Below are 72,089 nucleotides of genomic sequence, written 5' to 3'. Positions count from 1 at the left end.
TGCCGGTGTGAGTGTGCTGGTTGTGGCCAGTACGGATGGGTCCAGATAGCTTGCCCTCCTCAGTTATCGGCTGACGAATTTGGTAGTCTTGGGACATTACGGACTATGTTTGTAATTGGGAACTCCACCTGGCGTTACGGTGTATGATCCGTTGCATTGGTTCCCGCACGTGCTCTGTCGGTTGTGGCTGATAGGTTTGGCAGCAAATTATCTTGACGTAATCACCAGAAGCGGTAGAACACTAAAGGTCTGGTTGTGGCCAAACGTTAGAGAATTGAGTAAGAGTTGGTATATTGGTTCTTGGTAGAATTTACAGCTGTATGATTGGTTATTTGATTATTGTTATGATGTATGTTTATTTCATAAGCTCACCCTATCTGCTTGTGTTTGGCGATGATCGTGTACGCGGTACATGTGAGCAGAGGATGTTGATGCAGGTGGAGCCGGTGACGCTTAGCCATGGAGAGGGGATATCCAGGGTGTTTTATATTATTCATAATTTCTACTTTTGGAAGTAAAAATGTAATCCCATTTGAAACGTTTATCTTGGATTATGACATTTTGGTATTCCTGAACTTTGTTCCTATTATATATATTTATGAAAGTTTAAATTTCTCGCGTTTTTGGGAAATGAGGTTTATTCATAAAAGCGGAAACTTTATGTTTTTAATTGTTTTATTTATTTAAATCAGTAATATCCTGATGGGATGTTACATTTAGGACATGTCAAAGCAGACTACCCAAATGCTAAGAAGAGTGAAGAAAAGAAGGGCAAAAAGTTCTTCAAGAAAAAGAAATGGGGGAATGAATCAAGCTCTTCATAAAGTTCTTCATCAAGCTTAAGCGACTAAGATAAAGAAGCAAATCTTTGCTTAATGGGCCACAAAGAATCATCTGGGAGCTAAGTAAGTGTTTCTAGCTACAATGATGAATATGATGAACTATATGATGTATTTCAATAACTACTTCATAAATCTAGTAAATTAGATGTTGCTCATAAACAATTAAAATGTGATTTTAAAGATTTACACAGTAAGTTCGAAAAATCTCTTGAAGAAGAAAAAAATTTGAAAAATAAAATTTTAATTTTAGAAAATAAGGAGACTACAAATGTTAAATGTGTATCTTGCAAAATTTATATGTTTGATATTAACATTCTTGAAAAACAACTTGAAGATGCAACAAATAATAAAATTTTTGAAAACTCAATGTTTAAGAGAAAGGATTTTTACAAAAGTAAGTGAGCTCCCAAGAATAAAAATAAAAGAACCCATAGGGTATGGTTAGAGAAAGGAACAACTCATTCTAGGAATATAAATAGTGTAACATGTTTCTATTGTGTGCAAAATGGACATATTTCTAACAAATGTAGAATTAAATATTTTGATGTTGCTAATGGAAGATATGTTTGGATTCCTATTATAGAGTAACTTGTCTTTAACCTCAAAGGACCCAGATAAGTTTTTGGGGACCAAAATTTTTCAATTTTGCATGTTAATTTCAAAACCAAGAACATTTTTTTGGTATCTTGGTAAGTTCTATGATCTTAGAGAGTTTGGGAATATTAGATATGTCCAATGTGGTAAAAATCATTCATTTTAGTGTTTTCTGAAAAACTCTATTGAGATAATCGATTATCTCAGGTGATAATCGATTATCAACAAATCTAGAAATTTATGTTCTTGAGTATGAAACAATAATTGATTATTTTGAGATGATAATCGATTATCTTGCAAAGTAGGACGCATATTTTCATTTTTTTTACCGTTTGAGTGAGCTTTTCGAAAATTTAGACCATGAGCAACAAGTTGGTACTTCATAAATGCAAATTAGTATGTTGGAGCTCATTTTGTTAATATAAACTTGCCCTCTTTAAACCTTTTTTCTTTCTTTAATCTTTAGAATCACTCTTGATTTAGAGGGGGTATTTATTCTTGAAAGGTTTGTTTTTTATCAAAAAGGAGAATATTATATGTAGGGGGAGTTTATCTCTTAAACTATTTTTTTTACCATAAAAAGGGGGAGAGATATGCAAGTCTTAATTGAAAAGGAGTTCTATTTTAAAAGTTATCTAATTTAGGAGAAGTTGTCTAAAGAATTCATTTTTTTATCATGATAAAAAAGGAGGAGATATATTTGTGTTGATATATTGTGATAACTTGTACCTCTTTGAGGTCTTGGATTAACTACTCTTTTCTCTTAAGTTGTATATTGAGAACATGACATATCATAAGTCTTCAACAAATTTTGATCATCACAAAAATAAAAAAGGAAGAAATTGTTGACAAAAGAAGAAGATGAACATCTTGATTCAATAAAGAGTTAATAAAGAGTTTTTTATGATGATGATGACTTATGGAGAAATGTAGAAGACTTAATGATGATTCATTGAGAAATCCTAAAGACTTCAAGAATGCGTGGAGCTTGAATTCAAGAGATACATTTAAGACTTAAGAGTTTAGTTGTTTAAGTCTTGTAATATATGTATGATATTTAAAATAATTAAAATAGTAGGTCAAGAGTCAAAAGGCAGAACCCAAGCAGTAAAACACTATGATAATCAATTATCACATAACTAGTTTTTTAATTTTTAAAAAGGCCTCTAGAATAATCGATTATCAGCACAAATCAATGTTTTTCAGAAACTAGAAACTGCTATGGAATAATCGATTATCATAAGTGATAATCGATTATCTCTGGCAATTGTGACTTGACTTTTAATATTCTTAACCTAATTTCAAAAGTGGCTTCTATAAATGAAGGTGAGAGTTCATTTTACAAAACACAGAAGTTAGAGAAGTCTGAGTACAAGAGAACTAGAAGTTGGAGAAGTCTGAGTACTTGAGAATTCTTTGTGGAAGGCTTTGAAAACCTAGTGTGGGTAGAACGATAAATGTCATCAAGTGGGATCTTGAGTGATTAAGTGTTGTTGTTGTTGCTAGATGAAGTCGTCCATCCTTTGTGTGGCTCAAAGGAGGTGTTCATTCCTTGTGTGATTTAAGGAAGATGTTTCTTCATCTGTTATGTGATTTAAGAAAGGTGTCTTCATCCTTTGTGGGACTCAAAGGAGGTGTTCATCCCTTGTGAATTTCAAGGGAGGTGTTTCCATCTCTTGTGGCTGCAAGATAGGTGTTTTCTAAACCTTAAACTTTCTTATCTGTGATTTATTTTAGTGATTGAGTAAATCTCGATTTTGAAAGATTAACAACTGGACATAGGTCTTTTGATCTAAACCTGTATAAATACCTTTGTGCAATTTTCTCTTTCCTACCTTCTTTATTTTATTGTGGTTATTCAAATAAAGAAAAAAAATTAATTGAACTTTGACATTAAAAGGAAAAGAATTTTAAAGCACAAATTTTATTAAGAATCAAATTCACCCTCTTCTTAATATTTTACCACACACAAATCATTTTACTGCACAATTCTAACAGGAAAGAGGTTCTCAAATGCCATAAGTCTTGAGGGAGAAGAGAAAAAAAAAACAAAAAAGTAATACGTGATCATCTTTCAAACAATGTTAACAATAACTTAATAAAAATATCACATTAAATCATTTTAAATAAAATAGAGATTGAATTGAGAAAAAAAAAATATTACTTTGAATCAACTCCACCAGAAATATTGATTTATATAATTTATTTAACTCAATATATTATTTAAAGTTCTAATTAAATTCTTCCATTTTAAATTAATATTAATTTAATCCATAGTTGTCTATTCCAACTTTCAAGTGACTAGAACGAATAAAATCGATATTAATTTACAAAATATAAAATCAAATTAAATAAATTACATAAATATTGGTATTATAGAAGTAATTTAACCAACAATTATGCAAAAGTGATAAGAACCACCTATGTAGCACTTCTGCATTGAACCGAACTAAAAACAACAACACTAGCAAGAAAACCACTGATAAACCAACCACTGATAAACCTTTTTGTTTTTTTTTGTTTCGATGCTCTCTGTCGCGAAACGGTTTCAGCTTCGGCCCCTGACGACGCCGTTTCTCGGGCAGCTCCGGTACGCCCGAACGCGGCCAAAGTCGCCGCCGGTGGCGCTGAGGAAGACGGAGGAGCGGTCGGAGTGGTGGGCGGTGGACGGCGAAATGCACGAGATCGGCGATCACGTGCCGCTACGTGAGCGCTTCGTGATCCCCCGAGAAAACATCCCCAACAAGCGCCGCAAGCAGCTTAGAGAACAATTCATGCGCCGAACACGCCTCGTTCTTAAGGAATCCGTTAGTCCTTTACTCTTTCTCTCGATTTTCTGTTATTTATTTTCTAATTATATTTTGTTTAGGATAAAATAGTTTTGTTGAGAAGAAGTGTACAGCATTAGGATGTAGGCAGAGTGTGTTAATCCATGTAGAGATTAAGACCAAGGTTTTGCTACTTTTTTGTCTTTACAAGATTTTTAGTTCTTACACTCAAGGTTTTAAATAATAGTCTCAGTTCTGGTCGCAATTTTGTCATTGTGAACAGATATTGTGGTTGTGGAGACTTCAGAAGCCTTGATGTTTCAGCCCAAGTCAGTGTTGTTTTAAAATGTAGGTTTAGAATGTATTTGAATTTTACTTACGGAAACTGTTTTGTAGCTTTTCAAATGCTACTAAACAAGTTGCTAGATAGTTAGTGGAGGGTGGTGCGAGACACAAAGTAGGAGTGGAATCGAGGGAGAGGTTGAATTCGATGAAATTAGACCAAAAGTGAGAGAATATTTCTTAGCTGATTCTATTATTTTATTTTTCTGAACACTTGTTTTTGTTCTTTTGGAAGCAATGTGCAAAGCTTAACAGATTTTGGATGAGAGATTGATTGCTAAGTTGTGTGACATTATATTGGAAAAGTTGTTTTTAAAATCAACATGTGAGAAATGAATCAAATAAACCCTTAGTTTCCTTATGAAGGATTAAAAACTTGTGTAATGAAATAAAAAAAAAAAAAATCATTTCATTTTGTTAAATGTAGTGACTGAAAATGAATAATTTTTTTGTAGGGATTAAAACAAGATATTGGTGATATTTTCATAGACCGTCAACGTATTTAAACCTCAGACATTGTTATCCCATTTGTATTTTTTTGTTTTTCAGTTTGAATTTTTATAATAAGTAGTTGCATTACATGGTTATTGCCTTGCTTAATGTGAGTGAAAATGTGATGGATATTATAATTATGTTGCATTGTTGACTTGGTAGTTGTTGTCAGTTTGTGATTTTTTATGAATAAGAAATGTAAAATTCAAAATCATGATTGTTGTCTAACATGCTTGCGTTGTATTGAAAGGAGCATGATCCTTGGTGTAAAAGGTACATGGAACTGTATAATGAACTTAGAGAAAATTGGGAGAGGCTTTATTGGGATGAGGGTTACTCCAAAAAGCTTGCTCAGGATCATGCGAACTATGAGTCTGCTGAAGATGATGATAGGGATTTCTCCCCATACAGGTTTGCCTATGACTGCTATTGTCTTGGGAAAATGATATTTTTCTTGTACTGTCTCATGCATGAATTTGAGGACTGAACTGGTCATCTTGCTGAGTTTTATTGAAACAATTATTCTTTGAAGATTCTGAAGAGTCTATTTTGTGTTAGTTATACTATTATGGTTCTTCTCATAATTTAGGGTAGAATTGTTCAATATATTATTCTGAGAATACAATTCCTATATACAAGACTAGAATCCTATTTTAGGAAATATAATAATAGCACCTAGACAGTTCTGAATTTTCTGTTTCAAAACTCTGTGGTGGCCACTCTTTCGTAGTTGGTTATCATGTAACAATCTTTACACTGAAATTTTGATTTAACAGTATTACATAATTTTATATGGTTGATCAGATTAATGGTTCAAAGTTCTTCAGTCATTAATGGGGGGGATGGTGTCTAATATTGGTGTTTTCTGCTATATGGCATTTCAGGAGTAGAAGACCTCAGCCTCAGATGGAGTATAGTAAGGTACAATGATTTAAATATAGTATAGAAGTTGGCCTTTTTGTCTTGCTTTTGTATATATCTTTGATTCTAAGGATGTTGTTCCATTAGTGAGCTATGCAGAATAAAGTGCCATCAGAAATAAATTGCATGTTGCCATTTTGTATTACATAAAAAATAAATAAAATAAAATAAATAAAAAAACCTTTCCCCCATATTGAAGTTTTGCCTGTTATTATGCTTTGACTGTTGAAATTTCAACTCAAGAAGCCTGCATGAGAGTCGAGGGATCTGATTTAACATCATCCAACATGGGAAAAGAATGATATAAATTATAAATTTGTTCTTGTTGGTAAGGGTATCCAGTTTTTAAGGAATGATACACAGGCCATCTTTTTTTGTGTTAACTGGGACAAATTCCCCAATGATATTAAGGCACAGTAATTATCTTCTGCATCGTTTGATTTTCACTTTATTTTTAGTTGACTCTAACACAATCTCCGCATATTAGATCTATTTGTTTGAGATGGGTGTAATCATTAAGACTGAAATGTTGTTTAGTATACTTTTATGATACTATCTCTCTGATGATTGGATTCTAACTCAGGACCAGGCTTTTGGAAGAAACAGACAACCTGATAACTTGGAGAAAGTTAGCGTTCTTCGGGATAAATTTGAGTATGACCGAGAGAGAAGAATGAGAGAAAAAGGTTAGTTTGTAGATGTTTGCACCCCATTCTAAAGTCTAGTAATCCCAGTATATAACTTTTCTCAATGAAATATTTTTGTGAAATTCTTTAAAATGGCAAACGCATTATACAGTAGCACTGGTATCTTTTACCTCATCGTGGTGCAGAACCATTCTATTTCCGGATTTTTTAATGTTGAGCATGCTGAAAGACTAACTAGCCAGTGATCTGAGTATACTCTGCATGTGAGTTATTCAGCTAGCTCAGTCAGTGGGTTGAGTTTAATGGGAATGTTTTGCTAAATGAACCATAAATCAAGTTAGTGCCAATCCTAAACGGAATCTAGTGGAAGACAGAAGTGTCTCATAAACAATTCGGCTCCTGTTTACCAGCCTGTAAATTGAACTTTAGAGTGTGTTTGGATAGAGTATTTTAATGAAGCAATTCATTTTTTTGAAGAATTTAGATTTCTTTGTCATGAAATGCTTTGTTTGGATAGAGAAATTAAAAAGCATTTCAAATGCAAGCATTTTTTTGAAGGATTTTAATTAGCTAAATTAGTAGAAATTCAAATACTCTCAAAATAGGTGGAATTTAAAATTCTTCTCACTCAACCTCACATTCTAGACGATCTGGACGGGCACGACGACTCGGACGTACCCAACGACCCGAACGTGCCCGACAACCCGGATGGGCCCGACGATCCAGACGGGCCCGATCAACCGGACAGGCTTAACCTAGACGGGCCAGACAACCCGAACGAGCCCGACGACCTGGACGGACCCGACAACCCAAACTAGTCCTTCCAAATCATTGGGCCCGACGACCCGGAAGTGCGGGACAATGCGGATAGGCCCGATGACCCGAACGAGCCCGACGACCCGGGCGAGCCCGACAACCCGGATGGCCCCGATGACCCGGACAGGCTTAACCTAGACGGGCCAGACAACCCGAATGAGCCCGACGACCTGGACGGACCCGACAACCCAAACTAGTCCTTCCAAATCATTGGGCCCGACGACCCGGAAGTGCGGGACAATGCGGACAGGCCCGATGACCCGAACGAGCCCGATGACCCGAACGGTCCTGACGATCCAAACGGGCCCGACGAATCGTACGGGCCAGACTATCCGGACGGTCCCGACGACCCGGACGGACCTAACGGTTTGAATGGACCCGTACGAGTTGTCGGGCCCGTCTAGGTCGTCGGACGTGTCCAAGTCGTTGGGCCCATCTGAGTTGTCGGGCCCGTCCAGGTCCTCGGGCCCATCCTAGTCGTCGGACCTGTCCAGGTCTTTGGGCCCGTCTGGGTGTACGGGCTCGTTCGGGTCGTCGAACCTGTCCGGGTATTCGGCCCCGTCAGGATTGTTGGGCTCGTCCAGCTCGTTGGGCCCGTCCATGTCTTCGAACTCGTCCAGGTCGTCGGACCCGTCTTAATCGTCCGGCCCGTTCGGGTTTTCAGACCCGTCTGGAGCATTGGGCCAATGACCTAGACGGGGTTGGACCGGGCCATATTGACGAACTTGACGGCACAATCGTGCAGTATGGGCCGTCAGGCCTCTAGATCATCGGGCCACCCAGCCTATCTTGGCTTCCCAGTCGATCTAGCTCGGGTGGGTCGTCAGGTCTAACCAATCCGATTGCGTAGTTGGGTATGTCCGACCCATCTGGGTTGTCGAGCATGTTTCCAAATTTATCATGAACACAAAATATAATTAAGCGTAAAATAAATATTGTTAAAATTAAATTTTATCTCACAATAAATTCAATTGAAATGTCAGGTATTTTAATTTCCTTATCCAAAAAAGTTATTTAAAAAATGAATGGAATTTAATTACAAACAATTCAAATACAAAGCATTTTAATTTCTAAGCATTGTTGAAATGCTTCATCCAAACACAAGGTTAGGCTTTTTGTCTGATAGTTCTGATAGTTGGTTGTGTTTTGTTCTCCTGATGAGGATCAACCAAGGAACACGGACTTTGAAGTACAACAAGGACTTTGTGGACCAATGACAAAGGCAAGCGCTAAGAAAGCCAATGAAGCTCGAATTGGTTCAAATTCACATATGGAAGAATTGAAGCCCAAATTGGTCAACTACTTAATTCAATTTGAGGAATAAAGATGATGGGTGGACTGATTTACAAGACAAGACCCATTTTCTATTTTTGCTTTGCATTTTTATTTATTCCAGTATAATAGTTTCATATGGATCTTGATGAGTTTTGGGTCAGTTTTTTTAATTTATTCCTATGTAATAGTGTTCAGTGGGGCTTTTATTCTGGTGGATAGTGGGAATTAGTTCCTATTGGATATTTAATTTAGTGGGAATTAATTATCCACTAGAATAAAACCCCACTAACTATTATAATGGCTCATGAAGCCTGTAAAACAAAAACTGACCCAAAACATACCAAAAGTCATGAAATAATAACATACAAAATTTCAAAGGAAAAATAGAAAATGGGCTGTCTTTCAAATCAGTCCATCCATCATCTTTATTCCTCAAGTTTAATTAAGTAGTTGACCAATTTGGACTTCAATTCTTCTATATGTGAATTTGAACCAATGTGGATTTATTTGCTTTCTTAGTACTTGTCCTTGTCATTGGTCTACCAAGTCCTAGTAGCACATTAAGGTCCCAGTTCCTTGGTTGATGCTCACCAGTGTAGCCTTTATTTTTAATTTAAGAGAAGCTGGTCAATATGAGAAAAAATCATCTCTATGAATATGCTTAAATCTGTCTTTCTTGATATTCTAATTTTCAATAGCATTTTAGAGGCCAAAAATAGTTTGCTATAGAATTCTTTTTCTGAAACAATCATATCATCTGTGCTTCAAATTTTGTACTGGAGGAGCAATTTAAGTGAATACCACTATCTAATAGATTCTTATGTTTGTACATAGCAGTGATGTCAGTATGTTTTACAAACCTATTTCACCCTGGTAGATGCTGTAAATCCTCAGTCATCAAAATTTAAATCTAGCAATTGGTAACGAAGAAATTATTCTTTCAAATCACGTATTTAACTATCGCTAGAAATGAAGCAAACTATCTTCTGCTTAAGTTGCAAATTTTGTTCTGTTGGTTGTTAGATTCAATTTTGTCAGTACTTTTTCTCTTTATATATAAAAAATTCACTTACCATTTATCACTATCTACTTCATGGCAGCATTTGCACCCATGCATGGAGGATCTGTTCCTGACTCTCATGATTCTAACCGTTGGAACCAACCGCTAGATACCGATCGATATTTTAGCCAAACAGAAAGGCATTGAAAGAACAATATTGTAAGGGATAGTGTAGTTTTTCTCCCACTAACTCAATGCTATATATGATGCTGCTAATATAACTAGTTCCAGGAAGTGTTTACAGTTAGGAAAACGGATTTTTTTGGTTTAAAGCTCATGTATTAATGCACTGACATTTACCCTGCTCTTCTCTGTCTCAAAGTTTTGACTCTAAGAAGGTTATAGAAAATTGGAAGTAGCATGAAATGAACCTGATGAAATTTTTTATCTGATAAACTCATTTAATCTGTATATATTTTCTTTTTGCACGCCTCTGTTGGCTTAATTGATAAAATGTGCATACTTCACAATCCTCTTCCTGGTGATGTTGGTGATTATTTACTTTGTATGGTTTAGTCTGCACCTTAAATTTTATAATTTCGTTAATGCATCTTTTTTTAAGTAAGTGATAACAAGAGTTGTATCATTCATACAACTGATAACAATGTATACAATATTTTTTCTCTGATTTTCATTTTTTTCTTCTGTTGTTGTTGTACAATTTTAATTTCACCATAAAATTGAGTGTTGGAGTTCCTACTCAATTGACAAGAGTGATCATGGATTGGGTCACACTAGGGTTTAGTTGAAAACTATACAAACGCATAAAAGGCTATTGCTTCTTGCACCCTCACACTAATAGAGAAAGACTAAATTACCCTTTATCATTGCACCACACTACGCTTCCATAGTCACCGCTGTCACGTCCATCATTGTTGCTGTTGCAGAAGAAGGGAGGGAGAATCATCATCTTTGCTGTTGTAGAGGAAGAAAAAAATCTGAAAAAATGCTTAAAAAAAGCTTATTTCGAAAAAGTCTTTCCAGAATGTATTTCACATTCCAAAAATTTGTTTTGGAAGGTAATATATGTATTTTGGAAAATTTATTCCAGAAATCTTATTTCAGAGTTTTTTTTTTAGAATGCATTTCATGCGTCTCAAAAATTTTATTCTAAGAATATTTTTAAAGAAATTTTAGAAAACTTATTTTGGAAAATTTTCGGAACATATAATCTAGAAAAAAAAAGTTGTTTATTTTGTTAAACAAATTTTTTAAAAGAAAAAATGCAAACAAACAGGATCATCATAGGTTTAATGATCTTATCACTCAATTATCATTACTTTAAGATTATTTTTTTCACAAATTTTATAATCTATTTGTTTAATTTTCACATATTAAAAGTCTAATTAAGTAAGGACATATAAAAACATAGTAGGAAAAACAATGTAAAGTCAAAATGATGACGTTTATAGAAAAAATAGTGATAAATGATATTGTTTTAGTTTTAGTTTTTAAACATTTTTTGCACGTTATCATTCTCTTTGAAATCTAACGAAATAGTAGTAAGATACACAGGAATAAAGATTTGATGGTAAAATATGAAAAGAAAAAAACTAGAAACATAAAGTTTGTAGAAGAATAATAGTTTATTTATAAAATATATCATTACACTATATTATATGAATAAACCAAGAATAGGTTTGTTTGAATAAATTTTTCTTAGAATAGCTTAGTTAAATGATAAGAAAGTTAGGAAAAATATCAACCATTAGACATAAAGTTGTTAGTCCTAGGATAAAAGGAATATCAGTATTTTCCTCTACATTAAGAATGACAAAAATTCATTGAAAAAGTGAATTTGTCCACCTTTATAAGTATATATTCAACGATTCCATAAGGGTATGCTAAATGCAGCATCAGTCTTATTGGCTTGATATCAAGTTCACCGATTTTTTTAGTATAGAAAGTGGCATCAAACTAATACCAGCTCTCAAGTTGATGAGAAATTTTCTCATGTTCTCCGACGACGGTGCAAGATATGGTAAAACTCCTAGGATCTTTAAACTTTGGAGGATGAATTTTCTGAATAATAAAATTGCAACCAATGGCGGACCTTAGACAATGATACGGGTCATATCCCCTCCAATTTTTTTTCTTCTTTTATATAATATATATATATATATATATATATAAATAATTTTTTTAATTTTAATGTATTTTATGTATTTCATACTTTTAAAACTGTTATATATTTATCTTGGATTTCAATATGTTTTTAGCATCAAAGTTTTAATACAAAATTAGAATTCATCTGTCTAAAATTTTAATATATTTTTGTCCTAAAATTTAAAAAATAATGAATGTAATTCTTTTAATTTAATTATGTTAAACTTTTTTAAAGTGTCAAATGTGTTTCATGCTATCATTTGAATTGTTTACATTGTCTAACACATTTCAACTTTAATACATGCTAAAAAATGTGTTTAACACATCAAAAGTTTTAATATTTTTTTTGTCACTAAATTTAAAAAATGAATTGATATAATCCTTTTAACCTAATTATGTTAAATTTTTTAAGTATTAAATATATTCCATGCTATCATTTGAATTGTTCATCCTATCTAACATGTTTCGACTTTAATATCTGCTAGCGTTTGATACATAAAAAAAATTTAACACAATTGAGTTAAAAAGATTGCATCCATTTATTTATAAAGTTTGTGGATCAAAATGTATTAAAATTTCAGACCTGACAAATCTCAATTTGGACGTTAAAATTCAGAGACTAAAAATATATTTAATCCTTTGTGTACACCCCCTAAATTTTGTCTCAAGATCCGTCACTAGCTGCAATTTCCTTGAACATCAACAACTTTCTCTTCTATATACTTCATTTTATTGAGAAAATCCTTCATGAATTTAGAAAAAGAAAACATTTTGTTGTAGTGTTTTTGAAAGAGGAATGTTGATCTCCAATTTCTTGAAAATATCCATGAAGCGGGCAACTTGCTTCTCCTTGTCTTTCTTTGAAGACCGGTGGGTATGGAAGAGATTTTTCTACACCTTTCTTTATAATTTTCTCTTCCTCTTTGTGACTTCCTTCCTCAACTTTCTCCTCATTCTTCTCGTCAGGGATCACAACGAGACAGGTCGGGAACGAGTTTCACTATCCCATACACATCTCCATAGAAAAAATTCATCTTCATCCCCTTACACAAGCCTAATGAATATCAAACTTTTGTCTCATCCTCATCCCCACCGGGTTACGGGTATATTCTTGTGCCCGTACCCGTTTTCTTACTATTTCAATATTAATTAATTTTTATAAAATAATAAAAAATTATGTTGAAGAAAACATAATATTATCAAATATTCAATATTAAGAGGAGAATTTTTTTTCTTTGATATCAAATATTTAGAAATAAATTATAATTGTATACATTTCAACTTATAATACCAAATAAAATTTCATGAGAACCAAAACATTTATTAAATTTGCAAACATTAATGAAACCTAGTTGATAAATTTTAAAAATATTTTAAAAAAATATTAAAGGAAAACAAATATTTAAATTAAAATATATTTTAAATATCTTCTTACTTCAATTTTTTAAATAGGAATTAATCTCTTTTTTGTATACTAATAAAAATTATAATACATTACTTATCAAAATTACGCAAAGAACAAATTATTAAATAAATAATAATAATAATAATAAATTAATAATAAAAGTTTAACATAGATCTTGTGTCTTTTGAAGTTCAATGTATGTTGGATGGTGATAAAGAAAATTAATGACAATTACATTAAATTTTTTATTATAATAAATCAAATTTATTTATATAATTATAGTAGAAAAATTACAGTATAATCGATAATGAGTTAAAAAATAAAATATAATTATATAAAATATATTAAAATAGTATTCTACATGATAAAAATAAACAACAAATAAAAATATTGAAAAGTTATCAAATGTATGTCTTAGAAATAAGTGTATAATTAAGGATATGATAAGATGCAAAACACCTTAGAGATTTAAGAAAATTTTTAAAATATCAACATAGTCAATGGTTGAGAAATAACGAAAATTGTTTTAGCGGAACAAAATAGTTCTTCAAATGAAATAAAAATTAATAATAATAGAGTAAAGAAGATAATTTTTTTATATTACCTTGTAAATGAAAGGTTTATAATATTAAACATTTAAACTTAAACTAAGAGTATTAAACATTCACATGTGAAAGAAAAATATATAATAAATAAAAATATTAAAACAGAATAAAAATATTCAAATGTGAGACATAAAAAATATTTAATTGGCATACATCATTTGAACATAATTGCATAAATATTATGATAAGATGAAAAATATATTGAAGATTCAAATGAATTTTATGACAAAACAATTAAAAGAAATAAAAAATAGGAATTAGGTATTAATATATATATATATATATATATATATATATATATATATATATATATATATATATATATATATATTATTACTTAATTAACTGTGAATATTTTAATAATTTAAACGGGACGAGGATATGGTGGGGACAAGTATTATGGCGAGTATGGGGACAGGGACGGGGCGGATATGTACATCCTCATATCCAATTGAAAAAGTCGAGGATTTCCCACACTCATACCCATACCCAGTCAATGCAAGGATTACGGATGGTAATTCGGGGTAGGCTAGCCTGCAGGCCCGCACAAAAAAACGCGGGACGAGTTGGGATGTTGAACCCGTTGGCCCGCAATGGTCTGCCCCGCATAGGCCCCAACCCGTGCGAGCTAAAGGTGAGGCGGGGCGGGCTGGCTCGCTGGCCCGACTACAAAATTATATGTTCTCATTTTTTTAGTTCTCACATCATTAATCACGTTGTTTCTTTAAGTTCCTTTTATTATTATTATTATTATTATTATTATTATTATTATTATTATTATATTATTATTATTATTATTATCATTATTATTATTATTATTATTATTATTATGTTGTTTATGCATAATCATTGTATATAAGATAATGATTTTAGTTTTTGAATATGGAATATCTTTTTATGCATTTTTAGGTACATGTCTTGTAAGGTGATATGTTCCTATTGTACTTTAGCTATAATTTTCGTTGTTATTTTTCTTGTCTTTGATTAGGTAAACTAATTGGAATTATTTCGATAGAAAATGAATATCAGTTATTATGAAAAAAAATTATTTTGCTCAACACGAAAAAGAAATATTTCGCTCATCACAAATGCGGGTCAGCCCACGGGCCAACCCAGTCGGCACTTCGCGGGCCAAAATGTGGGGCAGTCCAAAAAAGGTTGGGCTGGCCCGCTTTGCCATCCCTAGCGAGGATTCCCCATCAAAACGGAGACGAGTTTGGGTAATACTTTCGGGAGGTGAGTTTATTTGTCATCCCAACTTCTCACTCATTTTTTCTTTAATCCATTTATTTTATTCTTTTTTATTTTTCTCCTCATCAATCTCATTTTTCACAACCTCTCTTTTTTTCACTCTTTCTTCCAACACTTTTTCACTCTTAGTAATGATAACATTACTCAATTGGATTTACTTTAGTGTTAGCAGTGAATTTTTTCTCAAAATTTCCTCCAACTTCTTTGCCAATTGACCTACTTGGGTCTTCGAATTGTGAATAGAGACTTTAATGCTTTTATGATTTGAGATGGAAACTTGCATGAACAGTTGAAGTGTCTCTTCAAGCTTTGAAGTCCTTTCATGCAAGAGGGTTGTTGTTGTTGTTAATGTGGCCTATTGAAAGGTTCGACTTGTCCCATGATTGGACGAGACTTTCATCCTTGATTGTAGTTCCTGTAGATGCCTTGCCGACCTTGATTTCCCATGTAATTTTCCTCTTCTTGAGGTTGGCTTTGCAAAACACATTGTCCATTAGCATGATTTCATCCACATAACACACAACTTTGTACTTGTTGTTGGTGTTGGTGTTATGCTAGAGAAACACTTTGAAGCTCTTGTGGAAGTGTTGAAAGTTTCTTCTTAACAAGGAAGGAGCCCATATTGACTAGATATTGTCCGAACTCATCCTTGTTTTCATTATCTCTTAACAATTCAACTACTTTGATGTCTGAAAAGTTTTTCTTAGATTTTGAAGGTACTTTTCATCTTATCACACCCGCCCTTAATTGTACATTTGTTTTCTTTTATGTTATTTCATTGAATGATGTATCAAATTGTTTTTAAGACACAATCTATCATTTTTTACTCTTTTTTAATAATTTTTGTTGTCTATTTTTATCTCATAGAATATTGTTTTAATGATTTTTATATAATTATTTTTATTTTCTTACCCATTTCATAAGTGTAATTTTATCATTATAATTGCATAAAAATATTTTATTTGCCTCAATATAATAACTTAATGTCATTGTCATAACTACTGTTTATCATTATCCAACATAGATTAAAGTTCAGAAGATGAGAAATATATGCTAAATTTTAATTATTATTAATTTAATATTTTTTTTTTTTGCGAATTCATATGTATTATAATTTTCATTAGAGTATAAAAAAATATTTAATTAAAATTTAAAGAAAGGAAGTAAAGAAACATTTAAAATATTGTTAAACTTGATTTTTTTTATAATTTTTTAATAATACTTTATTAATTTTATCAATTTTGTTTCATTTTCATTTGCAAACTTTATAAATATTTTGGTTCTCAATAAATTTTATCTGTTACTCTAATTTGAAATATATTCAATTATAACTTTTTTTAAAAATCTTTGATATTAAAAATAAAAATACATCTCCATTTGACGTTAAATATTTAATAACATCATGTTTCTGTGATTTTTTTTTTTATAAAAAGTAACTAATCGAAATTGAAATAACAAGACAAAATCTAAGTATAAATTTGAATGTATATTCGTTATTGGTGAGAATATGGATGAAATAAAATGTTACACACATTAAATATTGACATGAGAATGAAAATAATTTTTTTCCAAGGGATATACTCTATCTGTTGTCATAATCATCCAAACAAACAAAGCATTACCGAAATCCTTTACTTTTTTGTTATGTAACAATCCATGGTCCAACATCCTTAACTCCTTCCTCGTTATTGTAATGTCCCACTTTTCGCTGACCCTGTTGACCACTAATATTAAATTCACTGTTGGGAGTCCAAACAACATTCATGGAGGTTAAAACAGTGGTTAACTTCATTGGTTGGTGCAAGTTTTGTGATTCCATGAAAACACACAGTGAAGAAGGTTATTACGAAGTGCAGAGTAGCTGTAAATAAAATTTGGGCAGAGACTTTGTTGGGTAGTGAGGAGTGGGGAGAGACACAGCAACAAAGGGTTGGAGTGAGTGAGACGTCAACACAAGAAAACAGAGATGTTCACATGTCACTGCACAAAGCACAATGAAGAAAGAGCATGGGTGCGCGTGCGTGTGAGCTTCAACAAAAAGGTAAACACATTCACGAGGAACCCCTCGAAATTGGGGTATCCATTAACTCTAGGGTAGTTAATGCCTTAAATTAGGGTTTCATGTTTCACAACTTCTCTCTGCCTTCAACTTTCATCTTATGCTAAAATAAATGTGGAGTTCTCTATTTAATTCATTTCATCCAAGTCATGTAATGAAAGTTACTCTTAGGGACATAGATGCATTGGTCAAGTTTAGTAGTGTATTTCTTTTATTTAATTTGATTATATTTTAATAGGATTGATTGGTTTATTTATTTTATTAGGTTACATATGTTCTTGTTTTCAACTATAATGAAAACATTTGTAGATGATCCACAAAAAACTTTGATTTTATTTGATCCATTTATTTTTTAAAATTATTGGTTTTAGTGCTTGATTTGTCCTACAAATGATTTTACTTTCAACAACTCAAACAAATAAAACTTAATTATAGTTAAGTTGGATTGGAACGAGTTTAGTCACACAAAAGTATTATTTTTAAAAATATTTAAATATAAATCCTTTTAATAATAAATTGTTATAAAAATGTTAATTTTATATTAATTGGGTTTTAAAAACGATAAATATATTATTTAACATAATTTTAAGTTGGAAATCATAGGATCATAAGTTCAAAATATAGATATCATAAAATCCTCTCATTAGTTATAATGTATTATTATACGAAAAAAATTTAAGATTTTAAGTTTTAAATAAGATTATAAATCATAAAAAATAGAAGGATTATTTTTTTCAACGATCGAATAAGATATTAATTAAGGTGTGAATATTATAAAATCCTTTGATTTAGATAAAGATAGTTAAAAGAATCTAAAAATAATATGATAGAAATTTAAAGGTTTAAATACTTTTTTTTCCTCGTTTTCGTAATGTTTGTTGCGGATGGTCTTCATTTTGATATAATGTTTAAAATGATCCTTATTTGTACGGAATGTTTAAAATGGTCCTTATTTTCGCAATTCGTATTTTATTTGGTCCTTTTTTGTAACGTCGTTTAAATCATTAACGGAACATTGTATATGTGGCACAGTTTGTATTAGGGTATGTTACGTGTACTGTACAGGTGTGGTAATTAGATATTTGAGGAATAAATAAGTGAACTAGGATTTTGGTAAGAAATGTTTGGACAGTTGATGAGTTTTGACAATCTTGTTCCTCAATTCTCAATTGGTGTTGCTGCAATCTTCTTCTTCCTGCAATCCCAATATATAGGTATGTTACGGTCCCAATCTTCTTCCTTTACCTCTGGTTGTGATCGTTGGAGGTAATCGTGTCCATGCACTGTTGGTGGTTACACGAGAAATGGATTAACCCCGATTCGTAGAGATGGCAGCTTTGAGGACGACAAGAACTCCAAAGAATATTAGTAGAAAATTTTGGGTACAATCTGTATTTATTTTTTGTTTTAATAATAAATTGATTTTAATTTTTGGTTTATTGATTTATAGAGTGGTGGTTCCAATAATGTGGGCTGCAACTTGTTCAAATGGTGGTGTTGATGAAAAGGATGTCATCATCATCACACAAATGAGGCAGATTAATGATTTGGAGAAGTCATTCAAGGTTGTTGAGAAGAGGCTGCAATTAGTAATAGGGTTCACTTGTGTTGTTATTGTATTATTCGTACTGTTATTGTGTGTAATCTTTTAAAGTTCAATCTGTTTTGTACTATTGTTAAATGAAGAAATGAATTAGTTTGATTATGTTGATATTAGTCCCACCATGTTCAAAATGACATCTTAATCTGAGCATTGAAGTAAGTGATATTGATCTAAGCTTGGGAAAAATTAAATTGATCTAAGTCTGGAAGAAGTTAAATTCATAACATTAATTCATCCTCATCAAAATGCACTACATCAATGTTTGGCAAAAGTGAAATTGAACGAAGTTTAAGAAAAGTCAAAATGCAATACATCAATAATGAATTTTACATTAGAAATTCCAAAAAATAACTAAGACGTTTGTAGCTGCTATCATGGCCTCCTCCTAATCTGTAATTTCATCCTAAACTGCTGAGATGGTTCTTCTGGTGTTGGTAGTGGTGTTGCTTGACTCTCCATTTCATTCCTTGGTGGTTGAGTTGTTTGAGTTTCAACAGTTAGTGCATTCTTAGCAGTCTCAGCAGTTGGTGCATTCTCAGCAGTTTGGACATCTGGTGTAGTCTCAGCAGGTGTTGCAGTCTGCTCATCCATAGAATTATCTAGGCAATTGTTCCTGTTATGTCCAATCTGACGGCATATGCTACATTTTTTTCCTATGACCTCCTTTGCCGATTTGTGTGTTATCCTTTCTTAACTCCCACTCTTCCAACCTTCTTTTTTTCTTGGATCTTCCTGATAAGATCCTCTTATGTGGTGGATGGACGTCAGGGTAGGGAGTTCTTTCCCATAAGACTTCACCGTTGACCGGAAAAGGAAGAAGATTGGGACCGTAGCATACTTATATAATGGGATTGCAAGAAGAAGAAGATTGCAGCAACACCAATTGGGAATAGAGGAACAAGATTGCCAAAATTCACCAACTGCCCAAACATTCCTTACCAAAACCCTAGCTCACTTATATTTATCCTCAAATATCTAATTATCACACATGTACATTACACGTAACACGTCCTAATACAAACCGTGTCACATGTACGATGCTCTGTTAATGATTTAAACGGCGTTACAAAAAAGGACCAAATAAAACACGAATTGCGAAAATGAGGATCATTTTAAACATTCGGTAAAAATGATAACCATTTTAAACATTCTGTCAAAATGAGGACCATCCGCAACAAACACTACGAAAATGAGCACCAAAATGGTATTTAAGCCAAATTTAAAAAAAAAGTACTTTAACATACCATTCAGAAACTAAAATTTGTTGAGTTCCTTATACAAAGTTTGAAATAAAGTTTGAAAATTTTGTAAGCAATATTTGATTTAAGTGAACTTGTAGAAATATGGATTGTATAATCTAATTGAAAATAAAGTTTAGAATATAAGTGGGAATAATAATATAGACATGAGAAATGTGAAACCATTAATATAGAGGCGTAAAAAATATCTAGTATAGACATTTACACGTGATCATATTGAATTTATAAATTAATTATCCATGTCATTAATTTTTTTTATAACTAACGGACAAACGTATTCTATAAAAAATGAATACAAATAAAAAAGATTTAATTAAGAAAAAAGAAAGAGAGATATAATTAAAAGTTATCAATTTGTCCAATAACCTAAAACCAATTCAACCTAAATACAATAGTTGCTTGGTTAAAGGCAGGAGTAAAAAAAAAAAATGATAAAATTAAAGAGTTCGCTAAGTAAAAAAAATAAAAAAAAAAGGGTTAAATATGTTTTTGATCCCTCAAGTTTCAGCGAAATTTGGAATTAGTCCCTCATCAAAACTTTTGACCAATTTAGTCTTTTTAACCAAATTTTATTAAGTTTATCTAGCGTTTCAAACGCATTTCATGCTACTATTTAAATTATTTACACTGTTTGACACATTTTTGCTTCAATGTTAACTTAAATACTATCATGAAATGTGCTTGAAACGTTATATAAACTTAACAAACTTTGGTTAAAAGGACTAAATTCACGCATTTTGAAAGATGAAGGACTAAATTAGTATAAAGTCTTGATGAGGGACTAATTCCAAAATTCACTAAAATTTGAGGGACCAAAAACATATTTAACCCAAAAAGAAAAAATAAAACTATGTGAATTTGATTAATACTTTTATTTAATTTTTAATTATTTTTCTATTTTTATTGAATTAATTACTTTTACATCGTAGAAAAGGAGGAATAATTATTGTTTGCTTGTGTTCAAATTAGCAAGAAAAAAATACAAAAAATAAATCGATAATTATATAAATGATCAAATTAATAAATAATTTTTATTTTATCATAAACCCCTCTAATTTTCTTACTTTCTATTAATTTTTTCTTAAAAAATATTATTTTTTTATTTTTATTTACTTCGTAAATTTTTCATAAACTTAATCTAATAAATTTTTTATTTTTAAATTTTTAATATATTTTTATTAAGTTATTATGAATAAATAATCTGTCTACTAATATATATATATATATATATATATATATATATATATATACATTTATTTTATATTATGATAAAAAAATTAAAATCTTAATGTTAAAAATTGAATTTTATTAATTATTTGAATTTCATTAATAACTAGTATAATTAAATATATATATTTAATATCTAGTAACGGTCATCTCTTTATTTATAAATGTGTAGCCATAAATAATACAAGAGCATGAAGATTTTAATTTCTTCTCCAAAATTAATAAAAAAAAAAATTGAGGAGTGTCCAAAGAAAGAAGCAACCAGCTTTAACCTTTAGTCCTTTTCTGATGCATTGGAAGACACATTTTGGCAGCAACAAAATAGCTCATAAAACTTTATCACACCATTTAAAATTGACTCCAAACAAAAAGAGAATACACTTCAATACTTCACTTTCACACATTCTTGGATTCCAATCAACTTACATATTTTAATATAATTTTTTACTTCAAATTCTGGTACTACTTTCTATGTTTATCTTTTTAAATTTATTTTGATAAAGGAAAAAGTTATAAAATTAGAGTTTTCTTTTTAAATTTCAATAAAACAAGTAAAATTAAAAATAGTACACATTGACTTTAACTTAAATATATGTTGTGATATAAATAAATAAATAAATAAATTTATTTATTTATTTAACAAGAATCCATCTTATGTCAATAATGTATTGATGAGATTATGTGTGCGTTTGAAATGAAGTCAATTCTAGTGTTTCTTTATATTAATAAAAAATGATATAGTTAATTGGAAATAAATTTTAGTTAGGTTAAAGTTGACTTTTAAGTGTTATGCTTTACATCTATATATTCGTATTATAAAAATAAGCTAATAGTAAACTTGATGGATTCATAATATTTATTTTTTCTGCATAAAATCAAGTGCATAGAAAATTATAAAACTCATGTCTTGATTTTGATAAACAAAAAATTGCTGAAAACAAATATACATTTAACATGATCCATGTCTTGAGAAGTAGAGAACACATAGTTTGAAAGATGATAATATCATAAGCGAACTTTAAGTCTAATTCAATTTCACAAAATCGACTTATAAGATAAGTTTTACACTTCACTTATATATTATGAAATTGGCTTATCTCTTGTAGTTGATGTGAGACTTTCGACAGATAACGCTATTTTTTTAATTAAAATTAAAAAAATTGACATATAAAACCAAATTTTTGAATTTTAATTAATTTTTGTTAGTTTAAAACAAATTGTAATCCTTTTTTAGAGTAGTTCATGCATGGTAGAGCACTTTTGTTTTTATTTCAAGTCTTAGCTCCAACACAGGTAAAAAGGCTACTCTAAAGTACTGAATCTATGACATGCCTGAATAAAAAAGCTTGACATATATAAAATACATGAAAAATTTAAATCCTTAGAAACTAGAACAAGAAAATAAATAATATTTTAAATAAAAAAATTTGCACCTTTAACATTGTTTATGAGGAGCCTTTTTCTGTGACATTGTCTTGGGATATTACACAGAAGCAAACAAAAGAAGCAACACATAACCCTTTCAATTTTCACCTTACTCATTGTTTTCTCATACCCTCACCTCTTTGTCCCTCTGTTTCTCACTGTGAAACTTCTTTATCTCCCTTCTCTTCTTTTTACCTCACTTTGCTTTCATTCTCCATACCCTGTCAACTTCACTTTTTCTACCTTCTCTCTCTCTCTCTCTCTCTCTCTCTCTCTCTCTCTCTCTCTCTCTCTCTCTCTCTCTCTCTCTCTCTCTCTCTCTCTCTCTCTCTCTCTCTCTCTCTCTCTCTTTCTCTCACACAAACACATCACACATTCTTCTCTTTTTAAATCCTTCACCTCCAACTCTGAGAGCCTCAACCATAAACCCTTTTTCCTTGTTCAGTCATCACTCAACACACTCTTTCACCTCACAAACACTTTGTGTAGCTGCAATGGAAGTAAGTCATGAGTCTTTGTATTATACTGCTATTGTTCTACTCATGTTGTGTTATGCTACTTGTTTTTTTTTACTTTCATGTTTGAGTTTATTGATGATTTTGTTATCTATGTTATTCTCACTTGGTGTATGTTTTGATTCAAGTTCTTAAACTTATATATGGAAACTGAGTTTTAAGTCAAAATTTGAACTTGTTAATGTATTCTTTAAAGGGTAATCAGTAATATGGAACTGAAGTTACTCTCTCTAAACTGAGAGAAAAACCAGAGTCAGAAAATCAAGCGTAGTGTTATATTTTGTTATGCTACTTGTTTATTTAACCATGATGTTTTGGGGTTACTGATACTATAAAAAAAAAAAAAAACTGATGCAAGTGACTGAACAACTATGTATACGTTTTTAAAACATTGTGACTATTTTTCTTGTGATACCAAGAGTGATTTTTGTTGCTGATGTGTTGATTCTTGTGTAGGAATATTACTACAAGAGGCATCATGTGCCAGCATTTGGGAGCTGGGATTGGAATGATAATCTTCCCTTCACTCAGTGCTTTGAGTCTGCAAGACAAGCTGGTTTATTAAGATACAGTTATTCTGAGTCTGAAGACAGAGACCTCTATGTTACTGGGGACTTGTATGAAAATGATGTTGTCACACCTGCTATGATTGTTGTTCCTCGTAGAAGGGTATGTGTATGTTCAATATGCTTCTAAGTTCTAAGTTCTTCTTTCTCTGAATTTTTCCTTAGTGTTTTTTTTTTAGGATAAACTTCTTAGTGAGTGATGCATGAGTTTTTGATAGTTAGTGGTGAATCTGCATATTTCTTCTACACTCTGTGTTGGCTTAACACTACTTGTTTCTGGTTAGCTGAAAAGAATGAAAATTTCTTGTACAGAAACAAGGGTTTTGTTTTTTCTGCTAGAATATAAGTTAATCATTACTGGTATGAGTCATTCACGTTAATAGGAGATTATTAAAGTGATTAAAGTGACACTAAGTGTTGTTCTATAATTAACCTGTGTGCACATTATTAAAGGCACAAATTAGTTCAACAGTTCATTGTCTTTTGATCATTTTTTATGTTATCTTGTGCTTGATCATGATAAAGGGTGTTGTATTTTCAATTCGTTAAACCAAGGTTGGTGCATCAAAAGAAGGTGAAAATTAATGACTAGAAAACGAAGTTCCAATGTTTCAAGCATATGACAGGGTTAGACCATGAGTGTTGAAAAACAAAACAACTTTGTCTTCTTCTTTCTCTGTGACATTTCTTTATACTATGTAGACACACTTTATTGTGGGCCCTACTATAGTAAATGACACTCATGATTCATGCCACAGGGTGAGAAATTTTTGTCACATAAACTTTTTCAATAGCACACAGATTGCTGGTGAAGTTGTGTATCTGTCAATGATTAACAGTTTTAAATTAATACTTTTGTAATAAAGTATGATTATAAAGAACTTAGTGCAATAGGTGCAACTTTAGGCTTTGTTGTCCATGTCAATTGGTCACTAAAACCACAGACAATGGGATCCATTGGTGTCATAGCAAGGTAGTAAAGTAATCAAAGATGAAATTTCCAATGTAATGATGAGTAATGAATCATACAATGCAGAGTAAACATTCATCTTACTTCAAAGGTAACTTTTTTTTTCTTCTGATGGGGTTCTTAATTTGTTGCTGACATTGCAGGAAAAGGTACGTTGCCAGCATGAAAAAGAAGCAAAAAAGCAGAATTGGGTGAGTAATGTGAAGGAGCTACCTAGTCCAATTTCAAGACCAAAACCAAAGCCTGTGGATGAAGACTTGTACAAGATCTCACCAGAGCTACTTTATGCCAAAACCAGGAAGGTCTTAATTCTTTAACCCTTTTAACTTTTCTTCTCCACTAACATTACGTTTTGGTTGAGCTTTATTGCTTTCATATTCATTGCATATTCAAAACCTTTTCCTATTGCATCTTTAGCAAAAGTTTTGACAAATTTCCTTTTGTTATTGTTATTTAACCTTTTGCTTTTGTTGAATAATGCAGAAGATGTAATAAAGGGTTGTGTTTCTTGTCCACTAAGCTCACATCTTTGTTGAGCTTTACTTTCATAATGTCAAAAACTCATTGCATATTCAAACCTTTTCCTTTTGCATCTTTAGCCAAAGTTTCAACAAGCTTCCCTTTCTAATTTTCATTTCATAGTATCTTCTGCTTTTGTTTAATGCAGAAGATAAAAGGGTTGTGTTTCTTTTCCACTAAGCTCACATCTTTGTTGATCTTTACTTTCATAATGTCACAAACTCATTGCATTGCATATTCAAACCTTTTCCTTTTGCATCTTTAGCAAAAGTGTTAACAAGCTTTCTTTCTAATTTTTATCTTATTGTATCTTTTGCTTTTCCTTAATGCAGAAGAGAGGGTTGTGTTTCTCTCAACTAAGCTCACATTCTTGTTGAACTTTACTTTCATAGTGACTAAAACCTTTTCGTTCTGCATTTAATGTGTTTGACAAATTGCCTTTTTGTAATTGTTATCTCACTTTATGCTTTTGTTGAGTGCAGAAGAGAGGGTTGTGCTTCTTTCGAAGCTGTTTGATACCAACATGCATTGCCTGAGATTGAAGGAAAGTTGAGAGGAGCCAATGTAAATACAAGTGAAATAGAGAACAGATACTTGATTGGATGATATTTAATCCAAAAGGGACCAAGAAGATTTCACCATTATTATATATAGTCACATGATTATTGTGGCAAGATGTTTGTTGTTTAGTTATTCTTTGGTTTTTACCGTTTGGCTTATGTTGGGGTGTTTTAGTTTGTCTTTTTCTATGTACTTTTGGGTGAAATCATTGATGATAGGTCTTGAACTTTGGTTGTAAAAACTCTGAACCAGAAGTTTAAAGATAGCTTTTTTTTTGTTCCTGTCAGATATATTCCTAAATGTTGGATATTCATTTCATTGATTTGTCTTAGTAGGTTCTTTATTCAGAGTTATGAGAAATGCCAAAGGCCCACACTGAAATTGAAGTTTTGTATCTGAAGATGTTGTTAGGTTATTAATTCAATTAAAGGCAATTTTCATTTTCTCTTTTGAGTCTAGGGTTGATGGAAATGGGATTTGATATCATCTTGTTTTGAGGTTATGGCTAAATCAAAATAATGTCAGTTGAAAAGAAATGATTATTATTATTATTATTGAATACAAGGTGTGTATGTACGTGTAGGTATTATAAGAAATTTCGTATTTATATGAGATTTTATTGATAAATAAAAATTTGTTGGAAAAATTGATTTTATTGATGGATTTTAAAATATTTATTATTAATAAATATTTTTGATAGTAAAATTTATTAATAATTTAAAATTTTTGTCATTATTAAATATTATTATTGATAACTAATTTGTCAGTAAAATTTGTTGATAATCGAATGTTTTAGTAATCATATGTTAAAACTTTTGTTATCTCGTTTTGAGTTTTAATTTTTCATTATATAAAAAAAGTGAGTCACTAATTCAAGTATAAGATCCTATTATTATTGTCCGTACAATTATCCAATTATAAGATCGAAATTCTACCGACTGAGCTATATCTTTCTAGTTGGATAAAACATGTAATTACATTTAAAAATCTATCGTTAAAATAGAAGTAAATTTTTTATCAAATTGAAAAAAGAATAATCAAAATATAGTAATTGGCAAAAATTATGGTCATCAATAATATATGATCATTAATAATTATCGACAAATTTTTCTAACTATTAATAAAATTAAAGACAAAATTTTTTACTTTCATCTTTCTATTAAAATTTTATTTTACCAACAGGATTTTGATTTTCTTTTGGAGTGAAATAATGTATGTTAGTTTTAGTATTTTTTTTTATGGAGTCTTTCACTCTATATTTATCATTTAATATTAATTATTATATCATTAGTAATTTTATGAGTCTAATTATTATAATGTCTATTAAAATTATTTTAAAAATAAATTTATATTACAAGCGACAAGACTATTTTAGTGATTTGTTTTTTGGGTCAACTTATCTAAGTAGACATGCATACATCAAAAATAGGTTAGGAGAGCTATTCTTTTCCTCTCTTTTTTTTCCCTCTTTTAAATTGAATAGCCAAAGCGTATATTACTGACTAGATTCATTAAATATTGAGAGAAAAGATAATATTATTAAAAATAATTCTATTATAATTACTTTTGGCTTTAAACTCTATTTCTCTTATATATATATATATATATATATATATATATATATATATATATATATATATATATATATATATTGAAAATTTAAAATATCACTGAATTTATTATATTGGTGATTTGATATTAGTTTTTCACTCTAATATTATTAATAATATCACTAGGCTGATCGCAAGGGTCTATATTTATTGTTTTGTAAAAATAAAACTAAAGTAATTTGTTTTGCTTGATTCTTAATGAAACCTCAAATTTATTCTTGATTATGCATCTCCATACATTTTAATTCACTGGCCTCTCTTTCCACTCTTCACCATCATATCTTCCTCCACCAACCTCTTTTACTCTTTTTCACCTTCTTTTTCCTAAAAATATATTTCATACTATGTAATTTAAAATGTATTTTTTATTCCGAAATACAAAAACCGTATTCTAGATTATACATTCCGAAATGCCTTTAGATTGTACATTCCAAAACTTAAAATGAAAACCCTAAACTAAAGAATAAAATTGGAATTTCGGAATGAAAATAATGCAAGAAATTATGGAGGTACAGAAAGAAACAGTCTAGGAATTGATTTCTGAAATGGTAACGAGGCCTTATCCCCATTAGCCAGGCCTTGTTAAAAACAAAGTTTTCAGTACAATCTTTTATAAAAGAATTAAAGTTTTAAAATAACGAAAAAATTAATTTTTGTGCCACTTATTAATAAAAAAAAAAAGATAAAATAGTAATTTTAGTAGTATATGTTTTTTTAATATGTAATAGATAATTCTTTTAAGACCTTATTATTAGACTATCTTCATGATACCATTTTCACTTTGGATCTTTTATCAAGTCTTATGACATTATCCCTAATTGTTATTACAACATTATCCTTAATAGCAAGACATCAAGAAAAAATATACTAGTACATGTGAAACCAATCAAAATTATTTAGAGGTCAATGATTTGTCCATAAACATGAACCAATGTTTGTGATGGGTGCTGCCTTTTGATTCATTTAGGCATCTAATTTTAGTTCTCACTCCAACAATCCAACTTTTTTGAAAAGCACTAGGTACAAACTAATATATATTATTACTCCGTTAGAGTTATATCAGATACATAAACCTAACCCTAGAAAATGAAAAGGTAAACTAGGACCATGTTTGGAGACTCCTTACACAAGGAACATTAGAAAACAAGTAAACAACATAAATTAAAGATCCTCTTTTACGAGGAAGAACCAACTTATTGCATTGTATCAATTTAGGGATTGAGATGAATGGGGAACACTCAATTATTTCAAATTTATTTGATTTGAAGATTGTTCCAATTTACAAAAATCATTCTTATATCAAATTCTAAAAGTTTACTTAAACTTGCGAGAACTTCATAAATTCGACCTATAAGCTCGAATCGTAAACTTGTAAAAATTACTTTACATGAAAGAATACAATTACAAAAATACACTTAGATTGCTTTTAATTTATTGTGGTCTATTTTTAGACATACTTTAAATTGATCTTTAATTTAAATTTTCAAGTACAAAACTAAAAAACATATTACATAATTATTAAATAATTTCTAATCCTAATTAAAATTTAAAATTTAAAATTTAATTCCTAATCATAAAAATCAATTAAAAATTAATTTATAAATAATATATTATATTAGCTCTCGTATCTTCTATCCTAAAACTAGCATACCACCCACCACACTTTCCTCCCACATATCTCAGCTTTCGAACTGAAGAACTGTAAGTCGTAACGGTGAGCGATGCAAACGGCGAATAATCGCGACAACGAGCGATGATAATATTGAGCAGGAAGAGAGTGCAAGAGGGGGCTTGCAGTGTTTTGATAGAGCAAGTTTAGAAGGAGGAAGAAGAAGGGGCTTAATTTGAAACCCTAATTTGATGAGTTTTCTTCAAAAAGTATGTCATGCAAGTCGTTTTAGATTTAACCCGTCGAACTCGCCAATTCGCTTACAAACTCGCAAGTTTGAATGAGTATACCGATTTTCGCTTAAAAAATGAGTTTACTTGCGAGTTGACTTGGAAGCCATGAGTGAGTAGGTAAACTCGTATGAGTTACGAATTAACTCACAAGTTTGATAACTATAACAATAATAATGATGTTGGCATTGTATGGAATCACCCAAATTGTATCATATGTGATTGAGGACTATCTTAGACTCAATTAGGACAATAACACATAATAACCCCACTTAAAGGAACAAATGAGGATCAAACATAGTTGGTAAGGAGATTAAAACATAAGATGGATTAGAAAAACCCTAAACAACTTAAGAGAGGTAAATGCCTAGATGACTTAGGCCCAACCACGTAAAAGCCTATGAAACCACTATAAATAACATTGTTTATAAGGTAATTATTACATATTCATTCTAGCATTTATTATTATCTTATACACATACTTGACTTGAGCATCAGAATGTCTTTGTAGGCACTCCCTCACCCGAGACTTTGGAGACATTTCGTCCTAACATATCTCGGACAACTTGATAACAGGAGGAGGATGTCTTGGATTGGAGGAAGAGTGTTAAGAAATGCTTCTTGTAGGGTCTTTCAAGTCAATGTGTCAAAACGGGCCAACCTGACCCATTTAGACTCTCCCTGCTTCTGGCTCGTAAAAATTGAGTCAGGTCGGGCTAGCTTGATATCAAAAAAAGAGTTGAAAGATTGAACAGGGCTGGCACTGACCCACTTTGCAAAATACTTATTCTTTTTTTCCCCTTTGCATAAATCCCCTTTGCAAAATATTCATTTTCGCAAAATCCCTATTCTTCTTCTTTCCCTTCTCAAATCTGAATCTTATTTTTGCAACATAAAGATACTACAAATTGATACATAAAATGTACAAACACGATGGTAACATCAATCTAAAAAAAAACTTAGTCAAATCATTTTTAAAATCAGAAAATTTAATTACACTAATTAAGAATTACGAGTTTAATTTAATTTTTCATATGAATAAGAGGACAAGAAAATTTTAGCCTTATTGAAAATACATAACAATAGATTTCATATTACAACTGCAAATTCATCGTTGGATCGGACTGGTTATTCATTTACAACAGTTAGATTATCATTGGAGGTTTGATAAAGGGAACTATTCACAATTATCCGGATAAAATGTTCATAATATTTGAAAGAATTTTTTTAATATACTAAAATTAGTTTAAAATAAAAATATTTTTAGAATAATAATATGAAAATTTTACTTTAAAAAAATATTTCATTTTTTTCCATACTCTTAGGAAATTTTTGGTGGTTATTAAAAACATTATTTTCTACACCTCCATATATTTCTTCATTCAACTTCATATGTTTTTTTTTTCTGCAATACTATATATAAAAGAATTCTTATTTTACTCCTTTTAGGATCGCGCAATCCAAAAATATGTAATCCAAAATAATTTTTCTCTAAGAATATAGCTTAGATTATGCAGTCCAAAAACAAAATATGTTTAAAAAAAAAAAACTCCGAATTTCATAATCTGAAAATCATGTTTAAAAAAAGGAAAAAGATTCTTATTTGAAAATTCAAAAAGAAATATATGGAGGTGTAACAAAAACCCGCCTTATTTACATTATATAAACATATAAATCATAGGGAATAACTTTGTGCACCGTAACAAAATTCTTTTGACACCCTACAACTATCGGAATTTATTTTTTGGAATACAATAAATAATTTGGGAATTTTTTTTTTTTTGAAAATAGATCATCTCGAAAAATATTTTCCAAAAACTTTTGACGTGAGATGGAAAATAAATTTGATGGGGATATAAGTTTTGGTCCATTCTTATTCCATCAGTTAGTCCATCACTATTCACATGAGGCCCAATAGCTATTGTAGTAGTATCACTAAACATATACTATTAATCAAATCAAATGTGAACTAAAAATGTTGCTGAAAAAAAAATATTTTTATTTTTATAAGTAATTGAGTTTAATAATACATTCTAATCGTAATCAACAGTATATCATTAGGTTTATAGTGTATTGATTGAAATAACTTTTTGTTTAAAAAATATTTGTGAAATTTAGTCAGCATTATTGGAAACGGATATTTAATCATGCTTTGATTTGATTCAGATTTTATATAAAATTAAATCTGAATTATATATGACTTTTTTTGTTTAGTTTGAGTAACTTTTTGATGAAAAATTGAATCATAGGATAACTAAAAAAAATGATCAGAGATGGTATGAATTATTCCGTAATAAAAGTTAAATAGACAAAATTACAATGAAATCGTGTTGAATAAGAAAGTGGTAATCACATGTTTAATGATGAATGTGATAAAATGAAGCATGTGTTGGAAGGTCCCATTGTGATTCAGTGTGCAATTGAAAAATTGAAAATTTCAGTGTTTTTGCAGTATTAAGGTATGATTCATAAGTGGACCTAATTGATGATTCTGAGTGTTGTGAGGAGCAGAAGCAAAAACAGCAAAGTATTGAGCTAACTCCCAATTATTTAATGCCAAAATCTTCCCTTTACTAACTCCCACAACCCTATCCTCTGTCATTCACTCATTGCCTTTTGCTAAACAAAATAATATATTATAATACTTCTATTTTTTCCTTGTTATAAAGATGGAGTATATAAGTAAATATAAATTTTATTGAAATATATAATATGACTTTCATTTTTTATTTTAATCCTTTATTTTTTTGATACGATTTAGTGTATATAATTTATTAATATATCACTTTTTTTTGAAAAAATCAATAATTTACACTAAATTATCTCAGACAATAAATGAAATGAATTAAATAAATGAGAGTTATAATATCATTTTTCAAATCTTATTTTATAAATTAATTTTATAATACTGAGTTATACCGAATCTTTTATATAATATTACGGTCGTTTAAAATCTACCATAAGAAAAGTGAAAAAGTTTTGCAAACTTTATATCAATTAAAATTAAAATTAATTCATAAAATATAAATCTAATCTTGTAACGTAGAATTAAGGTTAAATTTTATTTTTTAACATATATCAAGTTTATAAAGAGAGAAAAGTTTATGAGTTTAAAAGTAGGAGGTTAATCAAAAGAAAAAAAAATACCCATTTTTTGAAAATGATAAAGACTATTAATCTGAAAAAAAAAGTGGATTGAGAATTTTCCGTGAAGAAGCCAAACACTGCACACCACCAACTTGGATTTGAGAAAAATATTGCCTTTATCTTTGAGAACACTCACATTCTCACACTTGCTTTGGTCCACCCCATCTCCTAAATTGAAGGTTTACCTTTTTTGTTTTTTGTGAAAAAAACAAACATGTAATGCAATTAGTTTATTCACACTCTACAAAATAATAATTTGTATGTCTCAGTAATCTCCATGAATTAGTTAGTTCCTGAACATTACTTTTTTTATATATCCATACAAATTATAGCTTTCAATCTTTACGTCAATATTTTTTAACCTGTTTTTTTGTTTCAATGAATCTTTATGAGTTGTAGTTTATGTTGATGAAAAATTACAAGAGCTTTTACTATGTAATTATAAAAATTAATTAAAAATATTTATTAAAGCATGTATTATTTTAACGAATAATTTTTAAATATAGTGACTAAAACATTCAAAATATTGGAGTTATTCGAAGTAAGTCATTTTTTCTAACACTGTTTAAATCATTAACGGCCCTGAACAGTGACGGTCACGTATCACTTCGTGTTTTTTTTTTTTACTTTTTTTTACTTTTTTTAAATGTTCACGTGTCAATCCAGCAGCGTGCCACGTGTTAGAGTTGTCAATGTTTTATATTCAATTTGGTCCATATATTCGTGAGTTTTGTTCAATTTAGTCCCAATTTTTGTTAACATGAACCAATTTTATCTTTCTCCAAATTTAAACCAAATTTCATTTTTATATTAAAATTCACACTTTTAAATAAATATTTTTATACAATATATTAAAATTCACATCATTATAATTTTTATACAAAAATTAAATTTGGTCTCATCTTTGACGGGGACAAAATTGGACAATTTTAACCAAAATTGAGACTAAATTGAACAAAAATAACAAATATAGAAACCAAATTGAATATAAAACAAGTGACACGCTGCTGAATTGACACGTGGACATTTAAAACAATTAAAAATTAAAAAGAGGAAGTAACATGTGGCAGTTACTATTAATGACCATTAATGATTTAAATGATTTTAGTAAAAAAGGACCTAAAAATTGAATAAAATTACAAAAATTAAGACCTATTTAAATACAAAAACAAAATTAGAACTTATTTGATAAAATTCAATAAAAATTAGAACAAAAAAAGGAATTTTAACCACAACAACAATAATACAAAAATGATCCAATGAGGTCAATTAAACTACTGCCAATTACTTTAGGGGGTCTTGCCATTAATGATTTGTAGCTTTATTTGTTTTCTTGCTATTTGGTGTTATGGCAAAATCTCAATAAGAAAAAGTTAAGAGACTCACGTGAGCCATCTCTTCAAATTAGTACATCACAACTGTGTGTTTATGTTTCATGTGCTATTTTATGTCCATCTCTTAAATCACGCTCAAACAATTCAAAAGGACACAAGTTTAGGTGAAAATGAATGGCCACGAGAAAAAGAAAATACCAATTTTTTGGAGCTACAAAAATATTTTGTTTTTCCTTCATTATGATATAATATAATTCAATCATACATACATATATTTTATTTTAAATCTATAAATCACTAGAACATCATTCTCCCGAAAACATATATTTACAATATAAAAGACAAGAAAAAAATAAGAAAATATCTCCTCAACTATGTGAATGTACAATTATTTAGGCACAAATTACAATCATATCAATTTATATAAACATAGACAAACTAATCAATGAACATAAACATACACAAAAAACTAAATGTTAAAGTTTTATTGCACATTACAAATAATTGAAAGCTAAACTATCAATCCGTTTCACTCATAACTTCAATGAATGGTTCACACAAAGATACAAAGATGTGGAAGAAAAACGCCTCATGACCTTCATTTTTTTTTTCTACATATTTTTTGTTATGACACTCAACTCACACTCTTACAACATTCAATAATCTTTGTGTATATTTGAGTTGTATAACTATCATCGACCCTATTATCAATTCTTGTCTCATTAACTGCTTGGATCAATTACCGGTGTAGGAAAGGATTTTTGGCCGTAGTTATTTTAACAATTTGTCTTCGATTTCAGACCCGAGACATTTATATTCAAATCCTTTGTCCATTTTGTAAAACCCTAGAGATATGACTATTATTTGATAATATATCAAAATATTTATAAAATGAAACACATGTAAGTATAGCTTTAGATTTGTTAATGATATAAAATCGGTAGTAATAACTGTCAAATAAGGAACACGTATTTTAGTCTGTTTCAATCCAACAATACAAAATCTCATCTTTTAACATGCTATTCCAAAAGTAAATAGTTTCACATTTGACTCGCTATCATGTTCATAATGTTTGGTCTTTTACTATAGTCATCCTTGCAAACTTGTGACATAAACATATGAATTATAATACTTTGACAATTTTTTTTACGAAGTGTGACAAAGTTTGTTTTTCAACACACATCAAACTTTTCTCTTTTCTTTTCAAGTCACATCAAATATTTCTTTTATCCATTGAAGTATGACCACATGTGTATTATCAAAAATGTTAACAAAACTTTATTAAAAAATAATTTTCCTAAACTTATATGTATCTTGTTCCATAAGTTGGTGATTGATTTATTACATCAATAATTCATCATTGCCCACACTATTAAAAACACCTACAATTAAAATTAATTTGAATTGAGATGCATAAAAACACATTATAAAGCACAATGTAGGATAAAGTTGAAAAATGTCATTAATTACTATAGAAATATCGAATTGGTTGAGCAACATATGGTTTAATAAATGAAATTATTAAAAACATAACAAAGGATGAGTAACATGACTCATAAATTTAGTGATCCATCTATCCTTAAATAAAGGATTAATAGAAATAGTAGATAAAAGTAAACCATTGAAAAAATGACTAACATTTTAGAGTAAATACATAACCATATTGCTAAGATTACTCATCCGTGAAATATTAGAGTTTTCAACCATAATATTCATAAAAAAAAATATTGGAATAAATGCAAAAGAAATCATTTTTAATAAATAAAAAACTGTATAATTGATTCATTGAATTTAAAACGTGTCTTATTTATAAAAAATTATATATAATAGCAAGCACACTAACAAACTAAAAAGATAACTGATTATATTATATTTATAATAGATTATTATATTTGATAATATATAATATATTATATAAAAGAGTATTTAATAATATATAACACAAAAATATTAGAATCATTTGTTTTTCTCACCAAAAGGATTAAAATCATGAAATCTTTTGAGTACTTCTCTTGCACTATAAAACTAATTCTTAAACAAATAATAATATCAACTACTTAACAAACAAAGTATTACAGTGTGAAATTATCTAAACTGAAATATGAAATCAAATAATTTTTCAAAATCAATATTTCTTTAAAAAAAAAATCATTCTCTACATGCATGCATCTATAATTCGGAGAAACAAAGATTAAAAGAAAATTGACTTCTCTTTTGGTACAGTACGAAATAACAAGAAAATCTTAGATCTAATATATAGAAACAAATGCATGCATGTAGCATTGGCAATAGAAGCTGGTCATTGTCATCACTCAACATTGCTTGCAAGGACCTTCATCTTTCTTGGTCCTACCTTTGTCCAAAAGTTCAGATACTTGTTTCCTTCTTTCAAAGTAAATTTTTGGGTTAAATATGTTATTGGTCTCTCAAGTTTCAGTAAAATTTGAAATTAGTCCCTCATTGAAACTTTTAATCAATTTAATCATTCATCTTTAGAAATGCGTGGATTTAGTCTTTTTAATCAAATTTTGTTAAGTTTATTTGAAGTTTCAAACGTGTTTTATAATAATATTTGAGTTAGCATTTAAGCAAAAATGGGTCAAACGATGTAAACAATTTAAATACTATCATGAAATGCACTTGAAAAGTGAGATAAACTTAACAAAATCTGGTTAAAAGGACTAAATCCATACATTTCTAAAGATGAAAAACTAAATTGGTCAAAAGTTTCGAAGAGAGACCAATTCCAAATTTCACTAAAACTTGGAGGACCAAAAACATATTTAACCCTAAATTATATATATATATATATATATATATATATATATATATATATATATATATATTGTATGACTTCTTCCAAGAATTTTATTGGATTATTTGTCTACTATAAGTTGAAATGGTATTTATTAAATAAAATCCCATTTAATCAAGTATATTGATAATCTTGAGTTGTATTTAATTAATTAATTATGAATGAAATTAAATCATTTAATTTATTGATCTACTACAGTTAATGGCTCCACATGTGTGATCCCATAATTTCTCCTTACTAATAATGCTAAATGTTATAAATAGTAATTAGCATCTAGTCATGCATTACTACTACATAGTCCATATAAAACTTGGATTCTATTAGTTTTTATCTTTAATATGCAAGAATAAAACTTCCCAATGTTAAATATTATTATCGAAAAACACAAAAGAAAAAAAAAAACTCGGAGAGTGTGTAGGGACAAATCATATTTGCATGACTCTCGTCCTTCATCGTGACTTGTTGTAGGTCCAAAGGGTCTTGAATATAGCGTTTAATAGACTAAAGTGCGTAGCTCCAAATGCATGAAACATTTATAGTTATCATCAGAAACATGAACATATCTTCATAGCAGGTCGGTCAAGTACAAATATTATTTCTAATATATAATTATATACTTGTGTCAAGATGTTACGAGTATTATTCAAATTCCTCTTAATTTTTATTGAAAATTTTCTGTATTTATTAGAAACGAGTATGGGTGTATTTAATATTTATTTTTTAATTAAGATATTATATATATATATATATATATATATATATATATTCCTATATTCATCTATTTTTTTATATACATCCTTATATTGCGTCTCTTTAACAGGGGCATGAACTTACTCAATTAAATTTAGGCTCGAGCTAACTCGAGTCAACAAAAATTAGTGTCGACTTGACTTGACTTGAGCTTCTGATTTAGCTTGATTTAGGTGAGACTAACTCGTCTTGACTTGTACTTGAGAAAACACGCCTCAACCTACACCTGGGCAGACTCGCCTAAACCTATGCCTAAGTGGACTCAATTTGACCAATTTGACCTACGTCCAATCGACTTGGCTCGACCTAGACCATGTTGACTCAACTCGATCTAGGTTAGGATTGACTTGGCTTGACTTGGGATCAGGCCAATTCAACTCGATCTGAGATCAGGCCGACTTGGCATGACCTAGGATCAAATCGATTCGACTCAACCTTAAGATTGAATCGACTCAGATTAACTTGGCTTACTCAGTTCAACCTAAGCCTAGGCATATTGATTTCAACCTGGGTTTAAGCTGTTTGACTTGACTTAAGTCTAAATTCACTTGGTTTGACTTGGGTCTAGGTTAACTCAACTCGATCTGAGATCTGATTGACTCTATTTGACCTAGACTCACGTTGACTTGATTTTAACATGTGCCAACTTGGGTTGACCTTGCATGAGCTCAACCTACCTTACTCGGGTATGACCCAATCTAACATTTCATAACTTGAAATGACGTAGACACACATTGATCTTAGATTTTTAAAATCCAAAAATATATCCAATCCAAGTTCAATTAAATGAATTAGACTTAAGATCTAAAATTATGAATTTTGATTTGAAATAAATTAATTTAAGAAAACTTAAAATAATATGAATTTAGATAGTTATGGATTGGATTTGAGAATATAAATGTTTATCTCACCCTTAGTAACTTGAGCAAGGTAAATAAACATCACAAACTTGTGTTGTGATTCTAACCAAACTAACTTTTCAATCTAAAATAATTTATCCTTCATGTATTGTTCAAATTATACTTGTTATATTTCAATTATATTTTAAGCACTATTGAATAACAAAACATTCAATTCCAAAAATCCAATTATCAAAAACATGTCAAAAAAAATTAAAATAGTATTTCAATAACAATAATTTAACTAAAATAAATATAGCTCACACAATCAAGGATTTGTATAAATCCTTTGTCCACCAATTATCCACTTATATAAATATGTTTCATTTCCAAATAGCCCTAAGTAGTGAAAGTTCAAAAACTAACTCCAAATAGCCCGTAGATCAAAACAACATGAACTTAATTCAATTTAATCAAATATATCACTATAGTCCTAAAAGAATGAAGATTTGTCTTTTCAACTTAGATCATACATGTGGTGAACTAAAACCCTATAAGAAAACTTACTCAAAACCAAACCTTAATTTGTTTAGATTGGCCTAAATTTCGCTATTGTTTAAGTCGTGTGCTCTAATAAAAGAAATGGAGTGTCTCAAAATTATATAGAAAATTATGATGTTTTATAGAGATGAGATGTTTTAGAGAAAAGAAGAACTTATTTGTTTTGTATGATATACATTATAACGTTTAAACAATAAAATATTCATTCTTAACTAAAAAATTTTCACCTAGATTTAAAGCATGTCTTTTAAAAATATATACACAAATACAAATATCAATGACTCTAAATATATACATGTGTATTGCCTAGAAAACTAGATGTTGGTATTCTAATATGAATATAATTTTTTAACAAGTGCACTGATCAATTATAGTGCAACAAGATTGTATCAACATAAATTTGGTTTAAATAAAATAATGACTTATATTTGAATTTGAAATGAAATCGTGACAAAAGTTAATAAATTTGAAAATAGAAATACCTTAATGATTGATGTAATTGATGTTTATAAAAATGTTGAGATTGAACTTAGCTAATTTTCTTTTATTACATTGTTAATTATTCGCTTATAAGCAGTGGCAGAGCCACGTTGGAGCAGGCGGGAGCTATGGCCCCCTCAACTTTTTTTTTTTTTTAAGTTTTATGTGTTTAAAATTTTTTAAATTATATATTTTTAAATGTTTTAAATTATGTGTATTATTTTAAATTAGACAGTAATATATCAAAAATTAATAAAAAATAAATTAGATATTTTTTTATTTTTTTATGAAGTACATAATTTAATTTTAATAAATAGTACAATATAAAATTAAATATAATAAAAAAAATTGTTAAGATAATTTTTATCTTTTGTCATATTGTTTTTTGTGCTTTTTCACGTCTTGTACTCGTTTCTTACTCTTATCTGATTTCTTTTGTTATTGAAAAAAAAAAGTTAAACAGAAACGTCATTACTTTTGTCTTCATCTTTTTCATATCTTCTCTTATTCTTAAAGGAAAAAAAATTTCTCTTGTCTCACTTGGTAGTGCAACACTTGTTTAATATTTAGTCATATTTTTTTCTATCTCATTACCCTTTTGTATATTCATTTTTTTATGAAAAGAGGAAAGCAAATAATGTATTATGTGATTTTTTATAGAGGATTTTTAAGTGTAACTTGATTATCATAGTTATTTGTAGTAATTATGTCTCTCAATTTTTGATTAAATTATAATAAATTATTTTTTTAGTCTTAAACTTGTTTTATAGACAGGTATAGCGATAAAAAAAATTAAAGAATAAATTTATTTTTTAAAATTGATAAAAAAGAAGTGAAGATGAGAACAAAAACTTGTGATGACTTCTGAATCGATATGTGCATATTAGTAAAATGGAAAATCAATATTTTGCAGATAATATGGTTATTTACATTGAAAAAAAAAAGCTAAAAAATATAGTTATGATTCAATTATTTAATAAGTTCAAGAATATGAAAAAACGAATGATAATATTATTTAGATATATGTATTTTCTGTTATAATTATAGCTATATTAAATTATGTATTACTTTTTCCTAAATTAATGACAAAAATCTTAAATATATAAATTGAGTATATTATTTTGGCTCCCCCATAAATTTTTGCCAAGATCCGCCACTGCTTATAAGTTATGTTAATTACTTTAGTGTTCCTGAAAGTACTCTTTTATAGTAATCTAAAATCCATTCCTGGAATTTAGAACCTAAGATTACCATATTCATTGTGATTCCTTAACTTCTGATTGAATGACTCCTTGCATTAAAAACATTATTCTATATTCAGCTAGAGCGGTTAGATTTATTCCTAACATCTAGAAACATTAGAATATTTGGTTAGATATAGCATCTAGCAACATCTAGCATTTGTTTTACAAAGACATATATCAATTTCATGCACGATAAGTGTCAAAAGCACATGTGAAATTAAGTAAACTAGATGGTTATCATTATCCTAAGCCTTTATAAATTTCAATACGGGTTGATTTTTGACTCGGCTCACCTAGAACTCGGCTCACTCGGATTGAACCCGTGATGAGCCGGATTGGCTTACCAACCCACAAAGAAAAGGTCACACAAGTGTTTTTTGTTAAGTTTGACTTTTTATTTGGGTCATGTTAGGTTGTTTTTTTAGCCAACATATATATAATTTGTATTTTTGTGATTTTCATTTATATTTGGATTGTATTAAAGTTTATTTAGATTTTAATTAGAATTATAATTTAGTTTTGACTGAAAAAAAATAAAAAAATTGTATTTTTTTTTAATTAAGTGAGTCCGTGAGCCAATCCGTTTAACCCACCAATTAGTGGTGAGTCGGGTCGGGTTGGAATTTTTTTTGTTTGCTCATAAGTGAGCCGGGTTGGATTGGCTCACTCAGGGGCGGAACTATGAATTGACCTAGGGGAGCCACGGCTCCCCCATTTTTTTTTAAATTTATTTTATATATATATATATATATATATATATATATTTAAAATTATATTTATATATTATTTATATTAAATTTATATTATGAAAATTATAACAAAAAATAAAATAAAAAGTTTAATGGAAATATTGGTTTATAAAAGAGATTAGGATTTTTTTTTGTTATAGCATGTTTTTACTATGTAAATTATCATGAAAGTGTGTGAAGAGGAATAAAGTTTAATTAGTCGGATGGTATCCACTTTTATTTAGATGTGTTAGTTTTATACCTGCTTTTAAAAAAGTACAATTGAGTCCCAACTTTTGAAAAGATGCTTCAGTTAGGTCCTTTTCAGCAAAAAAATATTAGGTCCTAAATTTTGATATAAATATCAATTCTTAATTTTGTAATTCATTTTAAATATCAATACAGTTAACGGCTATAATAATTTTTGTCTGAAAGGGACCTGATTAAGACACTTTTCAAAAGTTTAGACTAGATTGACACATTTTTAAAAGCGGGTACCAAACGGACACATATGAACGAAAGTAGGTACCATCCGACTAATTAAACCAAGAAATAAATACAAAGAGATAGATTGGAAAACAGAGGTTTGGGGAACACATAGATTGAGATTGAAGTAATTCTCGCATGATCTCTCACAGATCAAGGTTAGTATCTTATTATGATTTATGTATGTCAGATTTATGATTCTTTTTAAGATGTTTCTCTAAATTAAGTTTATCCCAAATTAGTATAAATCTAATTATGATTTTAGGGATTCTTTTATGAAATTGGTATGAACCCTACTTATACTTTTTCCCAAATTATTATAACCCTTAATTATGAAATTTAGGGATTTTGTGTTTTTTTGCTGCCTAAGGTAATTTTTTTTTAAAGTTTTGAATTTATACTGTGTTGCTTATTTAATTAAAGTGGTATGAGTTTTGTTATGTCTTTCATTGTGATAATTGTGATTTCTGAATATAAATTTTATCTTTTTTTCTAAATAGGTGAGATGTTAAATTTATATTAAAAAGATTATGATAAAGAGTAAAAGAATTAATTCCTTTTTTGAAGAAGAAAGTTTGTGATAAAGATGAAAAAAAACGGCATATATGTTAACTAAAATTTTTATGAGAACCAAGAAGTGAAGACAATGAAAATCAAATCTCTAAAGTTTCTAGAGTTATATATAATGAATTTAAGAATTCATTAGAATGCGATTCGGAAAAAGCGTCTTCAAATTTGATAATACCCACCAAATCAAATTGATGAGGTACACAGAGCTTATCTAAAATAATATTCATGGTTTAGTATCATGATATAATAGCAAATAATAGTCATATTTTTTTGAATTTTATTATTATGTGTGTTTGTTCTAAGCAGAGGAAATGAGGAGAAAAAATGAAAAACTTTTTTTTTCTAACTAAAAAAAATTATATATAACAAATTTAATTTGGCACCCCTAAATATTTTCTCCAAGTTTCGCCACTGGGCTCACTAAGTGATCAACCCGTAATGGGTTGAGTCAGATCGGATCGGATTATCCGTTTTGACTGCTCTAATATAAATTGGAATCCTAATTAGTTATATTTGCTTGAGTGACCAACACATCATTAGAGTAGTGTTAGAAATCCAAGTGTGAGTCTAAGTCCCACATTGACCAGAAATGAGAAAGTAGAGCAGTATATAAGAATAAAGACCCATAAACCCATTGCCTTAACGTTTTGGTGTAAAAGTGGTGCCTAATGTCTTATATGTGTAAGACTAATGTCATATAACCATATAGAACCACAATATCTCATTGGTGTGTTGTATCTTCCCAAGTGAAACCTCCTCTGTAAATCCTAACAAGTATGTATAATATATCAACAACTAAAAAATGAGTTTGAAAAGATTCATAATACATTTTTTTTTCCAATTCAAGCCATTATCCAAATCAGATCTAGGATTTCCAAATTTTCAATTTCATAAAATATATAATTATATAGCTTGTATACTTCAAACTAAAATTTACACAATCATTTCAACATACCCACATTCATTACCACATAACATTCAGTCCAAATAATCAAATATTATCTCAAATTCATTAGGTTAACTTATCTACAATTTACTAAAAAAATTATCCAATTTACAAAATCCAATTCTTCCCCGTTCAAATCAAATGTGCATTCTAAATATTTTCAACAATAATAACCTAATGAATATTCAAAATTGTAGCATACCTAATCTCTTTTAAAATTCACATGCATCATTGTCTATCATAATGCAATTCTTGGTTAACCTTTCTTACGAATAAATGTCTTAGGGATAGAAATATCTTTCATCATATTCATCATATTGTAATGGTTAACTTTTCGAATACTCATTTAAAACATTCTCAAGCATGAAGAACTTAATAAAATAATACTATCTATCTCTGTTTATGAAGCTCTTTGTGAGCACAAAAGTTTCTAAAGGTTTTTGTACCTTTTGTAATATCCTAAGAGTGCATCTTACAACCTGTTTAGACTAAACACTAAATCTCATATCATTCTTTAAATCATTTATGCTTCTTTGGAGTGAATATAAAGCTTGAAGAAACTATTATGAAAAGAGTGTTTGGGATGTGAATATAAAGTTTGAAGAACTCATTGTGTAAACAATATTTAAGGCAATTTCTTAAAAACAAATAAGTAAAGAGAATACTTTAATACAAGTCAGAATTAAGTAAAGAACGCTATTAGAATCTTCAGTTAATTATTAGAGAAACTTGAAGGTCTCAATGCCATCTCGATAAATACGACAAATCAATATATATATATATATATATATATATATATATATATATATATATATATATATATATTGTTTTCTCTACAAAAAGAAAAAAACACTACTAGAAATTTTTATATTACATGGGATTTTTCTTGCAAATTTGTTAAAAAAATTTGCAAGAAAAGACTTTTTTCTGTCAATTTTTTCTGAGAATTTTAATTGGCAGATAATTTTTTCGTGGGTAATCATTTCCCACAAAATTATAAAATTTGCAAGTATTTCCTACAAAATTTGTTGCGAAAAGTGTTTTATACAAAATATTTTGCAAGAGAATTGATAGCAATTTCTTGCAAATTCTTTTTACAACAAAATTTATAAGTATTTCCTACAGAAAAAATTTCAAAACAAAATTGACAAGAAAATATGAGTTTTTTAAGTAGTGAAAAAAAACTTTTAAATGTAAAAGGTTTTCTAAACCACAATTTAACCTTTTTCTTAATTACTTTTCCACTAACAACAATAATATCGGTTAACAATAATATTGAATTACATCCATATTTAAGAGTATATTTTATTTTCTCAAGAGCATTTCAACTATTCTATAGGCGTGAGTTACTATACCTTGTAACAAACTATATAATAATTTAAATGTCTTATATCTATACCAAAATGATGATGTGCGTATTCTAAAATATATTAGCCAATAATAGGATTCAATCCAAAAAAAGATAATCAATATTCATGGAAATAGATAGGTGTAACTCAGTTGGGCTAGTCCATCAAGATCAATTCATTTTAGAGTTAGGAAAAATCAATTAAATGATCGATTAAGATTTTACTTTGAGCCTAATTATTGATAGTTTGTAGGGTAGACAAATTGGTTCAAGAGTCATTTACTTTTTTTTAAGCATAAAAAGCAAAAGAAATTATCGAAAAAGTTAACTTTTACATTAAAGAGTAATGAGTTTTTTTTTTTTAATTACTATGAGCTAAAAATAAAAATATAGGTTGTTATTTTTATTTTAATTTAATACAGTACAATATATAATAATAGAAATAAAATAAGTACATAAATTGTAACAATAAACACTAAATAAGTAGTACAGGTAAAAGCAACACACAAATAAATGCACCACTTATTATTTAAACAACTCACAATAATAAGTGCAGCTATTATGGCATAAATGAAAAGTTTTTCAAACAATAAAGATAGTTTTAACTCGGCTTTTATTACACTTGAAAAGCTCATTTTTAACCCCCTTCGTTTTATTTAAAGCATTTAAGTTTATTGTGGAAATAATAATTCCAAGTGTCATTATTTTATCTTTTATATAAATATTTTATTTCTTTTTCATTATCTTTGTAGAGGAGATAATTATTTATAGGGAAAATAAGTGAAGAATATTCATTCTTTTAATATATATTTTTTTGGTATTGTTGGTTTTAATTTATAAACGAGCGTTTAGAACTAAAGTTTTTATATTAGCTTGATAATAGAGTTTTTAATTAAACACTAATTATCAAAACAACTATTTTTGTTTTAAACATGAAAGTAAGAATGACAATTACTATGTTACGTGAAAAGAGGATTAATTAATTTTAGATTTTTTTATTATAGGTTTTTCTGATACACCCCACTCTATTATTAGTTCAAGTCGATGACAAATCATAGGGGTTAAAATACTTAACTCATATCATACTTTTTTTTAATGGATTAGTAGATCGTCTTTTATAACTTATCGACGATGTTCTTCCTACTTAAAAAATGGCTATTGTGCATTCCATGTGCCAATTTTTATTATAAATTGATGAAGTTTATTATTTTGAAAGGAAACTAGTAATTAATATCTAATCTTTTAGAATAAACTTTGATAAAAGTATTTATCTTTTAAATATATTTTTATTAGCACTTTTATACATTATTACTAATATAATTAAATTAAAGTAAATTGACACTACAAGAAAAATGTCTAATTAATAACTAATTTTAGACATAAAAAATAATTAATCACTATAATAATCAATTTAGGTATTAATTTATAAACTAAAAATTATTGGTAACTAAAATAGTTTATAAATTGGATAAGTTGACTATATAGTAAATTAGTCTCTAAATTGATCACTAACATTAGTTACTAACAAAATTAGTCACTAAATCTAAATACAAATTCAGAGACATTAGTAACTAAAACTTCACTAGCTAAAGTTAATGACAAATTTAAAAACTAATACCCTCTAGTGATCAATTTAAAAATTATTTTAGTTATTGATACTTTTAGTTTATAAATTGATACCTAATTTGATCATTATATTAACCAACTATCTTTTTGTTACTAAAATTTGTTATTAATTAAACATTTTATTGTACAGTATTGTTTATAACAATGTTGATTAATCAAATACATTAGCTTTCAACTTATAAAAGAATGAGTGAATATACTTATTCTTTTGTTGAATTAATTATAAAACTGTTAGGAATATTTATATATGAGACGATAGGAACAATAGGTGTCACTTCTCCAAAACTACTTGAGACCAAACTAATTCTACTATCACCATTAATTTAAAAGAAAAAATTGTATTAATTGTTTTTTAAAATAAAATAAAATAAAAAATGTTTAAAATATTGAAACAAAATTAAAAATGCATCCAAAGGAGATTAGATTAATTAATTTTAAAAAAATTAAATTAAATTATAAGTATTAAAAAACAACGAAGAAAAATAACCAAACATCCTAATAATAAAACAAAATAGTAAATAAACAAAAACAAAACTCCAATAAGGAAAAAGCCAAATTTAAACAGTTTTCAAAGGGGAAATAAAAATTAAAAACAAAACATCTAGTTTGTCCAAAATTATTGTCTTTACATAACTTTGTTTTCATAAAACAAGAATATAAGTTCCTAACTTCAGAATAAATAATTGAAACTCTAATTTAGCTACAAGAAAACTTGAACAAGAATAAAGTCAAACATAAAACCCAAAAACTAACGGTGAGAATTACCAACCATTTGGTTCATATCATTAAACAGGAAACTAAATTAAAAAAAAAAAAAGCAACATTTCCAACTTTCAAGGTTCGATAACTTCACTTAAAAAACATCACTCGGAACAGTTGAGATTAATACAACAACTTACACTGATGTAACCGGACAAAGGGCACCCCAATACCATGTTTAAACTTAGACATGAAAATTTGAAAAAAGAAGAAGAAAAAAAGTCTTTTTTAACGGGCAACACCACTAAGGGTCCCACCCCAAAAGTTTGGAGGTTCAAACTTAGGACATTATAGTAATAATAATTTGAATTTTCACACATTTTCTCTCTCTATTAGAACAACTTTGAACTCTGACAGCTCTGAACTGTCCCATGGTGTTGGCATTGGCAACTCTTTCACTTCACACACACACATTACTTTCTTTCTTCATTCCTACCACCACACTTGAACCAGCCTTTTTAAGACTAAAGTGAGAGAAACATTGCGATAGCAAAAAGAAAAAAAATAAAGCAAGAGTTGGATTAAATAGGTACTATACTATTGCATGACATAGATGCATTAGTACATTGAATAGCACTTTATCTTTCTCTCTTCTTCTCATTCAGCGATTCTTCATTTCCCATATTGATTCATCACTTTGCAGTTGAAACAGAAGAAGCTGAAGACATGTCTGGCCACTGGGGCATTCTTGTATCAGATCCATGGCTTCAGAACCAGTTCACACAAGTGGAACTTCGCAGCTTGAAATCCCATGTGAGTTCATCTTGGTTAACGTTTTGTCACAGTTTTTGATATTGCAGAGAATTGTAGACGAATATGACAGATGTGAGTACCCCAAAAGCCTTAAAGTCGTGGCCAAAATCGCGTTCACTAACCCTGTTTTAAAAGCTTGGTCTTTGCTGAAATCCCATTGTGGGGTGTGCAAGAAAATATTTGAATCTCATGTTTTTGTTGGAAATATTTGATTTTTTATGTTGTTGTGTTGATTGGGCTTCTGGGTCATGTGATGATCAGTTTGTGTGTTTGTGTAGTTCATGAGCATGAGGAGGGAGAGTGGGAGGCTTGTGATTGCGGATTTGGCTTCGAAGATGTCAAGGTTGAAGGTGGTGGGAGAGAATCTGAGTGAGGAAGAGAGAGCTTCTTGTGTGAAGGATTTGTATCAAAACACCGAGGAGGAAGTTGATTTTGAATTGTTTCTTAAGGTGAGTTTTATTTTGTCATTTTGATTTGTTAATCATCTTTTGAGGGTGATGGATCTTGTGCCTTCTTTTTGAATTCTGTATCTGCACTATGCATCGCCTTTTTCCCTTTCATTTTTTATCTTGATCCACTTTCTGTTTTCATTGTTTCCAATCTTAAATCTATTCAATATCATTGAAACGGTAAAAAAGAAAGAAAATTACTTTGAACTAATGTTTTCTGTTGTGTTAAAACCTGATGATTATCGAAGACCAGCTTATTCATTCTTTATTACAAAAAATGAAGATTATATAGAAAAGTTGTATGGTTTGATTTTCTTTGTTTGAATCCTTCATTTGTAGCATGTCTGTTTGACAATCCAAAGACAAATTGTTTGAATAATGATGCAATGATGACAGGTTTACTTGAAACTCCAAACTTTTGCAAATTCTAGAACTGGAAGTAGTCCGAAGAACTCCTCAGCTTTCCTCAAGGCAGCTACAACCACATTGCTTCACACAATAAGTGAATCTGAGAAAGCATCATATGTAGCACATATAAATCACTATCTTGCAAAGGATGAGTTCCTTAAGAAATGTCTTCCTATTGACCCTTCAACCAATGAGCTCTTTGAAATTGCAAAAGATGGTGTTCTTCTTTGGTAACTGCACATTTTCTCAGTTGCTTTACTAGTTTAACTGTTTATGGAAATTTTGCTTTAAAAAAGAGTTACATGTTGTTGCAGCAAGCTTATCAATGTGGCAGTTCCAGGGACCATTGATGAACGAGCGATCAATACGAAAAGAATACTCAATCCATGGGAAAGGAATGAAAATCACACACTTTGCCTCAACTCTGCTAAAGCAATTGGATGTACAGTGGTTAACATTGGCACTCAGGACTTTATTGAAGGAAGGGTATGTTTGTGTTCCTTTTAGTTTTCACCCTTAAGAGCATCATTATTGTGGCTGTGTACAATGCAGAAACACAAAATTTAAGTTTAGATTTTTGATTAACAAATGAAATCCTTTGCTTGGAAATTTGAAATAGGATTTTTTATTTTGGAACCCAGTTTCTTCCTTTAGAAAGTTATAAAAAATATTTTTCTTACTTAAATTTTAGTTGTGTTCATATTAGATTTTCTTCCAACTCTTTTCTGGTAAAAAGTAATTCTTAAACATGTTTCCCCTTTATTTAATGATTCTAAACACAGGCAATTTTTATTTATGATATGCTGCACTTTTTTACAGTCCTTTCTATTTTTTTCAAGATTTATCCGTTTGATAATGAGTTGATCAAGATTTTTTTTTGAACTTTTTGTGATATTTCTGGATTAGTATTTGATCAGAGTAGTAAATTTCACAGTGAAGTGGTATCTAATTTTTTTGTGTTCCCATTTCAGCGTCATCTGGTGCTTGGGGTGATTTCTCAGATTATTAAGGTGAACAATCATTGATTCTACATAATTTTATGATCTCATTTGGTTTATGAATGTAAAAAATTTGCATTGTGATTATGAATGAGTTCTGGAATGTTGTTATTTAAACTATGGATTCTAATTTTTTATTAATGAAATAGTGGTGACTGCCTAATGCATGTTACATTTGACATTCCTAATGGTGATGATAAATTAGATACAATTATTGGCGGACCTTGATCTGAAGAAAACACCTCAGCTTCTTGAGTTGCTTGATGATAGCAAGGTAACTTACTTTCTTTCATTATCTTCTCATGTTTTTTTCATTGTTTATTTTATATGTTGCCTTCATATTTTTCAAATTAACAGGATATGGAAGAGTTGATGAATCTACCACCAGAAAAGATCTTGTTAAGGTGGATGAATTACCATTTGAAAAAAGCAGGGTACAAGAAGATTGTCACTAACTTCTCCTCTGATGTGAAGGTAGCTCAGTTGTTCTTATTTTGGTGAAAAATACTTGTTCTTATATTCTATCTTTTTCTTTGAACAATTAGCACAATGCAAACGTTGTGCTTTGTTCATTTCTTTTTCAGTAGTTATTTGATCATTTGATTTATGAAGTGTAGTAATAACTGTTTATTTGTCTACTTTCTATTTCATTGTCAAGTTCAAAAACAGGAAAATTATAACTTGAGTCAGTATAGGTATTAATTATGATTGAAGCTTCTTAATGCATTTGTTGTATGTAACTGCTTATTGAACTTTGATGGTTCTGACCTTGTAGGATGCTGAGGCTTATGCACACCTTTTAAATGTTCTTGCACCTGAATACATCAATCCCTCCACATTGGCAGTTAAAAATCCCTTTGAGAGAGCAAAGTTAGTGCTTGAACATGCTGATAAGATGGGTTGCAAGAGATACTTAACTGCAAGAGACATTGTGGAAGGATCTCCAAATCTTAATCTTGCCTTTGTTGCACATATTTTCCAGCACAGGTGAGTGAGTGAGAATAAAAATCCTCTTCACAAACCTTACATTGTTGTACATTTCAAGTGTATCATTTTTGGGTTGTTGGTGGTTAAATCCAGAAGAAATGGAACTTAATCCCTGGCTTTCATTAACTATTTGTTTTTATAAGTGGTTATTTTGTTATTGACTTGTGTCTATTGTGCTATTACTGTATACTTAATAGACAATTATGTGTATGTTTGGATTAAAGTTGGTAAACTTAATTTTGGACTAGTTTTCGTTTTGCTAATTGAGTTTGCAGAAGGAACCTTGGTGTTGCTTTTATGGAATTTGGTTTCACATAAAATGAGTATGCAAATGTATTCTTGAGGATAACCAATGTGATTTTATTCCCAAAACTTTGGAGTACCTCAAATAGGAATTTTAACCTCTTTGGTTAAAGAAGTTAATTAAGGTCTTATTGAACAAGTTCTTTGAATATAAGCACTTATTGAAATAAGCCAAACATGTACAATAAGCAACTATACTTTTGTAGTAAAATGTTTGCATTCGTTTTGACTATGAATTGATTAACTATGTCTGCTATGCTTTATACACCTTATAAGTTTCAATAGTATAAACAATTTTTGGTTTTTGTTTTTGAGAAATATATGTTAGCTGACACAATTTGTCTTTTGTAGGAATGGACTTTCAGCTCAGACAAAACAACAGATGTCTCTCCTTGAAACATTTCCAGATGATACTCAAGACTCTAGAGAAGAAAGAGCATTTCGCCTTTGGATGAATAGCCTTGGAAATTCAACATATATCAACAATGTCTTTGAGGATCTCCGAAACGGGTACAATATCTTTTGCATTTTTACAAGTTCTCTTGTTTATGTCATATATATATATATGCTTGAACTGGTTCTGTTAAAAACTCTTGTATAGAATTGAAACTAGATGGAGTAATTTTTACTTTATTATAATTTTTATTCACTCAACAGTTCATGTATTAGTTAATTAGTATGATAATTGCAATTCCTTTTTTGTTGAAATTATCTCGGTATGCAGAAATTGTTAGGAATTCAAGTGTGAGTCTAAGTCCCACATTGGTTAGAAATGAGAAAGTAGAATACCATATAAGGATAAAGATTCATAAACTCATTGTCTTAAGGTTTTGAATTGAGAGTGGTGTCAATGTCTTATGTGGTTGGGCTCAGGTCTCATTAGTGTTGTATCTCCCCGGTATTTATGAAACATAGATATTCCAAAATGAAAAAGGATAGGAGTCACACTCATGTCGGATAGGGATACTCCTTATATATTTCCTTCGGCATATGTCTCCAAAAAGTATTTCAATCCTTTTTATTTAATTTTTAACTTTTTATATTTCTCATATATTGATTACTTCTGGATACATATCCAAAAATATCCAATTTTTTTTTCATTTGATTTTTAAATTTTCCTAAGATATGTTCTTCCTCATCATGAAAGAAGAATTGAAGTACATACTCCTTTGTTCATTCTTTGAAGAGAAACAAAACGGATACAAAAAAAAGGAGATAAGGTAGTGGGACATTAGTGAAGTATGATCTGGTTGATAATGGTTGAATTGAACTTATTGGCTACTATATAAAGTCAATACTTGTTTTGAGTTCTACCATTGGTACACAATTAGCCAAGAATGATTATTACTACTAAAAATTTTCATATTACATTAGATTTTTCTTACAAATTCATTAAAAAAATTTGCAAGAAAAGACTTTTTCCTGCTATTTTTTCTAAGAATCTTTATTGGTAGGTAATTCCTTCGTGGGTAATTATTTCTTACAAAATTATGAAATTTGTAAGTCTTTCCTACAAAATTTGTTGTGAAAAGTGTTTTATACAAAATATTTTGCAAAAAATTAGCAGCAATTTCCTGCAATTTTTTTTTTTCATAACAAAAGTTTATAACTATTTCCCACAAAAAAAAAAATTCAAAACAAAATTGGCAGGAAATATAAGTTTTTTTAGTAGTGTATGATGTAGGGAGAAATTGTCTTCATGTAAATTGTGATCTTCATAGTTATGAATTAATGAGAAATGATCAACATCTCCTTTTTTATTCATATGAGACATCTATATAAACTATTTTCTATACTATTTTGCAAACACATCCTACATTTCAAAGAAATTCTCTTCTCTGAGTCATGTGCTAAGAATTTGAGCTTCATTTCAATATAATTTGTCTTTGTTTTGATTTTTCTTTTGAACTTTAATCATGTACTGAGTTTGAATGATGCTGTTTCTTTGCAGGTGGGTTCTTCTTGAGACTCTTGACAAGGTGTCACCAGGGATTGTCCATTGGAAGATTGCGAACAAGCCTCCAATAAAGATGCCATTTAGAAAAGTAGAGAACTGCAACCAAGTTGTGAAAATAGGGAAACAGCTTAAATTTTCACTGGTAAATGTTGCTGGAAACGACATTGTGCAGGGAAATAAAAAGTTAATACTAGGTAGGTTGATTTCCAAATTATGTGTTTGTTACTTACACACCTTGTAGTGAAGCAATTAATCAATTGAACATACTCCATTCAACTCAATGTTCACACATAGAATCTAAACCAAACTCTACTTGATGTTGTTTTTAGCTTATTTGTGGCAATTGATGCGATACAACATTCTACAACTTCTCAAGAACTTGAGATTTCACTCTCGTGGAAAGGAGATAACTGATGTTGATATTTTAGAATGGGCCAACAGCAAGGTTAGCAGCTCCGGAAGTCAAAGCCGCATGGACAGTTTTAAGGTATTGAAATATCAGACCTTTAGTTCTTTCACTTGAGCCATATTTTCTTTGTTGATAATGTTAATTTTAATGTCACAAGGTTGAAATACTGCTTTAGATATATTTATTTCTTGAAAGAATCCGAACTTTCCTCAGTTTTTTAAACTTCACAATATTGTGGTCTAAGCTGAACATTCAAATACTGCATAATTTTGAAATCACATGATATAGCCTTGCCAAGTGTTCAAAATATTTCCTTTCTGGTAAATATTCTTGCATCTATATTTCATTTTTGACTTGTAGCATGTGTTTAAATGATTACAGAATAAGTTCGTTAACTAATTATTAAAATTTAAAATTTCAGGATAAAAGTTTATCAGATGGAATATTTTTCCTTGAGCTTCTAAGTTCAGTGCAGCACAGAGCAGTAAATTGGGGTCTTGTAACAAAAGGAGTAACAGGTATGTTATGTTTTCTCTATACTCTTTCAATATTGAGCTCATTCTTCTTTCATTGTGATTGAGTATCATGCATCCATTTTTGAAAATTTTGATAGGCAGATAGAATAATATATCCTTTGGTTTTGTGCAATATGTCTTATGTTCTTGACTTGATCTATGTTAAACATGGAATTGCCTTAAGCTGAAGTTTCACATGTCTGCTACATGGAATGAACTTCAAATGTCTTCAGTTTCAATTACAATGTTGTTGTTTTGGGACATGTATGCCATTCAAAATCCTTGTCTTTTATCTAGGTTTACATTTGTATTACATGGTTCATGCAGACCAAGAGAAAAAGATGAATGCCACCTACATTATCAGTATTGCAAGAAAGCTTGGATGTTCTATATTCCTGCTTCCTGAAGACATCACTGAGGTAGTTTTGAATCAATCCTAATGTTGTGCTTTTCTTTTACATAGACCAAAATTATTATTATTATTATTATTATTATTATACTAGTGCACATTTAGAGTATTTCTTTAAAAATAGCAAAGAACATTTCAAACTAGTTTTGGCTGTTTTACTTTAGTCTAATCTTAATGCAGTATATATGTGTAAAGGATTTTATACATTGTCAACATAAGTAGTGTGAAAGTAAATAATATAACCGATTCTTACATATAATACCATCCAACACAACTATGCAAGATAAATTTGTTGATATTCAGAATAACATTCTTAAGACAATCTAATTTCTTTTACACTGCATAAAAAGTTAATCTCAGACATTTTACAGCAGATAAATTTGAATGTATGCAAATGCTCTTTTGCTCTGTAATCCAATCATAGATTCTCACTCATGATCATACTGTTGAATGGTGATTCATTTTTGGAGGACAGCATAAGAAACAATCTAACATCATCAATATATTCTAATAAAATATTTGCATTGGTTTATGACAATGTTGGTGAATAATATTTCAGGTGAATCAGAAAATGATTCTGACACTAACAGCTAGTATAATGTCTTGGTGCCTGAAGCATCCTCATGATGAAAGAACAGTGGGAAGTTCAGATAATGAGAGTGGGAGTCAATTGGAGACCACATCAAATTCAACACTAGATGATTCTGCATCTGATTCATCAGTAGATGAAAATGGGAACCTGTAAATGTATATGTATACGTATATGTCTTGAGTGAACCGTTTTTATATATATATTTGAACAACTCATTTTAGTTGATCAAAAGATCAATGTATGACACTAGGTAATTTAATGGTTTCAAAGCAAATTTTGTTCAATCCACTTTGTAAATAGTGTTTCTTTTTTTTGGCAAGTTTGGGACGTCAGTTTTTCCTAGTTCTACTCACTAAAGGGAAAGAAAAGGCAACTTGTTCTTCTACCTCCATAAATTTCTCCTAAATCTCTATATATAAGAATTCCGATTTTACACTTTCTGGATATTTTGAAAGTCATTTTTAGATTTTAGATTACACAGAAGCTAAAATGACTTATGAACTGTGTAATCTGAAAATTAAAAATGAATTCCAAAAGTTGAAGAGGGTTATGAAAAAAAACACAGTTTTCGAATTATACAATCTCAAAGTATTTTTGTCTTCTTAATTGTCTAATCTGAAAGCCTCTTTTAAAGGAAAACAATGGCTTACAAAAGTTATCTTTAGCTTTTGGATTACATAGTTTGGAAGTCTTTATTTTTACTGACTTTCGGATGGTATGATATGAAAGAAAAAAAGAAGTAAAAGTGGGTTGGATTTTCTTACATGGGAGTGCAAAGGGAAATTTATGTAGGTGCTGGAAGAAACTACCGAAAGAAAAAGTACCGGCCCTTCTGTATTAATCGGAAATTAATTAATACATTTTTTCTGAATTATGCACGTTTTTAAGTGATTTGAAAAAGTAACTAGACTAAAATTAAATTCTAGCATAGCACTCTTTCTTCCTCCAACCCCTATAACTTCAATTTTCATTCCAATAATATTAGAAATTCCAGATTTACCATTTTGTAAATAAATTTAGGCATTGAATGTGTTGGTGTTGCGGTGTTTGTATAGTGTGGTACTTAGGGGTGGGGAAAAAAATTAGTTTACCCAATCTGGTCCAATTTTAAATTGAACCGGTCCATTGTAAATCTACTTTATAGATTCTGCTTTTTACTTTATATCTATTTTTTATATATTTTTTAGATCAGATTTTTATTTTATTTTTACAGATTTTAAAATGTAGAAAATCTAAATTTTAACGTTGGATCATACTTTTATCCAAATTTATTTGAACTGTATCTCCTATTCCAACATTTCAATTCTCTGAGTCCTAAATTTCTTCTCTCTTCTTTTGTTGCGGTTGATTGATTCAAGGTATATGAATCTCTTCTCTCTTCTCCATTCCAACAATGTTTCTCGTTTCTCCTATGTTCATTTTATCTAGTTTTAAGGTTGATTCATTGTTTTTGTTTTAGAGAACGAATTGCTGCGTTTTGATCGACACTGCTGCGTTCTGTTGTGTTCTGTTGCGTTATTTGTACACAAGATTGGTTAAAAGACAGTCATTCACCATCATTGTTAGACTATGATTTTGAAGAGCTTTAATTTGTTGACCAAGATATGTTGATGTTTAAATTATGTAATAATATTATAATTAAATATGTATTAACTAATGATAATTTTTTTTTCATTTCTTAAAGAGTTGGTTTCTCAACAAGATGATGACCACAATATAATTTCTTTGAGTTAAAGCTCACGCCCCCATGCCTCTTGTAATTAGTAAGTAATTAATGGACTTCCCTTTTCATGTGAATAACTTCTCTTTCTTTGTATTCTATTGTTTAGTGATTTTCTTAAAACCTAAGTTGTTAATGACAATTAAAGCATGATTTTATTAATATGGATTTGTTATTATATCTATCATTAGAATAGATTATTTAAATTTCTTTAATAATTCGTTCATGTTTCAAATAAATCATAAGTGGATTGATGCCAACTCCAGTTGCTTCATATATAGATGGTTGTGAAGATATTGCTAATGAGTTTGAATTAATGAGCCATGGAAGAGATTTTGAACTTTGTAAACGAATGGGTGTTGGTTTGCATTCTATTTGAAGAGACTGTTAAAATTGTCATGAACTCTATAGTGTTTTGGATTTGTTATTTTTTAATGTTAGTGATATTGTTTGAGGATGTAAGACTTTATAATCATTTTCATTACAAAAAGATTAAATGACTTTATATGGACAATTATATGATTTTAATTTTTTTTAATGTTAAGAATTTAAATAATATATTATGATTAATCTTTAATACTATTAAATTTATTATATTTTTATATTTTTATTATTTTACTTTTTAAAAAAATATTTATGTATTGGATGAAATAATTATTTTATTTTTAAAATATAAATTTAAAATTAAAATTAAAATTATAAAAAGTTAAGTTTCATTAAAAATAGATTTAGAAATGAATCTAGAAATAAAACATAATAGAGACTTTGATGATAAACTTCAAAAGAATAATACACATATATTATAATGGAAAATGATTTTTTGACTACTAAATTTTGACAACTTTCTCTTACAACATAAGATGTCATCTTCTAAGTTGTTTTTTGAATACTGAAAATGAGAAAAAGAGAAAATAGAAAATCACTTAGAAAATGACACCTAAGATTGTAAGAAAAAGTTGTCAAAATTTAATAGTCAAAAAATCATTTTTCTATTATAATATATATGTCTAGATATAACTTCAAAAATTCATTAACATTTATTAAATAAAAGTGACTCTTAAATAACATCTACAAAACATGTAACAATCACTTCTTTATCTCCTGATTAATAACATTATCAAGTTATCCTCTACATTGTAACATAAAAATTCTCTTCTAATTTGTAGTAACAAAAAGAATAACGTATTCTCACAATAGCTCTAACAACAAATACCTGTAACCTGTTCAGTTTTTACAAGCACACATTTTTTTTCATTTTAGTTTTGTATTAAAGATATTTTTCAACTCTCCTGAAAAGCCTTTTTTCTAACAAACATAAATTAACAATTACCATAGAATGTTTACCATCACAGGTACAGTTAACAGTAACAGTAACTATCAGAATAGTTAAATCAGATCAAAAATACAAGATTAGGCTGTATCTAGATATCGTTGTCTTTGACGGCCAAATCATTACTTACCACCAAGTAAATTGAGAAAAAAAGTAGAGAACACTTGAAAAATAAGGATTATTTTTCTGAAATATCGGTACAAACACAACTATCGGTCCCAGTGGAGTGCCAACAACACCTATACTTGAAAATCACACTACCTTGGGCATAATTGCTATCTTACATAGTGCAAGTTAAAGGCATTCATAAACCATATTGTTCACTTTTAACACCAAGAATCCATTGTGCAAGATGAGCCAGGTATGGTTCTGCCTGGGAGTTATTGCTCAAGATAGATCCAAGACTCTGAAGCTCGGTGTTAAACTCTTTCTCAAATTTGCTGCAATTATTTATTTTGGTCAGAACGTTAAAATAACATGAAATAATTAGTATAAAATAAATTAAGTTGCACGATTGCCAAATGTATTGCTTTCGGGGCTTACAGAACAGAATCAGTGACTGCCACATTTTTGGTGGTCGACTTCAAGACCTGACCTGACTTTCTTTTGGCTTTATTCAAGCCAACTGAATCAATAGGTTCCTCTGAGTCACCTAAATCAATAGAAGATGATATAAGCCACTGCGTTGCTGCTGAATATTGCAGGCACATGGATTTAAGCTTCTCCACCTTCTGCAATTGAGAAACATCAATCGTGAGTAGTCATGAACCATTCCGATTAACAAATAAAACAAAAATAAAACATGCAACAAAACGTATTTCCTACTAAATTCATGAACATTCACATTTCATATAAATAGTAAACTTGTTATTATATTGCATAGTGTCTATTATAAACGTATCACCCGATAAATAGCAAATGAAAAGTTTCATGTTAATTCACACCCACCATTTGCATCTACTTTCCCAGACATGCCTCTTGCAGTATATGGAAATCTAAACATAGCTTGTATTTTTTGTATATAACATAAAAAAGGATGGGTTAGAAATTGTAGCTTTTCGGTAAACAATTGTTCTTAATAAAAATTATAACTATGATTGCTTTTATATCTCGTTTTTTGTGCCACTTGTGTTTAATTCAAGAATTAGAAGATTAAGGTTTCATAACCTGATCCAACAATGAGCTGAAAAGCTTGTTCGGTGAAACGTTGAACCAGTTTAGTCTTTCATTGAACCATATGCCATTATAGTGATATTTTTTTCTCCAACTCCAGCCAAATTTTACATTGGTAATCCACGACATGTTTCTCCAATTTATGTGCTAACCAAGTCTAGCTTTATTGCATTACCAACGTAAAACTTGAAAAACAAATGTTGCAAAAATAAAAGGAGTTAGGCATGTGCACAAGTTGGTTTCGTCTCTCGTGTATGAATTTGTTATTATCATAGCATATTTAAGGCTTCCGCCCATCAAAATATATTTTGGTCATGCTGTTGGTTTTCCATGTTAGGTAAAATGAATTTGGTTGACTATGTTTTTGGTTATACATGCTAACTGAACTGAATTTTAGTTGATCTAGGTCGTCTTTTCATGTTGGCCATCAAAATATGAAAGTGGTTATGCTATTCATATAAGCATGTAGTTTTCTATTATGAAGCATTTAGCTAAGATATTTCTTCCAAGGGAAGAGTGATAATTACATTGTAGTAAAAAAGAAAAATTGCATAACCATTAGAGTAAAAATTGAAACTCGTATAATAGCAGTAAAACAAAAACAAACTGAAACTAACCTTCAGCAGCTCAGGTAAAAGAAGTAAGCATTCTCTCAAACATTTATCAAGGAAAAAATCGTGGTGTTGTATAACCTGTTTCAGACAGAAAATGTCAAGAATTAAACATCTACCAACCAACCCAGCTTAAAAACACACAAAAATGACAGACGCGCATATTATGCACATAGCAAGTAATTTCTAACTATGTGTAGTAATAACTTTGTCTCAGGTAGGAACAATGGCAAAACTACATCACAAAATTTGGCCATTGTAGTAGGAGATCTCAAGGCCTTATAAACACCGCACAAAAATACCATAATTCCATCATGGATCTTAAGTCCCGTAAGCCCATTTGACTAGTCCTGGATAAACATCGCAATGCTCACTCATTTACAGCTAAGTGATATGGTGAAACTCTATGACCAATTGATAAAGGCCTAGAGAACCACACCACAGAAGCTAGGCATTACAATTGAAGAGCCCACTGCCCCTACACCAAAATCCATACTTCTAAAATGTAACTGAATGTTCATACTCAATTTGATCATAACTATTTCTGTACATGGGCAAGAGTACCCCCTGTATACAAAAGAATTATGCACATCGCGAGGTATGAATCGGTTTTTAAAATGTAAGACCACAAAAACTTACCTCATCTATGCTATTTGCTGTCTGAAGTCTGTTATACATTACATGCCAGTTTGGTTCAATAACCTAAAAAATAAGGTAAAAATAGTCATAAATCAAGAACCCACCTCAACGCTAAGTTACTCAGTTAGCTACCAAATTTATAAAAGAAAAGGCTAAACACCTGTATCCAATCCTGTATATTTCAAAAATGAATATCAAAATTAATCTTTTGCAATTTAACATTATCATGAAAATATAATTTGAACACAAATATAGATTAAAAATTTTCAATTTAAAGCACACATACTTATATTAAAAAATAGAAAAAGGGAAATTTATGTCGAGTTGAAAGATCTCCAAAGTTTAATGTATAAGTCAGAAAATAAAACCTGCCTCAAATGTCAGATAGTGTAGAAGGCTATTAATAAATTTAAGCATACTACGGCAAAGAAGAGATGATCTGGAGATAGCAGTTCCCCGCGTATTGAGAGCACGAACTCCCTAAAATATGCAACCAAAATGCTGTGAATAGAAATGAACAAGACAGACAAAATAAAATAAAGACACTACACACATACTTGATGTATTTGCCATGCTCCACACAACTGACGGTCAACATGTTTACAGTGGAAAAGGAATCGAAAAATTAATTGGTACTTTGTGAGGGCTTTACGTGATAATACTATAGACAGTGGCCAGTGCACCTGAAACCAGAACCAAAGGTAGGAACATTAATGATGCAAACGGGAGGAAGACTCTCAGAAGCCTATAAAGAAGAAAAGACCTTGTAACTTAGTGAAAATGTTTCAAGTCCAGTGATGCTAACGGTTTCCTCCAAATCATTATCAGTAGAACTTCTCTGACTAACTTCAAGATCATTAAATGTTCCCAACCTTCTGAGCAAAGAAGATCTTTCCTGAAAGTGAAATGTTTGCGTCATGTGTGTGAAAATCTGAAATTTACAGCTCTAAAAGAGTTTCTTACAAACTGAATTAGTTACTTGCCACAACACAGGTTAAGCCTTCGTGAAAAGGATCTGCTGCAGCTGCTGTAGTACGCAATGCAAGGTCTAGTAGTGACTAAACGGGAGAGAGGAAAAAATATAAGAAAAATGGAAAAACATAAAATTAGAATCTAGATCCCTTTCCAAATTAAAATAAGGAATTGCCAACTTGAATTTACAATGAGAATAAGAACGGTATGGGAAATTGAAGGATATTTCATTACTATACCTGCAGCTTCTCAACCGAGACTTCATCAGGCTTTTTCGCTAGTTCATCTCGTGCAATATCCATAAAATGTACTAAGAAATCTCCCTGCATTGTAAAACTATGAGTACGATCCAAGAATATGCAATCACAACTAAACCCCTGAATTAGTCTTTTGGATGAGTCACTTTGGTCCCTGACTTTTAAAGATGCTTATGTAGTCTATGACATCATAGTTGTTCATAAGGGACAAAAGTGATCAACAAATAAAATCTTACCAGACCAATTTAAGGGTTTACTCATAACATTGCCTATGTAAATAAGTCAAATCAACTGAACATTTTCTTCCAATGAATAAATCATCAAACACCCAAAACACATGGGGAAGTTTGATTTGAGAAAAGAAAATGCTTCATGTTTTCATTTCAATTACCAAAATATAATACGTCACAACATATAAATGCATAATTTAACATTGATATAAAGTTAGTCGTGTAATAACTTTTTAATTAAGAACTTGGCCTATCGTGTGCTCATGCAAGACATGGTTTTATGATCAGTTGCAACCATAGTAATTTTTGGTCAAGCAAAATTTCCAAAGTAGACAAGTCTCGTAATGCTTTTCCATTGAATTTTTTCCTTCCTTTCAATTGGCTTGTTACTGACATAACACCCCTATTTATAGATTACAATGTCTACAGTAACTATTATGAAAATAATCACAAGGCCATCTTCAAATTTTACGTAAAGCCTGATGGATATGATAGTCAACCCGATAAGCATAGAACATGCTTGATTCTTGAATACCCAGCTTAGTTTGTTCCTAATTTCCTAAAATCCTCCCTTTTCCATCTAATAACACTCTCCATTTTCTTCAACCCAACAAAAATTATCGAATAATAATGACATTATCCCCATCAAAAGTTTAAATCCCTCTAATTACTGAATTTTATGACTGACCTCATGAATCATGCCCATTAAGCAAGGATTCAAAATTCTACTGCAATTCAAAAATATTCAAGTGGTATTTGTTTAAAAAATTCAAGTACAAGCATTGCAACAGACGTTACATCTGCCTTCAAAACTGTGTTTATCATTCTGTTCCATTCAAACTTAAGCCTTCAAAGTGAAGGTCAGTTATGCTTAGGGTGCATTTGATTTGCTTTTTCTTTTCATTTTCAATTGATGTTTCTTGTTAATAATTGCAAAAAATGCCACTTTACTTTATATTTTCAAGAGTTTGAGATGAAAAATAAGTGAAAACAAAGTGTCATTTTCTTTTTTGTATTTAAAGTAAAAATATATCACCTAAAAAATTTAAGAAAATTAATAGCTAGTTTTGTTTTGCCAGCATACCTAATTATTGTCTCCAAAATTAACAAAGATGATCATGATCATACCTGATCTAGAAGAAGGTAGTGTTTAATTGACCGCAGCCTTCCCGTTAGATCATACTAAACATAAAAACACATTTTACCATCACAAGTTGGATATTTTAACAATAACTATTGCAAAAGTATTAGAATGTAAGCTGAGAAACTTATCACCATATTATATTAAAACTCACCTTATCATTAATGAGATTCAAGAGTTCACTGCTAGCAAAATTATAAGCAGCCTTAATACATTCAAGATAATGATGATTTGATCCAAAACTCATAAGTTTTGAGTTTTCTGATGGAGGGACCTAATGTAAAAAGTAGCTATATTCAGTGAAACAATGACTTTTAAAACAATAAAATATTTTTAATACCAACATCTGATCTTAAGTCAAGGAAAACAAAAAATTAATTCTACAAACACAACAGTGACAAACCTGAACATTGTGCCCACATTCTCTCATGACATTTAAATATTTTCCTGTCGTCAAAATTGTCCCTGCAATATTTGCAAGGAAACTAGGAATTCCATCTTTAAGGCTGTAACGCTGCCGCCAATACTTAGCTTCATAATCCTGGGTGAGACTCTCCTATAGAGAAATTAAACTGAGACTATATGAAAAACAAGTTTTGATATTTTGGGCAGTTATTCATGATGATGATGGTGATCTACCTTCTGAAGAGATTTGTCCTCTGCGATGAAAAATTCACCATAAGGATCATCTATTACACCTTCATAAACCCATCTGCAGTATTGTTCAATACCCAAATTAGCAAGAAAATTAAATCCTAAATAGAGTAGACTAAAGCTTAATAACAAGAGCAGTCAGCACTATGATAAATTTTATATGAAAGTGCTAAATAATTTCTTTTACAGCACCAAAGGCCAACATTTGGGTTGACTGATGTTCATTTATCAACCAATCTAGGAAACAAAAAAGTCTTCCTCGTATTCATAAAACAAAATAGAAATTAAGGGTAATTGACCAACAGAACAAATAAAACAGAATTTGATGCAAAAACACTGGGCTTAGTGGGAAAACAAGCTTGAATGCATTGTTCACGTAGATTGAATACTATTCAATAGTATACAACAGGTCATTTGACCAAATGAGGGGATGGGAAAGAATATTGGACAATATGACTAAGGTCTCTGCAAGCATCAAGATTATGTATTGACGGGGAATGAGAGGGAATGATCTTCCACTCTTATGCCAAAAAGTATACCTCTAATTTTGGGTTATTTTAAATATCCAAACCAAAGAAAAGACAATAATTACTTAACCAACACCCACCTCAATTTTCGACATTTCTACTTTCTTCCTTCAAAATCTTCCATTCTCTAAGATCTATACATGCCCAAAAACTAAAAAAATATGCAACCACGGATGGTGCTTTTCCATGGAAGTTTGGTGCCAGACTAATTTGATCAATAAAAGGGTAATATATGTCCATCAGTATGCGGCTGTAATTATTGAATACAGCCATTGACTAATATAAGTTTTACTAGTATCACTTGTGAAAAAGATACAGATAAAATTATAGATACATTATCAGAATTGATAAAAAGAATTAGAGAAAGCAACCTATATATTTCATAGGGAAGGATGAAGAGCAAGGAGACACCTTTCTAATATGCTCATGTAAGCACTACTTGCACATTGTGTCATTTTCTCCAGCATCAACCTCACAGCATTGTCCCCAGCCATAGCCTTTGCCTACATACAATAGAAGCCATAGTAGAGAGAATTAAGAGCTTAAAAAACTTACTCATGAAACCAAATGAAATGTTAAATTATACAGAGAATGGTAACAATTGCAAGGGAATTTCATTACCTGGCTCTGCAGTAAGTTAAGAACAGCTGAACCAGAAATGTTGTTGACCGAAGCCTTTTGTATGACCGTGGATAATGCCTGCATTGACCTCATCATGGGCTGAAAAATATCATTGAAATAACCATTAGAAAGCATTTGGCAAATATTTACATGAACTCAAGAGAGATAAATCCGTACCTGACAATAGAACCACAATCCTTGAAGGGAAAGTCTCCCAAGCCGAAATTGGTGTTCAAGCTGAGCCACCATAGCTTGGTAATCCTGGTAAAGATAACCCCATGATGATAAAAGTATGTTCTTATTAAAATAGTGTATTTTAATCAAAGAAATATGATTTTACAGAACTGCAACAAAGGAAACCATCGACACTCTGTTACTAATTAATGCCAAGTACAATCAGTTTAGCTTGCTCAATCTAATCATTTCTAAGTTGGAATATCATCACAAAGCACCTGCAAGAAACTCCAACACAAAAGGCAGAAGAATACAGAACGACATGGCAATCAACAGAGTCTACCTAAAAATGACCACTTGTAGATTTACTCTAATGACAGTTTTACACTAAATTTTATAGCCAGGTTTGGCTGCTTCCAAATATAATAATATATGGCAGACAATAACCATATCTGGTACTCACCCCCCTCCCTTCATTTTTGAGTTCTCACCTCTGCACGCTTTCTTGTTAATTAATTTCACCTTTGTATTTTTTTGTTTAGAAATGAGGAACAGGAAATTGTTCCCAATACTAAGCTAAGGTCAAGCATGACTGAAATCCATTTTTATTACATTGAGATACTCTATTGGGAGGGAAGGCATTGGCACAATGGCAAGTATCAATACTTGGACTTTAAGACCTAACTAAACTCAACAAAATTAGTTTGAGTTAAGGATTTCCCAAGCTATGTGTGCATTAAATTGGTCATATTTACGGTCGATGTAGGGTCTCCACATGCCCCCTCCCACCCAAGACAACACATCTGAAGATCAGACGATGCATGTTGCCCAATAACAAATTCCATCATGCCTAGGAAGTAGGAATTGACATCTAGAGTGTAGGCAAATACAGGTTGTCCAATAAAAAGTTCAGGACAGGCTTTGATAATCTTGGATTTAGAGCTTAAAGATTAACTCCATTGTATAAAAGCCGACTTATAAAGCAAAGACTACCCAAGCCTTACAAAAACTAAATTGGTCATATATTTCTAATTGATACGTAATTTCAAGTTTAGGAAGCATCCTCACCCCTTGCAGGAATAAAGCTAACTGGTTGAGTATATCTACCCTTTCCAAACCACACTAGATAGGAGCCTCATGGATTGGTTTACTTTTTGGTAATAATTTGTTGAATTTCACATTAAAATAACTAAATGTATTCTATTGACACCTCAATCTAAATGTCGGATGAAAATACTCAGACCTTGTGGACATAGAAAACACAATACAAGAAACATTAAAAACATGGCCCAACAATTGCCTATTTCCAGCTACAGATACACACACATATATAAAGAAACAATCAACCACTTCATGCAGAATGTAAGACCAACTGACTCACTATTCAGGAAAACCTACGAGAAGAAGAGCCCTCAATGCAGCAGAAAAGGCATGATTAACCAGACCATTCTGAAACTGAGACCTTGACTCCACAAATTGGTCAATCAACAAAAAACTCTTGCAAAGGGGGAATATCCGTTTTGCCAATTCCTGCAATATACAAACTGTCTCAGAAACAGTTACATGAAGTTCATCATCAACATTGTTCATAATCTAAAGTTACACTATTACAGAATAGTTCTATTATACGTTCCACTTGCTTTAGCTTCCCCCTTTGTGTCTTCATTGCATCCACAATTTGGGGGCCCAATTACAATCGCAGGTTAATGATGGTGAAAAATTAAAATCATTATTGCTAGAAAGAAATAAGATACCTTGTTATTTAACTTCTGCCAAAATTAAGATATAAATTTCAGTAAAAGAATGCATTGTTTGAATTATAATATAGATGCTTCACATTCCGTAACAGTAGTCTATGGCATTAAAATAATAACATTTGCAAGTTACAAATGTTGAAAGAAAGTGCTAGTTACAACACGATACTGTACAAATTGAACATCATATAAAGTTGAGTAAAGAGCACTTCCAATTTGACTTGGATAGTTTGCAACTGAAAAATGCCAAGGTTGAACACCTAATGTTGAAATTGCAGCTCAAAATATGGTCACAATATCATGATAAATCTCACCTGGAGGGCCAAATCCATTGATGGGTCAACCAGGAAAGAAATATCATCATTCTTTCCATGAACTGTTTTTATTAAGATGTACCGACCTTCAATGCCAACCATGGCCGAGAGCACATCATCAATAACAATAAGCTCCTACATTTCAGGAGAAAACAAAACACATAGCTGAAACTTACACAATAAATGCTTACACATTAACAGTAGTTTGAAATAAAAACTTACACAAAGTAGAATTTATATATATTATCACACGCATGGATACACAACAACTAACAAATTAAATCCTACTTCTCTTAAGTTGCGCATGGAAACAGATTCAGTCATTTGGCACTTGCTACTACAAAAATTCTTTATCACAAAAAATTTCAAGAACAATTAAGAAAACTCCATCACTCAGCACTTAGAAACCAACATTCTCTGAATTCCTAGCACCTTAACACACAAGCGTTATTAAAACAAAAACAAAAACACAAAAATTCCAGTGTTTTTAATTTTCACATTTAAAATTTTCCCCTCACGTTAGGTCAAAATTGTCCACAACATCAGCCGATCCACGCAACAAACAAATTCCAGCGAGAACAAAACCTGACGATACAGCCAAGACCTAAACAGAACTCCGCAACCAATCACAACAAATGAGAGAAAAGCACACACACAACGTAAAGCAGTGGATCGAGCAATGCTTCTCTCTAACATTACGAATTCTAGTTGATTTAGTTACGAAAATCGATCGAACAATGCTTTTGTCTAACATTGAGAATTCGAGTTAATTTAGTTCCGAAAATCAACACGCGAGCAATCAAATAGCAGGAATAGGTGAAGAACTGAGAATTACTTGAACCGATGGAGAGTAGCATCCTATTGGTTTTTCGAAGTTGGCGACGGTGGTTTGGTTCATTTCAGAAGAGAGTGTAGATCGGAGAAGAAAAAAAGAGTGAAGAAATGCGAGGAAAAAGAGTGGGGAGAGTTGTGGGACAGAATGAAGTTTAGTTAAGGGTTCCTTTTATATATATACCCACTTCTTTGTTCACTCTGGTGTTTTGAATTTGAATTTTGTATAAGCCATACAGAGAAAATTGGAGTTCTGGACTAAGAAGTTTAAACCAGAAATCAACCTTTTAACCATAACTTTTATGACATGTTTGGCTTCATGAAGAGGAATAAGATTTTAAAATTTAATAAATTGAAGAAAGAGCAAAAAGCTATTTTTACTTTAGAAATTCCGTTCTCTCTTAAATTAAATAGAAAATCAAATGTTATTTATTATATTCATTTAATTAAATAAGTTTTTGGTACAAAAGAAATTGATATTTTTGAAATTTGTATATGTATCATATTATCATATGTAAAAGTTAAGTTAATTTTCTTTTTTCCAATTTTCATATCGATCATAATTTTGTTTTTTATTCAAATAGGGTTCAATTTTCGTTAATTTTATTTATTTTTTTTTGTTAACATTGTTTAAATTATTCACGACAATGAATAGTAAACGTCATGTGTCACTTTAGAATTTATTTTATTTTATTTTTTTAATATTTTTAATGTCTATGTGTCAACCAAACAACATGTCACTTATCACTTTGTGGGTTTTTAATTTTTTTATTATTTTTTTTAAGTTTTTATTTTATTTTTTTAATGTGCATGTGTCAACACAGCGTGTCACGTTTCAAAGTCAAATTTCTTTATTTAATTTAATCTATATATTTGTTATTTTTATTCAATTTAGTTCTAATCTTATTTAAAATTGAGCAATTTTGTCCCCCTCCACCAAATTTAATTTTTGTATAAAAGTTATAATGATGTGTTTCTTAAAATTCATATTTTTTATTAATTTTTTTTAAGGTTACTATTAGTTTAAAATTAGAACGAAAATTTTAAACAAAAAACTAACATCATTGATCTAAAATTTTAAAATTAGTCTTTGTCCTTCGAATTTTCGTTTTAATTTTCAACTAATTGTAATCTTAAATAAAAATATTTAATAAAAATGTGAATTTTAACAAAAACATCATTATAACATTTATATAAAAATTAAATTTGGTCCCAATTTTAAAGGGACAAAATTGCTCAATTTTAAACAAAATTATGACTTAATTGAACAAAAATAACGAATATAAGGACTAAATTGAATAAAAATATAGGTTAAATATGTTTTTGATCCCTTAACTTTCAGTGAATTTTGGAATTAATCCATTTCGAAACTTTTAACCAATTTAGTTATTCATCTTTCGAAATACGTGGATTTAGTCCTCTTAATCAAATTTTGTTAGGTTTATTTGATGTTTCGTACGCAGTTCAAGATTGTATTTGAGTTGTTTATATTGTTTGACACATTTTTACTTTATTGTTAAGTCAAATACTATTATGAACAGCTTGAAATGTTAAATAAACTTAATAAAATCTGATTAAAAAGACTACATCAACGTATTAATTTCGAAAGATAAATGAGTAAATTGGTCCAAAGTTTTAAAATTGACTAATTCCAAAATTTACTGAAAGTTAAGAGACCAAAAACATATTAAACCCTAAAAAAATTGACTCTAACATGTGGTACGTTATTAGGTTGACACGTGGACATTAAAAAAATTAAAAAAAAAACCACGAAGTGACACGTGGCACGCTATTGGGTTGACACGTAAACATTAAAAAAAATTAAAATTTTAAAATTTTAAAAATTAAAAAAACAATATAAAAATCACAAAGTGACACGTAACGGTCAGTGTTCATTGTCGTTAATGATTTAAACAGTGTTGGTAAAAAATATCAAATTGAACAAAATTGACGGAAATATTGACCTATCTAAGCATAAAAATAAAATTATAATTGATTAGATAAAATTTGGCAAAAATTGGAAAAATAAAATATTTTAACCTAAAAGTTACAAGTTTCAGGATGGAATTAGTTGATTAATTAAATTTTAGATATTAAAAACACTAAATTTTCTTTAAAAGCATTAATTTTGAAAAAAAAAAGTTTAATTTCTGAGTTATCAAAACTTATTTGACTTGTAATTTTACTTACTTCTTAATTTGTTATTTATAATTTTATAATTTTGGTTGATTTATTTTTTTAATTTAAACCCAGCTTTTATAGAGTTTATAACTTTTTGTTCAGTCTTTGGTTTTATATATTTATTTTTCATATTTTGATTGATTAAATTATTCTTGAAGTTTCTTAAATAAATATATTAAATATAATGTACAATTACATTAAAATGAAGAAATAAAATGTGCGTAAAAATTAAGTTGTATACCAAAATTACATATTGTTAAAATATAAAGTCCAAAATCTATGAATGAAATTAAAAAAATAAAACTGCAACAAAGGGTGACTTAGAGTGTGTAACGTCCCAAAATCTGCTATCATAAGTCATTAACCCAACAAAGGGTCTAAACAAATTCTTCAACTATTTTAAACAAACCCAAATCGTAGTAGTGTAAGGTCTGTATCTACTTGTTCTTGAAAAACAATACAAAATATCTTTCTCAATTTTCTGAATTGATTCAGCTTTGCTTAAATTATCATATACTTAACTCCTTTCTTTCATCTTACTTAAAATATTCATTTTACTACATCATAACAAAACCAACATATCATTATTCATACTTAAACATATTATAATACAATAACCCAGACATTCCAGGCCAACACTAATTATCATGATTTCATATATTATCATATATTCATATGACATAATATTAATTATTTCCTTGTAAGATAATGAACAAAATTTTAAAACAATTTCTATTCATAAATCAAAAAAAGTTGATTTAGCATAATCATGTCATCTCTTATAAAGAGAACTCAACAATCCATCATCAAAAATAGTCTATTAACATTTACAATATCTTCACATTAAAAATTGAATTTGTTCAATTTATTTAAACACTAATTCTACTTAAAAATCATAATTTTATACAATATACATACTTCAACTCAAATCTCAAAATTTTCCGTTATATGATCTCTAACCATTCTCAACTCTTAAAACTCATTTTCCACAACAATAAAAAATTATCGATATACACTTTTTTCTAAATTCAAACTAAAATCGAATATAAGTGCCTAACAACTTGTTAATACATTAAAGTAATAATGCTCTCAAATTTGAAGAACAAAAAAAAAAAAACCTAAATTAGAGCAATCATGTGAGATTGATTTCTCTAACCGCAAACCTCCAATTGATGATCCCAATGGTCAAAGTGAAGAACCATATTTCACGCACTAACTGTCAAAGGAAAATGATATTTTAACCCACTTTTTTTGACCCACTTTTAACCCACCATTTTTATCACCCTTAGATCATCTATTTTAATTTTTTGTAGTGATGTGATGTGATGATATAAGGTGATGAGAGTGATAGGTTAAAAATGGGTCAAAAAAAGTGGGTTAAAGTATCATTATCCAACTGTCAAAAGTTCAGCCCAGTCTAATAATAAATGAAGCAAGAATCTCAATTTTAATAAGGCAGCTTAGAAACATAAATAAGATGGTACCCAACATCATATACTTGGAGGCCAATGCCCCTTCTATAGTGCCTAACATTTTTTTTGTTACAATGTCTCCACTATCATGATGATGCTCAGCAGGTTCTACCCAACACCCAGAGACATTAAGCTCATTGTCTTAGTAGCGCCTAACAGGTTCCTTCCAAGGCCCAACGATAACACAAAAAATAAAAACTACAACAAATTTATCTAACACAAATTTTAGTGAATTTTGAAATTAGTCTATTTTCAAAATTTTTTACCAATTTAGTCATTTATCTTTATAAATGCGTGGATTTAGTCATTCTTACCAAATTTTGTTAAGTTTATTTGATATTTTAAACACGTTTTATGATAATATTTGAGTTAACATTGAAGTGAAAATGTGTCAAACGGTGTAAACAATTCAAATACTATCATGAAATGCGTTTGAAAGGTCAGATAAACTTAACAAATTTTGGTTAAAAGGACTAAATACATGCATTTTTAAAGATGAATGACTAAATTGGTCAAAATTTTTTAAGATGGATTAATTTTAAATTTCACTGGAAACTTGAGGGACCAAAAACATATTTAACCATAATTTTTGTATGAAAATAAAATAATTAATTATTATATGTTTTTTCATATCCTGAATTTAATTATGATTATAAATTTTTCTTTTAGCAATTACATTCATCAATATATGATAGTTTTTTTTTTTTGTCTTAAACTTTTTCTTTTTTTAGATAGGTA

The 72,089-nt window shown here is 29.7% G+C and overlaps 4 protein-coding genes across 8 annotated transcripts; 3 read left to right on the top strand and 1 right to left on the bottom strand.

Annotated features, from left to right (window-relative positions):
• The first annotated feature begins 3,871 nt into the window (after window positions 1–3,871).
• On the top strand, window positions 3,872–10,144 carry LOC114166055 (uncharacterized). 2 transcript variants are annotated; one of them, XM_085667673.1, is made up of 5 exons: window positions 3,872–4,243; window positions 5,289–5,449; window positions 5,923–5,959; window positions 6,543–6,645; window positions 8,585–8,732. In XM_085667673.1, the coding sequence occupies exons 1-5, from the start codon at window positions 3,962–3,964 to the stop codon at window positions 8,608–8,610; spliced, it is 609 nt and encodes a 202-aa protein (XP_085523799.1). In that variant the 5' UTR covers window positions 3,872–3,961; the 3' UTR covers window positions 8,611–8,732. The 2 variants fall into 2 exon arrangements, with proteins under 2 accessions (XP_085523799.1, XP_027906508.1); XM_028050707.2 differs by lacking the exon at window positions 8,585–8,732 and adding an exon at window positions 9,798–10,144 and having other exon boundaries at window positions 3,876–4,243.
• Window positions 10,145–23,007: 12,863 nt separating this feature from the next.
• LOC114165840 (uncharacterized) lies at window positions 23,008–26,273 on the top strand. Of its 2 annotated transcripts, none has more exons than XM_028050439.2 (4): window positions 23,008–23,197; window positions 23,669–23,881; window positions 24,892–25,050; window positions 25,600–25,740. In XM_028050439.2, exons 1-4 carry the CDS (start codon window positions 23,192–23,194, stop codon window positions 25,642–25,644), a joined length of 423 nt encoding a protein of 140 aa, XP_027906240.1. In that variant the 5' UTR covers window positions 23,008–23,191; the 3' UTR covers window positions 25,645–25,740. The 2 variants fall into 2 exon arrangements, with proteins under 2 accessions (XP_027906240.1, XP_027906239.1); XM_028050438.2 differs by lacking the exon at window positions 25,600–25,740 and adding an exon at window positions 25,750–26,273 and having other exon boundaries at window positions 23,009–23,197.
• Window positions 26,274–47,276: 21,003 nt separating this feature from the next.
• LOC114165918 (fimbrin-2-like) lies at window positions 47,277–55,034 on the top strand. 2 transcript variants are annotated; one of them, XM_028050544.2, is made up of 15 exons: window positions 47,277–47,499; window positions 47,614–47,723; window positions 48,002–48,172; window positions 48,569–48,810; window positions 48,895–49,066; window positions 49,552–49,590; window positions 49,784–49,852; window positions 49,936–50,052; window positions 50,354–50,565; window positions 51,220–51,378; window positions 52,820–53,019; window positions 53,155–53,312; window positions 53,656–53,752; window positions 54,077–54,168; window positions 54,718–55,034. In XM_028050544.2, exons 2-15 carry the CDS (start codon window positions 47,637–47,639, stop codon window positions 54,901–54,903), a joined length of 2,001 nt encoding a protein of 666 aa, XP_027906345.2. In that variant the 5' UTR covers window positions 47,277–47,499; window positions 47,614–47,636; the 3' UTR covers window positions 54,904–55,034. The 2 variants fall into 2 exon arrangements, with proteins under 2 accessions (XP_027906345.2, XP_085523705.1); XM_085667579.1 differs by lacking the exon at window positions 47,277–47,499 and having other exon boundaries at window positions 47,520–47,723.
• A 2,789-nt stretch (window positions 55,035–57,823) lies between these two features.
• On the bottom strand, window positions 57,824–67,890 carry LOC114165711 (Spc97 / Spc98 family of spindle pole body (SBP) component). 2 transcript variants are annotated; one of them, XM_028050282.2, is made up of 19 exons: window positions 67,703–67,890; window positions 66,868–67,002; window positions 66,198–66,329; window positions 64,803–64,886; window positions 64,626–64,724; window positions 64,416–64,507; window positions 63,463–63,535; window positions 63,227–63,379; window positions 62,978–63,097; window positions 62,811–62,864; window positions 61,435–61,518; window positions 61,207–61,281; window positions 60,987–61,118; window positions 60,781–60,906; window positions 60,596–60,703; window positions 60,224–60,286; window positions 59,591–59,665; window positions 58,344–58,531; window positions 57,824–58,240 (listed from the first exon to the last, which is right to left on the bottom strand). In XM_028050282.2, the coding sequence occupies exons 1-19, from the start codon at window positions 67,763–67,765 to the stop codon at window positions 58,105–58,107; spliced, it is 1,992 nt and encodes a 663-aa protein (XP_027906083.1). In that variant the 5' UTR covers window positions 67,766–67,890; the 3' UTR covers window positions 57,824–58,104. The 2 variants fall into 2 exon arrangements, with proteins under 2 accessions (XP_027906083.1, XP_027906084.1); XM_028050283.2 differs by lacking the exons at window positions 66,868–67,002; window positions 67,703–67,890 and having other exon boundaries at window positions 66,181–66,320.
• Between the last annotated feature and the right edge of the window lie 4,199 nt (window positions 67,891–72,089).

The sequence above is a fragment of the Vigna unguiculata genome, chromosome 10, assembly GCF_037176805.1.
Source record: "Vigna unguiculata cultivar grain cowpea cultivar isolate G323 ecotype 2 chromosome 10, ASM3717680v1, whole genome shotgun sequence".
Classification (NCBI taxonomy): Eukaryota; Viridiplantae; Streptophyta; class Magnoliopsida; order Fabales; family Fabaceae; genus Vigna; species Vigna unguiculata.
The sequence above is the reverse complement of the archived record's forward strand: the minus strand, read 5'-3'. Positions and strand labels throughout refer to the sequence as shown.

Coding starts and splice junctions, on each gene's coding strand:
- LOC114166055 (XM_028050707.2), top strand. CDS start 3,962: ATGCTCTCTGTCGCGAAACGGTTTCAGCTTCGGCCCCTGACGACGCCG. Junction 4,244..5,288: donor GCCTCGTTCTTAAGGAATCC/GTTAGTCCTTTA, acceptor TTGTATTGAAAG/GAGCATGATCCTTGGTGTAA. Junction 5,450..5,922: donor AGGGATTTCTCCCCATACAG/GTTTGCCTATGA, acceptor ATGGCATTTCAG/GAGTAGAAGACCTCAGCCTC.
- LOC114165918 (XM_028050544.2), top strand. CDS start 47,637: ATGTCTGGCCACTGGGGCATTCTTGTATCAGATCCATGGCTTCAGAAC. Junction 47,724..48,001: donor TTCGCAGCTTGAAATCCCAT/GTGAGTTCATCT, acceptor GTGTTTGTGTAG/TTCATGAGCATGAGGAGGGA. Junction 50,053..50,353: donor ACTTCTCCTCTGATGTGAAG/GTAGCTCAGTTG, acceptor CTGACCTTGTAG/GATGCTGAGGCTTATGCACA.
- LOC114165711 (XM_028050282.2), bottom strand. CDS start 67,765: ATGAACCAAACCACCGTCGCCAACTTCGAAAAACCAATAGGATGCTAC. Junction 64,887..66,197: donor CATTGAGGGCTCTTCTTCTC/GTAGGTTTTCCT, acceptor TATCTTTACCAG/GATTACCAAGCTATGGTGGC. Junction 64,508..64,625: donor TTAACTTACTGCAGAGCCAG/GTAATGAAATTC, acceptor TATTGTATGTAG/GCAAAGGCTATGGCTGGGGA.
- LOC114165840 (XM_028050438.2), top strand. Junction 23,882..24,891: donor TTGTTGTTCCTCGTAGAAGG/GTATGTGTATGT, acceptor CTGACATTGCAG/GAAAAGGTACGTTGCCAGCA. Junction 25,051..25,749: donor TTTATGCCAAAACCAGGAAG/GTCTTAATTCTT, acceptor TGTTGAGTGCAG/AAGAGAGGGTTGTGCTTCTT.